Source organism: Lepisma saccharinum, chromosome 8 (assembly GCF_977018435.1).
Source record: "Lepisma saccharinum chromosome 8, izLepSacc3.1, whole genome shotgun sequence".
Taxonomy (NCBI): domain Eukaryota; kingdom Metazoa; phylum Arthropoda; class Insecta; order Zygentoma; family Lepismatidae; genus Lepisma; species Lepisma saccharinum.
Genome location: NC_139236.1, coordinates 47169636 through 47241724, shown reverse-complemented (window position 1 = coordinate 47241724; position 72089 = coordinate 47169636). Strand labels below are relative to the sequence as shown.

At 37.7% G+C, this 72089-nt stretch overlaps 1 protein-coding gene and 1 pseudogene across 1 annotated transcript; both read right to left on the bottom strand.

Annotated features, from left to right (window-relative positions):
• LOC145991767 (methyl farnesoate epoxidase-like) overlaps positions 1–5933 on the bottom strand; it is a 13613-nt pseudogene extending 7680 nt beyond the window's left edge.
• Positions 5934–16455: 10522 nt separating this feature from the next.
• Positions 16456–66098, bottom strand: LOC145991454 (methyl farnesoate epoxidase-like). Its single transcript, XM_083127458.1, has 9 exons — positions 65988–66098; positions 33464–33560; positions 30895–31143; positions 26326–26744; positions 24901–25006; positions 23495–23675; positions 21868–21982; positions 19711–19849; positions 16456–16919 (listed from the first exon to the last, which is right to left on the bottom strand). Exons 2-9 carry the CDS (start codon positions 33546–33548, stop codon positions 16738–16740), a joined length of 1476 nt encoding a protein of 491 aa, XP_082983584.1. The 5' UTR covers positions 33549–33560; positions 65988–66098; the 3' UTR covers positions 16456–16737.
• Positions 66099–72089: the final 5991 nt, after the last annotated feature.

Genomic DNA, 72089 nt, shown 5'->3' with positions numbered 1-72089 from the left:
TTGGTTTCAATAAACGGGTGACAAATTATTCAGAAATGGTCTACAATATTACTTGTAATCAAGACAAAAGAAAAATTTGCATAACATCTATCCGTAAATTCCTATTCATGCTTTTGTCATATTTTCCCATCTACGTTATGTTCTATAGAACTTATGATGTAAACTATCATCTTCAGGGTCAACCTCCAAAAACATTCATAATAAAATATATGGGGAGCCTTTCTCTACCCATTATCAACGCCATATCTCGGACACAAATTACAAATGTCCACGTGGAATTCCTTAACATAATAGGGGAATCTATGTCTACCCTTTTCAACACCGTTGGCTACTCACATTACAAAAGCAAAACAATAGACTTTTACATAAATTAATTCTAGAAAAACTTATATTCGACCGGTCACCTATTATAGCTGTTTCAAAATTACATCTAAAATAAACCTAAATAAGAGAAACCATAAACTTTCCTCAACGTTCCGGATACTCAAGACTTTAAAACAGACATGTAAACTATATAAGCTATGAGATTTAAAAGGCACCCTCTGACCAGAGATATGCTCTCGGATTAAAGTAAATAAAGAAATAAACTTTTAATTTAAATGAACCTCCTGACCAGGAGAGTTCAGAATGATTTAGAATAAAAATTAACTTGAGGAGAAGGTTGTATATCTTTGATGAGCCTAATTTATTTATCTTGAATTTACATCGGAGCCACATTGACCAGTGCTGACTCCAACAGAATTTACGATTTATGAACGATACCAAATTTTAAATTATTAAGATTAGATATTTATATATGAATCAAATTATTTATATGCCCGCTAAATCCCCTTTAAGGATCATGCTAACCAGCACTAATCCTGAAAGATGGCTTACGGAAAACCACGGACATTGTGGAAGGAAGAGCTGACCAGCCACTCCCCACACAAAGCCCGTATTCTCCCAGCCCTGGACCTCGAAAACCGATTTAATCACCTAAAGATTCTGGAATACTGATTATTTTGCCAGCTAAACGGCTGGTATTTATAGCCGCCGAATTACGCAATTCTTTTCCCTGAACAAAAGATTTGGACATATGGAAAGTTATTTTTAGCCTTCAACAATTACCCCTTCCAAAAAGGCCTAGCAAGAAACACAATGCAACAAAATTTACTGACAAAACCGCGCAGCGCCGACTGAAAAAGAACGCATTGTTGATAAGAAAGAAAAGAATGCAAGCTTCAACTTGCTTTGCGTTCTTTTTCGCTTGGCAGAAACTGCGTTACAATTTTAACAAGGAACGAAATATACATTCAAAAAGATTAGAACTCCTAAACGTATACGAGGGCTGTCCAAAAATAAAATAGAAAATCACGAAAATTTACCAAAATTTCTTAATCGTAACAAGCATTTACAAAAATATTTTATTGGCGTATAAATTTAAACTTAAGAAAACTGAAAAAAGTTTAGGGTTATTTTTGCACTTTTCAATCGTTATGACTACGAATGGTAAATCTATCACACTCATCATATTTTTATTTCTAGTATGTACTACGTGTTTATTTGTTGGTAATATCACAATTTCTCTCCTCAACGTATTGCATTTATATTCCAAGCTCTCACTAGTAAATTTAAGGGGAATATGGATGGAGGAGAATGTAACGATTTAGTTATTCTCTGATATCTGCAAAGTCAACCTACCTTTTAATTTAAGGCTTTCGTTTTCTTCTATTTCTCTTAATAATCCGTCAACGAAATCTCATATTTTCCCTTCTCATATGAATTCTTGTGTTTATCTACCATTCCCTGGAAATATATGTGAAATATATACTTCTCTATTTGAAGTTTTCATTCGTCATTCAATTGTATGTAGTTGCACAATTTTATCTGTAAACAAAAATTTTAAAGTAACTAAACACCAGTAAATTAAATTTAGCTCATGGCATGAAAATATGAAGTACTTGTGATTTATAAATTTCTAACCTTTCAGTACGTACAATAGATTAAAGTTCAAATTTGGAATATAAAGGAATTTAAACACTCAAAAGGAGACGTTACTCTAATGCATCATTAATTTAAATATTATTCACATCTTAGGACTATTATTATGATTATGAAGGTAATGCAAAGTTTTAGGGATAATTTACCTTGAGATAAGACCACAGGAACAGAGAGCCAACCATCAGCGTTCTGTATCCTGTAATGTCTGGTGCAATATGTCCAACAGCAGGGAATAAATGGAGTAATAAACCGGATCTTGTCAGTGCATCTTGGAACTTCTCCAACATTTCAATGCAAGACATGATAAAGTTGTCGTCGTATTTAAATCTTGCTCCAACCATCATCATCCACAAGCCGTTGATGATCGGTGCGTAGAAGACGCGATGCATGAAGAAACCTGAAGGTCCCGAGGTTAAACTTTTGCTCTACAACGAGGATATGAAGCAAAGGACTTCCTCCTAAATCAAAGGCTCCATACTCATCTTTCCGAAACCGAACTCCTTCAACACCTTCATGGACAGTGTCCTGTTCCGGTTCCACAGTTCCCCGTTTGTGAAGATTAGAGCTGAAAGGGAGAAGTGAAATCATGTAATTGCACACACAAGTAAGCCTAAGCGATACTTGCAAAGTAAATGAAATAGCGTATACATATTACCAAAGGCAGTGCCAATCACGCGAGGCTCATGAATTGAAGCAGTTCAATCCCTTAGAACCAAAGAGAAAGACGAATGAAGTTTAGTAATTTACATCGTAATTTTTATGCATCCCAATATACTTGACTATATTGGGGGCGGTCGGTTGTCCATGCAATGATTATCACATACACTAAAAAGTGGCCTAGCGTAGACAGAAAGTTATTGTACACAAATAGTAACTTACCTAACCTACCTAACTTATGTACGATAAATTTCAACTATTTTTCTTTCACCTGGACATTGATTATTACAACTCTGTGACACGACGAATGGTGCCAGTACACCTCGTAAATAAAAAATATAACATATTTTGGGAATGTGACATAATTAACCACATAAATCCTTTGTAATGCATAAAATGCGTAAGAATTTATCGATCTTTTTTTCATATCGATAAATGCCCATGGAGATAATCGATGCACATCGAAAATTATTGCAAGCGACTCTCTAGATCTGTTTTTTCGCGATTATCCAAAATCTCGGTTGCGTTACTTTTCTGATACCCTATACTTGGCAAATCAAATCAAGTCGATTCCTATTCGAGTCCGCTGAAATTTATAGGTAGATAGTTACATAGCCTCCATACATGTAATTAATAAAGTAAGAGCACAATTTTTTTACTCAATATTGATCGAAATTGTGTCGCAGAGTGATAAGAACTGTACCGACGTGACGAAACTACAATTGGTCTAACCCAAAATTCCATTCTTCTGCCCAAAGGAGCAGTAATAATATTTGATTAAAGAATTTGCCATACAAAGTAGGATACTGCTATAAATTTCCATGCAGCTACATTCATTTTCTTTCTGAAGGGATCGAAAATATTTCACTGTACCATACGTACAATATTTTGCATACGTACCCTACAACATAAACCTTAACTCCTTCACCCTTGTACCCTAGTAGAAAGATGGGCATCGAAGGACGTCCCTCTGTGGCTTTGTTGGTGAACACTTCCTTCACGGCCTCCCCCCCGCAAGCGAACACTTGAAGAAATCTTCCGAACTTGAGTGTTACCAGGGACCGTACTCTTCTGACTGGTGGGAAATGTCAAGCCGCCAGGAACGAAAATGCAACCAGTGGTATAGGAAGTGGTGGGCATTTCCAATGAGAGGCAAGACCCTTGGACCTGTTGGAGATATAGCGGTTGCGTGATGAACAAATAATATGGGGAGATATATATTTAGAGCTAATGAGACCAAGGTCAGGGAAGAGAGAGAAGAATGAGTGCAAGTTCAGGGAAGAGACAGAAGAATGAGTGCAAGGTCAGGGAAGAGAGAAGAATGAGTGCAAGGTCAGGGAAGAGAGAGAAGAATGAGTGCAAGGTCAGGGAGGAGAGAGAAGAATGAGTGCAAGGTCAGGAAAGAGAAAAGAATGAGTGCAAGGTCAGGAAAGAGAGATAACAATGAGTGCAAGGTGAGGGAAGAGAGAGAAGAATGAGTGCAAGGTCAGGAGAGAGAGAGAAGAAAGTGAGAAAAAAGTGAAGGATAAAGGGTGTGAAAGAATGATGGAGAGAAATGAATAAAAGGTAAGTGGAAAAGAAAGAGAAAAATGAATAAAATATGCGAAAGAAAAGTGGAGATAGAAAGAGAAATGAATGAAATTTAAGATAAAATATGAAGAAATTAAACGTGAAAATGAACATTTGAGACAGAGAGGGAGTAGATTGAATTAATGTATAGAATATTAGAATTTAAATACTTAAATTGGAAGGCACAGATGAATTAAATATTATAACAAATGCGAAGATAAAGGAAGAAATGAATGAAAATGAGAAGGATGTGTGTGTATGTGTGCGTGCCTACGTGTGTGTGTGTGTTAGATAAAGAGAGAGAGCGAATGAAACATGCAAACATGGAGAAAGGGATGAGGAAGTAAAGTAGATTTGCGCAGAAAGAGAGAGATGAAACTAGTGGAAATAAAGAATGAATTGTTCAGGGAAAACAATGGAATAGAAGAATAGGGAAGGAAATATGAAGAACAATAATTAAAGAAAGACTTACAGAAGATTTGAATTTATTCCCTTGATGCAATGTTCAAGTTTATATTTTGTTAACTCACTCGGTGAAAAGTCTTTAGGAAGTCTTGTGTCTCGGTAACAGTATATGATCAGAATAACTAGCAAAACTGTCCATACCGACAGCATTTTGGAAACGTCTTCTATTCGACACCTGCAATAAATAGAAACGACTGCCAATGACACTTCCCCTGATACCTTCTTGGAAATGTGAACTCTCATCAAGTTTAGGCCCACGTTTACCAGAAGCGATTGTACTTCATATCTACCACCCGGTGGAGAATCTTTGTTTTTGTAGGTTAAAATAAAATGTACAGTTGTTTAAAGATAGTTCAATGCAAGATGAATTGTAAGAAACTTCACAATAGTTACGGTAAGGTTTCGAACATGCTTGCTTCATTTCGTAATGTCCTCCTTTGGGTGAATTTCCACTACACCCAAGCAGCCGCACGCAAAAATTATAATTGGGCATTATACCATTGGCCCCTATTCCCTTATCTGTTCTAACCTGTGTTTGGAGAAAGTTTATATCGCCTCCAGACCGTCAGTATTCAAGCAGGCAAAAATCTATGAACTTTTATGTCTGATCTGAAGGTAAATTCTTAACTTGTTCTGAATTTAGATAGATGTACAGTCAACGGCAAAGATAATGGTAGGCAAATTGTCCACCACTATTTTAATTACGTTTTTATTCTACATCCTGTGTTGTTTTAAGATGAAACTATGTTGGTTCGAAGCAGGTAATGTTCTCTGCTAATTGACGTCATTATTTCAATTCATTGTCAACACATTGTGGTGTAATTCAGACCGAATGAAAAAGGTGGGGGACAATTCCCGTACTGTTTCTTTTGCCGTTGGGTGTACAAGCCAATACTATCTTCAAACGTATCCTGGAAAATAATTGTTGTAAAACACTAGTTTTGTGTTGTGATGCTCTTTAGTTAGTTAATATTTGGTTCCATATTAATATGTCAATTGTTTCAAGTTCCAGTTATCACACATCTCTCCCCTAGTTTATATTTCTAAGTTTCCTTATTATGACCACAGAATTTATCCATTATAAAATGTAATTGTAACAACATTCAAACCATTTTTAAAATATTTAATTCTATCTTCTAAGAGGAGCAGGTTCGTTGCTTATTCTACTCTGAATCTCACAACGTAAGTTCCCGGGTTCAAATCCCAGCTTGGATATCTGCGCTCTTTGTGAATGAAGTCATCTAACCATCACTGATCCTCATATTCGCGATTAGTTTCAAAGTGTCAGACAAGAGACGTAAAGTAACGAAAACACAAATCCAATTTTTCTCTGAGGACATATCTAACGATATGCATATAAAAAAGTGGTTCCATTCTAAAATAGGTATGTTTACGTATAGCTATAATAAGTTTAAAACCTAAACTGATATTGAATGTTGCCATCGACAGTGATAGTAACATGGGGGGAAATACAAAATGTTATAAAAATATGATTCCGGTAATAATGTCTTTAAAAACCAAAAGAAACAAGCAAAATGTTAATGGTAGTATTATAATATACCTACCTACCTTAATCTTTGTTTCAAGTCGTCTATCTGCCTGTCTTTCTTCCGCTACAAAAATATAAAGAGGAAGTGACTAAAAGATTCTCTGCAGCGCAGACGTTGCATGTGGAGGCTTACTTTATGGCTTTCCCTAATTAAATACACATCGTGAGAATACCTTACTTAAATTATACAGAACTACTTGATTCATAAATGTCACGGCTTATGTAGGAAATTCGTTCCGGTAACATGCACGTATATTAATATTATTGTTATATCCAGGGTCGACTGTCGGTCAAGGTTGGTCAATAGTTCGTTTGTATTATTTCATAATTATCTCGTCTCTTGTTAGCTTTCTGCATTGAGAGAGGCGGAAGATCTTCACTAATAACTTTCAAGCACAGACCTCTAGATATAGACTGGAAACCATGCGGTTTTGTTTGAAGCCGTGCATCTTCGCTCGTGCATAGCCAGGGGGATAGAAATATGGTGGAGCTGCACATTATTGCTCGTTCTTTTCCTCATATTTATGAAGAAATTGTGGAGTGGAATACGTAGAGTTATATCCTTCATAGTAAACTTAAAAAATGCATTCTTATGTGATGCAATGACTCACAATCTTCACAATAGTTGTTACAAGTGGAAATAAAAAGGTTTGCTCTCAGCCCCGGCTTTGAAATTGTTAGCTTCAAGTTCAGCCATGTTAAAAGTCCCACGTTTCCAATCTGCTATCTAGAGGTCTGTGCTTTCAAGCTTAGAATATTCCGATGATATTGTCTAATCACAGTCTGCATTAATTTGCACTTCAATACATTACACATAATGTAACTGTAAAAAAAATATAAATTAACAACATGCTTTCATAATAACTAGGGGAGAGTCGTCTAAACCGGGGACGACGGGTCAAATAGGGAAGTTCATTTCTCACTGATTAATTCTGTTACCTGGGACCCAACACGGTACTACTATTCCTCAAGGTTATTAGAAGTATAGGTTGGGCCAATCCGTTGTTTACTCGTGATGACGAAACGACGGTAAGAGGTGAATTTATCCATGAAATAAATTCCAAATCTATACGCTAGTTTTGCACTATGCAGATAGGAAACCAGGCCAGAAACTGAACACACGAAATCGAATAGCTACACAAATGAGCATTTCCAGCCATTTACATTTTGTGGCTTCAGACAAATTGATATGGATAGGTATTTATTGTTATACGGGACAGAATATTATTGATCGAAACGGAATTTTTTTAAAATCCCGGCACTCGGGACGCAATATTCGCAATATTCGCAATATTCGCAATTTCTTGACTAGTCCAGAGTCCGAGGCTCTGGAAATCTCAAATTCTACGCGTCATTTTCACCTTAAGTGATTGTCTTTGAATTTCTGGAATGAAAACTAACAATTTGCGATAAGTTCCAGACACTTGCAATGTAGAAAACGTCAAGAATTAATACCGTTTTAAAATGACCATAAGGTACTTCCCGACTGCTCGGGATCGAGAAAAGTAGGGACGTCATTTGCTGAATACGTAACCCCCCCCCCGTTCGAAAATCCTGGGCACGTCACTGCAGTCTCAGGTTAACATGCAAGGGCACATTCTTTCCACCTATCGATGTGTAGTCTTTAATTTCTGCAGTAGAAACCAAGTGTGGCTTCTCATCGATGTGAAAAATGATTAATACGACAACTTTCGTGTCGGTATTTTATAAGCACAAAATATAGACGAAGTTTTGTTCAAAGCTAAGTTGCGTCACTGTGAAGCCGTAAATAGAATTTGATCAGCTGTAGGAGTTTAGCTTAATGGTTTAATTTTTGCTTTGTAACTTGGCCATAAGGTAGAATTCAGTTGGAGAAGTGGCCTATTGTATTTTTTAATATGGCTTACACGTTCTATGAAATAAATATTACTGTGTCTGTAATGGTCTTACAAAGTAGTATACATTTTTAAAAATACTTCAGTGAATTATGAAACATTAATTTAAAACAAAATTAAAAGCGTACAGCCAACTACAAGGATTAATTCATTGATTTCCATTCACTTGATTATACAAGTATAAATGTCATTATGATATGGGATATGTCAATAATACTAATGTCTAATTTTGAATACAAGGAAATTAACCTATAGTCTAGTTATATCTATTCATTAGTAAAAACAATTATACTTTAAGAAAGTTAATAAGTAATGTAGTGTATTTTGTAATAATAAGAAAAAGTTTTAAAGTTAATGTTCCTTAAAGGAAAATGTGACCCAAATAATCTTCTATGAAACAAATGTTACATTAGCAAGCTCTTTACTGTGGTTCTAAATTTAGATGTATTTTTATTCTTGAATCGATAGATAATAGTAGGCAAACTGTCCATCGCTATTTTCATTTTTTTTCTACATCTTGTTGTGTTTTACGTAATGGAGAGCAGATATTGTCCTCTGCTTCTTTCAATTTGTGATCACCAGATTGGGGAAAACAGACTGGAGGAAAATTCGCCTACCATTTCTTTTGCCATTGGTGCACAATTCTCTTTCGCTTTTCCCTACATATTTACATAGGGTAACTTCGGTGAATAACGCCAGGCGGGAAATAACGCCATTTCAAAGTTTCAACTCTGAAAACATGGACGCATGTAAAGTTAAGGTGTGACTCACCGTTGTGCGATAAACAATGGTGCCTGGTAGCATTGCTGATAAGAACGGTTGCCATTGTCGAGCCTTCATTTAAGAGAAACACTTTGAACAGTGTAGACGTTTGAGTTGAGTTTCGAGGAAAAAGGGTCCACATTTTCATCGCGCCGACAAAGGTGAGTGTTTTTCTATTGTAGGATTAGATTTTAAATGTTAACAATGCTGTACGTACACAATACGTTTATTACGTAAGTGAATGATGTGTGTACGGTTTTCATGGTCGGTATCGTAAGTTTAGAACAGTTGGTTAAACTACAGTCTGTTGTTTCGGGAAATAACGCCATCATCGTGTCGGGGTATAACGCCACTCAATTTAAACTCAAATTTAAGGAAATGTTGATTTCGAAAATAGGTTTATCCTTGCTCAGTTACTTTCGAGGCGTACAGATATTTATTCTCGGATAATTTCCTTTCAGATGGCGAGGAAATGTAGAAATATACGGGCCAAATGGTCAGTGGATGACTTGAGGCAAGCTATGGCGGCCATCAAACAAGGGATAGAAGATAGCATGTGCTGCACGTTCCTCGCAGAACTTTGAGGGACTGGGTATCGCGAAAAGACAAAAAAAGACTTTTTTTTTTCTAATAACTTACTACAGTAATTATTTTTCCTAGTACAGTTTAGTAAAGAAAATGTGAATGTTTTACTTGTAATTAGGATAATGTGAATGTTTTACTTGTAATTATGAACATGGCGTTATTGCCCGACAGGTCTGGAAATAACGCCATTTTGCATTAACACAGAATTTAGTATTTTATTGCTTTCATTATAACAGTGCAATCAATATTTTATTATTACACAATAGAGGAAAGTTCATTCTCCTATACATGTAAGTTTCATGTTCCTAACAATAAAAATGTATGAGTTCTAGAACGAAATGACCAATTGGTGGCGTTAATCACTGAAGTTACCCTAAAGCAAAAAAAATTCAAACTGTTAATTTTTCATTCTATTTTGGTTATTTATTAAACGGTACGTTTTTATATTTATATTTGATAAATTTACTTTGCTCTTTCGGCCATTTAAGACAATTGAGATGATGAAGAAGTGATAAAATTGATGAATGACCAATCACAGTTCCCCTTACTTATAAGAGTGACCACATGGAAAAGAACCTTCGTCGAAAAGTCCCCACGCACCTTCCTCCTCTTCCGTTCAACTCGGGCTATAAAAGACCATGCTCCACTCTCCCTCTCCCCTTCACACTAGTGTACGGTGCACAGTAGTCGCGAGTCTGCGCAGGTTTCTTTGCTTGTGGTTCCACTATAATAGTAATATAAAATTGTACACTCACCTCACTTAGTTCTCCGGCAGTTTGTTTCTTAATACAGCATATTTGGAGAAGATATAATTCAATCTATAGGTGTACACTGTATATAATACACCTTATTACTGACTTCCTTGACCCTGGATGTACAGGATCAAGGAAAACAAAGAAATTAGCATAATTTTCTCTTCGGAGAAGATGTTGAACCTAAACAAAAGAGAACACAAATAATGAACTCGATAATGTAAATTGATGAGATTTAGTAAATCATTTGATGAAGTGAACTAATTCTGAGTGGACTTATCGCAAAGGACATAATGAGCTCAGATCCTATTACTTCTTCATGGTGTGTGACGTAAAATTCCCGCCAAATCGTTTGACGGCGTTAGTGGCTAACGCATATCCTTTTCCACAGCCTGTAGTGCACATCCTCATCTAGACATTGTTCTTGTTCTGGTGTTTAATATCTGCATACTGCAACACTGTCGTTCTATCACTTCACGTGACTTCACATTCAAGTGATGCATTCACTTGGCCGGTTACACGTCATTATGCGGTGTTGGGCCTTATCATGCCACATTTGAACATTTAATGTTGATAAATACAGCATTGATTCTTTCAGTTTTAAGTTAGATTTTAACACACTGCTTGATAGGTTATCTTACATCTGTGTGAAGAGACAGAAGAGAATGGCGTCCGTCACTGTCTCCTAAACCGGGACGTCCCCATTTTGAACGCCACCAGAAAATATTTAAATATGTTTTACCTACTAGCCCTATGCTTTGATTCGAGACAAATCTGTAATATTATGTTGTTTAATAAATGTCCAAATTGAGTATAAGAGATTAATTGTTAGTGTAGAAGTTAAAACAAATGACATAAATACTTCCTGTCTTAAATGTATTTTTCATGGTTAACTTGACTTTGTTCTTTCTAAAATCTTCTTGTAACAAAATTTTTGCATTAGACTACAAATTTATATTTTTCATATGAGTACCTACCTCATTTTACCTAACTGGTTGTCCAAAACGGAGATATTGCATATTTTCCAGAAAAATGTTTTTGCTGCCTTCCCAAATGTTTTTTTTTTTACACACACGACTTTGTTTCCTGATAATCTACGGTTCTACTCCGGAAAGAATAGGTTTGAAACATTTTTCATTGATAAATTTGCTTTTTGTGGGCCAAAAGATGTTATTGTCCCAATTTTGAACCACTCTCCTCTACATGCTTAAATATCCACACTATTCTCCCCTATTCGAAATACCATTTGGAATTACTGATGAATAAGGCACAATACATAATCAGTGCCGGATCAAATCTTAACCCCCCCGGGGAAATATTAGCAAAGGCCCACCTCTACCCACATCCCTTCACACACACACACACAAACCCGGGACCACTGGCGTCGTAGTGCGATGTGCTAACTACTCCGCCACGGGGGCCGGCAAGTTAACCTTTGAAAAATTGTAATTACAATAACTAGCTTTTAAAACAAAACATACTGTATATATCAGGGTAGATCGAACTTTATTAGCTGGACAAAAAATTCACTGTACTAATGTGATTATGGAATTATACAACATCATACTTTACATTTAACTTTTTACTGAGAATTTGGTTATCATATTCGGTTTATAATACTTATTCCTACAATCCTTTATTGGAGTTTAATATCGTCACACATATTTAGGTAAAAAAAGAAAGGTCAGGGATAAAATTTCATCTAGGAGAGGTCGATTTTTGGCACGCCAACTGTCCACCCTTTCACCCCCCGCCAAAACTTTCTACCCTGGTACCACTACTTTTCACCTTGGGCCAATAGAAAACATGACCATGTAGCATATTTACGGTTTAACGACGATAAATAACAGTCTTGCTTTTTCAATACCTTAATGTCAAAGAAAGCGTATACTGTAGATTGATATCAAAATAACAATAGTTTCTTAGTTTAAATTGATACATGATTTTGTAATATACATTTGTCATTGAGAAGTAACTTCAATTATTTTTTCTCTACACATATCCAACTCTCTATTTAACAAATATCCATATTTATGTAATCAGAAATAAGGATTTGCCTCTACTAAATATTGGACTCCCTGGTCTGGCCCCGTCTAGGGCAGTGACCCGGGCAATCGCTTTGGTCGCCTGGCCCTTAAGCCGCCCGCACACGCACACCCGCTATTGTTTTGAAGTATGGTTAAGATTGTTATAAATATGTAACACTCCAACTTTCAGCCACATCAATGCAGCATGAGGTAGCACACACATGTTTACAAGTACATGTAAAAAGAAAATAGTAATCCTGATTATATAAAACAGTGGGATATTGATAACAGAATATTTTAAACTTCCGCTTGACTTTTCCGAAGGGAAACAAAAGCGCCTATTTTGCAATGGGCTGGCTCATTTAAGGGCATGTTGACTACAGTATTCCCATGCTTCTTCCTCTATTCTCGCATATAGTCATTCATAATATACCATGTGTTTTTCTTAATTCATTTTCTGTTTGAAAAAGGAGATACTGAAATAATAAACGCACAAGCACAAGTAAGAAACTCAAACTGAGTGATACTCCCACATTATTGATTCTGTCCATTCCAGAGCAGAATCTTACTAATTTCTCACCTGTGCAAAGTTTCTGTGTGCAAAAGATATGCAATATGTTGAAAATGTGTATTTATTGGGCTCCCTATATGAAGGGGGACCAAACGAGAACTGGAGGGGCCCCCTTGTCTCCTAATTTTGGCGCCCGTGCTGATGTGATATATGAAACTGTTTTATCACTCATGGAAATGATACATTTGTTACAATCATGCAGTCATAACTATTTCCTGATTAAAGATAGGTTGAAGAAACCTTCACCACTGCATTTCTCGTGAAATTTTAGTCCGACTGCCACGCGGGAGACCCGGGGTGGGTGATCTAAGATGTGAATTTTTCCGGCTTTGTCCCCGCATAAAGCGTCTCCAGGGCCCACCAGCCTCAAATCTAATGGTACCCGGTGGGGACGGTAAAGGCGGCCTGAGCGTAGTGCTGATCACATCACCTCCAAGATGTCAGACATCAAAAATGTGTGGGGCCTTACCACCATATACCCTAAATGTGCCTTCATGGCACAGGGAACTTTACCTTTGCCTGTTTCTGTGCCCCTGAGTAAGTACGGTTATTTTTTTATATACGCATATAGGAACCCTCTACTATGCCAATGGTTGAGGGCCCCAAAAAGGCTTACTTGTCTCCGGGCCCCCCGCACTGCGGGGTTTTGCGGCTTGTAGATCCGGCACTGATAATACATTACAATACAGTAACATTTTTTTAAAACAATATTATATATATATGGTGCCGTGCCTTCGCAGGAGGTCGACGTGATGTTCATTATGAAGAGAGAAGTGGGAGGCCGTCACAACAAACTGAGAGGCATGTTGTCAAGTGGAATTCGCTTTATTCATGACAACACCCGCCCCCATACAGCGAATGTCACCAAGGATCTGCTTGAAGTTTCAATGGGAGGTTCTTCCCCATCCGCCATACAGCCCCAACCTTGCACCCAGCGACTACCACCTGTTCCTGTACCTCAAGAAAAATCCTGGTGGAAAACACTTTGCCGACGACGATGAAGTCAGGGAAGAAGTCACAACTTGGTTCCAGATGCAGGCGGCGGATTTCTACGATTCAGGGATACAAAAACTTGTTCCGCGTCTGAACAAATGTTTGGACAATCCTGGCACTTATGTGGAGAAATAGCCTCTGTATCAGAGTATCAAGTGTAACTTTAGTTGCGAGCAATACATTTATTTTATATCTTATTTTTGGTTTGTATCTTTACTTTCCGGACAAGCCTCGTATTTAACACAACTAACAAATGGCACTACATTAATGTACGCAGTTCCCCTCTGGTACACTATACAGAAAACCATGTGTCTCGGGCTGCCAACATCCATGTTATGTAAGTTATTGTGGTAGGGATCGAACACATTAGTCGGTGTTGTTATTTTCAGGTTAGTAATAAATGTGTGTTTGTGCATCCTTTAAACTAAAGAATATTATAATTATACATATATGAAAGCCCATTTACTTATCTTTTTGATCATGTAGTTATATTGTAAAAAAAAAAATGTGTCAAAGCAACGATATCTATTTTTGTTTAAAAAAATTGGTCCAGAAGCGAGTTCCTAGGTTGGCCCATGACGGATTTGTTTATTTAACTTCGCTTTTCTTGCACGTTTGGCTAATCGCGAAGATGAAAATGAGTGATGATATGATGAAATTGATGAAGGGACACTCACAAAGAACACCCATAAACAGGCCCAGGTTTGAACCCGGAATCCCCTGGCGTCATAGAGATTGTGGTATCCACTCCTCCACGGAGGTCGGCTATTCGTCGTACTGTACATAATGCATGTCAACAATCAAAAGTTTGACACCAACAATTTTCTCTAATAAGATGTAGAAACATGAATAAACATGAATAAATATGTTTTATTGAGCCCAAGAATCAATCATTTTCTAAGCAACTATAACCCCTGGGCTACCTTTTCGACTCCTGTTCCCAAGGTGGCCGATCTATAATGGTTCTAGAATTCTTTTTTCAAAAAAGTTACAAGGATTTTCACAAAATATCCATTTGGTACACATTCTTAATTAGGGTAGGGTGGCACATTTTGGATATAGGTACTATTTCGATTACCCGTTCTAAAAAGTCGAATATTTTGCTTCCTGTTACTGACAACGCTGATTTGAGGAGTGAGAGTTGTTGCGTGTGGTGTCAGGTGTGTTGTGCAGAAACATCGAGAAATTCTACGAAAAACCCGGAGAAACAGACGTAATTATGTATGGCAAGCTGAGTACGTTGTAGATAAAATAGGTGCGTTGTAGATAAACGTCTGCCTGTTATTTTACGTGCACTGTGTTTATGCGTGAACGTAGGACAGCTAAATTCAGGTCAAACGTGGACAAGCATGTGGTGGCTGTAGCATGTGACATGTGTAGCCATATGGTAAGAGATAAAGGAACTACAGAAATATTTGTTTCCATGCACAAAGTGGTACATATCCAATCGGCGGAAATGGTACAAACAATTTGATCAGCGACGTATACAGTTTTAGTTCCATTACCGTAACGCGTGAAACACATTACTTCACAAAGTAAATACGTTGTCCAATTTATTGTTACAGATGCCTCGCAAACTAACACCGTAGAAGGTATATCAACAGTATTCGTCCCGAGTTCAAAATGCCGTACAGAGTAATCTAGAGGGACAGGTATCTATACTCGGAGCATCGAAACTTTATCATGTTTCATTTGCCACCCTCCAAAACAAAGTAACGATGGCACATCAAGAAGCAGCGGGTGTTCCTTCCCCTTCCAGGATTGTTGTTGGCCATCCAACAGTTTTCTGTATTCAGATGGAAGACGCAATTGTGGAGATACTGATGTATTTGTAAGGGCAAGGATTAGGATTGACACCGAAGGAAGTGTGGGTAGCTGCGTATCATTTGGCAGTAGAAAATAATGTGACCCACCCTTGGGGTGAGAACAATATTGCTGGAATAGAAGACATCACACACTGACGTTAAGAAAACGGCAAGGATTATCAAGATCTTGTGTTCAGGGATTAGACAGAACAGACACTGAACAATATTTCATATTACTTTTCAATTTTATGGAAGAGAGTGGAGTGCTACATACGTACTTTTGGCACAGCTGTACATACTGTTCCTATATTTTGAATTATGTAACGATGAGTAGTCAAGCAGAGTTATTAAAGTAACAGAACATGCAGTTTGTTTTTATTTTGCTCCTGTAGGCTTACGCTATAGAAGAAGTTGCATTTGTAGTATAGATTAAGGATACTCTATCGTCATTAAATGTTGATCCAAATTGTACTTCACGGTAATCAGATTTGTACCTACCTAGGTACAACAATTCTAATCAAATTTTATCCGACAGAAATTTCGTTCTTCTGTCTACAGTAGCAGAACTAAAAATATTATTTTATTCCAGCGTCTTTAGTAAAAGGTAAGCATTTCATTGGTACAAAAACTGTAATTTTTCTGCCTATTTTTTTAAGTTATATTGAATTTAACATTTTGTGATCGAAAATGTACCACCTTACCCTAGTAATTCGAGGTTTGTAAATTACCCTAGAAGCTTAATTATAGCCACCTTTGGTTCACTTACCTTACTTAATCATGTGGTAAGATTTTATGTCATATCCTTTTAATAATAATGGAAGAGAGAGATTCAATACTTTTTTTATATTTATTTACTATAACGGATGGAAAACTATAATTTTTCAAGAATTTCAAACAAGTATCAGCATTACGTAACAATATTAATTACTTTCTTGTAGTTTACGGTTATTTCAAGCATAAGAAAACAGTTTTTCGTTGTGACGTTTCAGGAGAACACACGCTTCCTTCATCAGACATTTCTTATGCTTGTAATATACGTAAACTACAAGAAAATAATTCTACAATGCAAGCAATGCGTACATACAAGAAAAACAAAATTCATTACCAGAGCAATACATGTTACACTGCTGTAGTCTTATAGCTATAATTTATTCCCTTGCTTCGACAATTGCTCTGTATGGTCGAGTTTTCGAGGCTACTCCATCGAGGATTTTGGCGGAAGGTGGATTTTCTTTGGAAACAACTCTGAATGTTAATTTCTGCAACAGCGTGGTTAGGAAAAGGAACAGGAACATTCTTGCAAGGTTTTCACCAAAGCACCTCCTCCGTCCTGTAAAGAACAAACTTGTTTTACAGTTGCGAAACCAATCACACAGTCGAAATAATTAAAACTCTTCTACTACCTTATTACCAGTACGAAACCAATTTTAACACTAGCTCACCCAAAAACTGTCAGGCACACCATCTCTAATTTTCAATTTTTTAACTGTGAAAATTTGTATAAATAGTTGAAAATACGTTACACTGTTCCCTTGGGTTTTACCAATATTTCAGTATTAATCTTGTTCATAAAAACATTAACATAATGTAAATAGGAGGAATAATTCACTTGGTGGGCGTATCAGGCGCAATATTTGAATGCATGTCATTCGAGACACTCGTACCAGTAACAGTGATCAATTAGCTGGCAATGATGGTATTTTTTTATTTTTTTAAAATTAATAAACAATTGCACCTGTGTAAACAAAAAAGCATTAACGAAAAATTATAATAATTTTTGTTTGTTTTAGTGAAAGGTGAAATATGAGTATGACACTCATGCAATAATTGTTTTTTCATTAATGCTGGTAATTTCTGTAATTATTATAATTAATATATAAATGTACACATATGTGAGAAACAAGTGAAGCAGGGATTCAATAACAAAATGGTTTCTTGAATTTTAGTGATAAAGTGTGAGCCTATAGGGCGCCTCAGTTCAGGTACGTAAGTTTCTCGTACTGCATGGGTAAGCTAGTGTTAAGGAAATAAAAAATGGGGCTAAATTATGCTAAAGCCTGTCTTACACGTATCAGATTAAATGATCTTAAAGATAGGTTCAGCTTGCAGCGCTGCGATCGAAAGACCATATCAGGTTCCAGCTCGGAGACCAGATGTATTTGGTATTGTCTGATTGTAACGCTGCAAGTTAATTTCCCTTTTTAAAAATCGTGTTAGATTGTCTGCCGTCACCTGTTTTACTGTAAACACACACTCCCTGGCGTTCATATTCCTATTTTCCTATTCCTTCAATCCTCTATTTTACAGACTGTTATCACACGTCGTTGGAATTTTTCACCACTCCAACATTGCACTTGAGTGGAATTATTGCCTAGTTTATAAAGAAAATCACTTTATCACAAATAAATCGTCCACTGAGAATGTATGTGTTCAATTTTTCATTTTTTCTCAAGAGTTTTTTAAAGTTTAACATGATATAGCCTTTGTCACCATTGCGCTGAAAGTTTGTATCATTGAAAAGGCTGATATATACAAGCCTGTATAGAAACAAGTAGTTGTTTCGATAGGTACTTATGCTGTAATTAATAATCAAAATTTGAGATAGAACAACAATGCAAGCATGCAACACTAGCTCTGATTTGAGAGTGAAAATGTTCTGTCTACCAGATTGAACAATGTATTCTGGAAACGAGATAAAGGTGAAGTAATTTCATAAATGTGTCATTCAGTAGCAGAGTAAAATAAATAATTCATATTTTGAGGAATGAATCAACTACTTCAATTGCACTATTGTTCAAACGTTTTTGTCTGTTAACAACAAAAGTAAGAACCGAAGACTACTACTATTACTAAGCAGCTTCCACTAGTGACTGCTGTCAGAATGCAAGTGATTCATCTCATCCTCGCATGGCTCTTATGGTTGGTTGAGGAAATTGTTCTAAGGTTTCATTGGCTGTTGGAGATTTCATTCTAGTGGCTGCTTCGAAATTCTGCACATGGACAAAAAAAAACTCTCAATATATCAATATTGGTTGTATGTAGGCACCAGACTATAGCAGAGATAAAATGGATTAAATTTATTTTAATATTATCTGTGTATATAATGACCAGACATTGAGATCAGGGACAGCTCCAGAGAAAAACGAATAAGGACATTTTCTGAGCGGAGTCACATTTAGCATAAAACCAAACACCACACAACAAATGCAAATTTTGACAAAGTCGATATTTATTTATCGAGAAAAGGTCACAAATTGTGCTCAGCAAGGCAGTCTATATTTCAGTAAAAAAATCTATAATGGAAACTAAAAATTTATTGAGTTAACATAATTTATTGAGTTCCCCTTACTTGAAGGGAGCTGGGAGAAACCCATCGTTACTTCGCACCCTGCCTTAACCAACCTTTCTGGTAAGTACACCAAAGTATGAATATCTTTGATAGGAAAAAGTCAGTTAACCTAGACTATATGGAGAACACAACTCAGAAGGAGTTGGATGAAAAAAAATATACGTATATATCACAGCAGGAAGGAAGCAGAAAGAGGATATATTAATAGAGGATATCGATTAAAAAAAATGTAGTTCATAGAAGAGCACAGTTAACACAGTTGTTTGAAGTATAGACATTAAAGGAAGGCTTTGGAAGAGTTATTTAGCTGACGAAGTAGTGGATATCATGGAGTATTGGCTGACATCTGTAATGTTCAAAGGACGTTAATATGGTAATGCGTGATCACGAAAATTAGCTTGGTCTTTTGTTCTGACATCCGTAAGAAGTGTCACTCAGACGTTTGACGTCACAATAAAAATGGGTGGAGAAACATCCTGCTGAAACGTTCAATCAGAGAATGCATTTGTGGGAAATCATAGTTTACAGGTTTCCATAATTGGTTCTTCCGTTATTAAAGCTTTCATTCGGGAGACAGAAGAGGTTTTTCGCAGGCTAGAAGCATTGGAATTATACTAAATATCCCTTCGACATGTGCAGTTTTTTCTCCAAAACTGCAATAGACATTTCATGATTTTTTTTAAAAATGAGTGATTAATTTTCTTGAACATGAAAAAAACGTTAATTATTTTTGAATGTTTCTAGGTAGGATTGTGACGGAACAATAACTTACCTGCACCAAAGGGGATCAACCAGGGATCACCATTCGCATGTTCTTTTTCCAGAAACCTTTCCGGTCTAAAATTTTTTGGGTCTTTCCAGTAATCTTCGTCCATGTGCACAGAATAAATATTGACCCAAATAATAGAGTTCTGGAAAAGAACATAATTATAGAATAATTGCTTTGAATAAATTACTTTTATGTGAAGAGTGTAATGATAACAAAGTACAACATGAGTAGTATCTCCAACATTTTATACCTGTTGTTATCTGTGCACAAGTAAAGTGCACCCCTGTGCTTAGCACCACGCCATGAAGACACATAGGGGGTGTGGGGGTAACGCACCACACTTTCTTGATCCGGTCGTGAGTGGGATCAGCATCACGCCCTTGACCGCCTTTACCATGTTATTCGACGCTGGTGGGCGCCAGAGCCGCTTCCAACGTTAGAAAAGTTCCCGGATCGAACCCGGGACCTTAAGCATGGTACTCAGACGCGTTACCGACTGAGCCACCGCGGCCACCTATGTAAACGTGTTTACAAATGTCGTAAAAAGTGTACGTGCTTGTACACATGTTCATGGAGAACAATGGGACTATAGTGTTGCGGATACTACTCGCATGCTAGAAACTAGAAAATATAAGCCAACCAGAGGCAACAGAACAATAGCACACAATATGATAGATCATTGACTTTTCCAACTGGCAAAAACAATTTTCATCCGAAACACTTGTAGACAGTACACAGGTATGTTTAATTATACAGCATACAGATTATACAAATATGATTAACACCTGCATGATTCCAAAGAATCGGCGTCAACGTGTACCATTTTGTCATGGAATCATTCCATTCATTCCATAAAAATAATTGTAAGAATTATATTTGATATTCATTAAGTCAAACTTGATTTCACCACACATAGACCGACTGTGTGATCAACTACACTATATGGCAGGAGCAGGGTGAATAAAATCCTGATTTTTATTTTAAAAATCATTTCTTATGATTTTTTAAAATTTAAATCAATTTTTAATTATTTTTTTGAAAACAAAAACACCTTCAAAATTGTTTGTATGGTTTTTGGCACGATACATATAGATACGTATATCTATTTTTATAGAAAGGCTTTTCCTAGTAAACGGTCCTGTAAAATATTTGAACAGTTTGATAAAGCAAATAAAAAAATGATATGTAAATATACATTTTTAAGTTTCTGATACACTAAAATGAATCTACTATGGAAATGTTTAATGAGTGTGTTAATGGAACTATAATAATTTCAGAAACTTTTCTTCCTGTGAAAATAAAACATTCTGGATGTATGAAGGAATCGGGTGTAAAATGTGGTGACATTTTTGTCATTTCTGAGTTTATTTAGAAAGAAGGTTATAAGAAGCTATGCTGTAGATAAATTGTTTTCGTGTTATGTTTACCAACTTCAGAAGGCTTCACTGAGTCCAATGCAAATTGTACGACATGGCAATTTCACTTGAAGATTTAAGGAGGACACATTTTACTTTGTAACTCAAAAATGACCAAAATGTCACTTGCCGTGTTTTACATCCGAGCCCTTAATATCAATGTAACTTAAAATATTTTTATAGTATTTCTAGCTGAATTTTTGCAATCTTTTTCATGATAGTTTGCAAAACATCAGCTTCCATGCTTATTTACAGTTTAATGATAATGCCACTATTTACGGTTTAACATGGTTAGTATTTTGTATGTTATTCTACACATTTTTTGTTGCTATTTTTGATTATAAAAATTATTGAATTTTAAATCACGAGAAATTTTAGTGTGTTTACAGTATACGTATTACATTTCCTTTCGTATGAGCTTCACACCATCAGTACATATATTTTGTTTCCTTTTTTTCTTAGAACCTACTAAACACCATTAAATGATTACAAGATTAATGTAATTTCACTAAAGTGATTCTGATATCTACAAAATTCACATGTACATTATTCTAAAAACTATTTATTTTAAGCGATTTAAATCATTGATTTTTTTAAAAAAATCACTTGATTAAATCGCGATTCAAATTATCCTGATCTAAATCAACCCATCTTGAGCAGGAAGACGGTAATTTAAAGGCACGTGTATATTTGAAAATTACAATTGTTAGTGATATTTTAATACTACCGTTCTCCCTCACTTTACCTTTGGAATGGTATAACCGTCGATTTCGATATCTTCAGTTGTAGTTCGTGGAGCTAACGGAATCACAGGGAACACTCTTAGAACCTCCTGGAGTGTGGCCATGGTGTATGGTAATCTGAAAGTTAAAACATCATAATCTTATAACCAGAAGAGGAAGAGGATGTAGACAAGGCAAAGAGAGTCCCACTGTATACGTGGCCGCTGAGCCGCGGCCAGCTGGCTGGGTGGTGGGAGCGCGTCTGCCGGCATTTAGACTACAGCTTTACGCTGATTTTGGCACTTAACGCGTAAGAGCTTCAGTATAAGATGGCTGGTGTCCAGTTTACACGTGTTTATGAAGTGTTAAGGTGTTAACAAGTGTTTTAGATTGTATTATTTTAGTTTACGTATTACTGGTGCTTTTCCACAGCTTTTTTCACGTCATTACGAAATCCTAAAGAGAAAGAAGTTAGAAGGCGCTCTGCAGCAGAATTCTCAGAAGTTTCTGTTCCACACAGAAAGCTTCTGAAGTATTGAAAGAAAATATCACGAGAGAAATTGAAGCAATTTCGGAAGAGGCCATTGGTGAACTAGCTTTGACTAGAATTTGGAGCCTTTTTGAAATTTAATTTTCATTAAAAAATCTCTCCCTTTCTGCAATGCTTTTCTCACATTTTGATCACACTATGTGTTTTTATATTTCCCTTTTTATCAACAATAGGAACTTTTGCCGTCTGTGAAGGATTTTGCAAAATCTTGCAGTATTAAGATTTTAATTAACACCAAAATTAACCAAAATGAAAATGCATAAATATATATAAGACCAATGGTCTCAGAATAACTTTTCTTCAGAAGGTTTCCCATATCATTGCAGAATACTAAGTTGCCTTTGGTAAAGAATGGCTCCATATCGTTTTCTCTCGTTCGATAAAATGTAATTTTCGTTAAAAACTGAAGTACTTTAGTTTCTTTTAGTTTGGAGGTAGGCAATTCCAATGACTCCTTGGAAAGATTTCAGTCCCTGATCAGATAACTTAATTCATTCTGGTCAAAACGTTCACTGTGTGAAGTTGTTTGGAAATTACTGTCACTGCCCCCCCTTTCTTTACCTTGTGTTTAAATCAGACATACAAGACTCATCATCCGAGAGCTGTAGTAGTTCACGGAAAGGTGGAACAGGTATAAGATTCGAGCGCGAACAGGTCTCCTGAGACTGACTGAGGGTAGATCAGGGTAAGACCTGTCGTCAGTATTATTTCGATTGATATCTATGATATTAACAAAACAAAAATAAGTCATAGATGAGGTTTTCCGGTTTCCTCCAAACCTCCAGGCAGCTTCTGTTTCCATTTGTCCACTAGCGCAAATTCACAGTATGCTGAATTACACATTCATATCTATCATATCACATCCATATCTAACAAACTAGAGCTGATGCAGTATATTCAATGCACTTTTCTGAATCAGCACCTCCAAAAACCCACAGGAACAGGCCTAAAACCAAGGCACAAAAATGATACAAAATAATTGTTGGGAAGTGATTTTCTTAAAGTACCAAAATTAACAATTTGAAGTCAGATGTTAGAAATTATGAATACTTTGATTTTTTGCTGTTATTTTTTCTTTCTATCTTATAATAATATTATACCTGTTCATGTCATTGATGGAGGGGAGTCTCTCTCTTCCAACAACACGATCCAGTTCTTCCTGCACTTTGTGCTGGACCTCTGGGTGTAGAATCATATACAGGATAATGAAACTCATTGTGTTAGCACCTGTGTCTATTCCAGAGAGAAGTAGGTCACCGATTATGTCATGGATTTGGATATCTGAAAACAAAAGAAAAATTACACATTCTTCTATGTAATTCATAAATGGCCAAATAATTTAACAATTTATGAACACTGGTACTTTTGGAAACATTAAAAGTATCTGAACCTGAATTTTAAGAACAATTTTCGAAAGAAGTGAAACATTTTTTGAGTTCTACGACAATTTATGTGCAAGCTTTTATTGGACATTTTAAGACTCCTCTGCAGATATCGTAACATTTTCTCTCATCTTCAAGATTAAACTATTTTCACATTTAAACCTGACCTGTGTTGTCAAATATAAATACATTTTTAAAAAATGAGGAGAATTCAACTGTTGTTAGTACAGTAGAAACTGTACATCTGAAGTGGTAAAACATTTTTCTGGAAAACTGATTCAGTAGTATTGTTTATAAATTAGTGAAGGGATTTTAAGGTGCAGCACCTTTCAAAAATATAGCTGTTATTATACCGATCGTTTGAGATATATATTTAAGGACATGAAATCAAGTAAATTTAACACCCTTTGTTTCACCTTTTTACACCTTTTCGTGAGAGTAGCAAATTTATCCACTTGTTACCCCCTCTTTGGTTCTTCGGAACATTTTCCCTTGCCTTTCTTTCATGTTTTGTTAAAATAAATGATTTTCACTCTTCTTGAGCAGCTACGTAAAATCCTACAGTCTTATTTTGTAGAGCAGAACGAGAGTTATAAAGTAGTATAATATAATCATTACAGCCCCAATGGTTCTCAAGATAATGTAGCAAATCCCACGATAGAAAACCCAAACTTCAACAAAGCCTATTCGACAGAACCACAGTTCTCTATGCGGTCCGGGTGGATTATAGACAGAAGTAGCAGAAAAAGAGAGCATTGAAATAAAGGCATTTTATCAGCACCTTTTCTCCCATCTTTTTGAAAACATTTTCAGAACCTTTTTTACCCTTTCCGACCATGATTTTCCCCTAAAAATCCTTTCTCTACTTATAATAGTTTGGATTTGGTCCAAAATGTAATTGCTCTAAGAAAAATGAACTACCTTTATTAAATACACCTTTAAATTAGTTTTTCAAGTTACGTGTGACAAAAGTTTGTATTGTTAAAATTACAACACTAACTACTGTATTCTTATGCTTAAAGAAACACGTAACATATAAGCTCTCATTAACCTATATTTTGTTGCTTTCAGTTGACATGGTCACATGTAATAAATCTGATGTTTAAAAAACTGTTTAAATTTACCCGTGAGTTTATCTGAAGGGTTTTCCTCTATTTCCTCCAGGAATCCGTCAATAAGGTCACGCACAATTCCTAACTTGAACGTTTTCCTGTGTTCTTTCAGGAGGCGCTGGAATGTAAATATAGACACTAGCATTATGTCTGAAAGGTAAATTGCTATCACTGATAAACAGAGATAGAACTAAAATTAATTTCATGAAAATGCTTGCCACATCGATGGATGTGGTAGGTGATACAACATGTTACAACAAAATATAATATAAATAATGCACCCTACAATGTAATTTGATAAAGTTTAGTAAATCACTCTACGATTTTCTTAAGCCGTGGTCCATATACGAGGACTGCTGGAAAAGTTTCTGCAATCAATATGAAAGAATACATGTGGAATTTTGGGAATGGCTTTATTGTGTTTCAAAGTATTCACGGGCAGGGGCTGGGGCTGGTGTTTTAGACGAATAAAGTCAAAACGGTGAATCGGTCAGTGTTCAAACGAACATCTTAATGCATAATGTTGATCTAATGTCATTTCGTTTGTGCATTATCAGTATGGACAATTTATATATCACTAAATGAACGTTTTATAGCTGTATTGATATTTGTGGATTTAAACTGAAATGGAAATATACATAGGCTATCGATCTCACTCCATCCTTGTACAGTCACGGACATTGCTCGTTATAACGATCCCAATGTCTCTATATGAGATCGTTTATAATCCAGAAGTGTCCGTGCCTGAACTTTTTATCCTGCATAATTATTATGTGGCGTATGTATGTACTATGGTATTTGAAAAAAAAATCCAGTAGCGGAAATTCTAGTAATGAACCTTCCCCACCAAGGGTTAAAATTTGGAAAGCAGAAGGGGCAAATGACAGAGACCCAGGGTGCGAAATCCTGAGGGGCACAAGGAGGATATCCCCCCACAACAAGATTTGCCTCAAATATCCCCCGACTAAAACTTTCGTGAGGGGAGAGGAGAGTTTTTGCTATAACAACGAGAAGTAATGTTGACCTCAAATATTCTCTACTTAGGATAATATCGAAAGCACACGTAAAGTAGTACTAATGTACATATCATATACATATAAAGGAGTTAATTTGTTACTTTTATATATATATATATATATATATATATATATATAAATAAAAGTAACAAATTAACTCCTTTATATGTATATGATAATAATTAACTTTTAAATATTTAGTAATTTACTTTCATATGTAATCACTATTATAAATATTTATATCATATACAGTATATCTGTGTGTATGTATATGTGTATAGATGAGATCTTCCTCCCCCCTTCAGTCTTCAATGATTTTTGCACCCTGCAGGTACCAGAGGGGAATTTTTCCCTTCCATTTTCAACTACCACTCTGTGTGAATGTTGGTAACTACATACCCGTGTCTTTCATGAAACTTACCCCAACATATTCATGTCCAAATTTTGAAAGTCTCATGAGCGCATTGTAACAAGAGAACTCCGGAAGTACAAAACGAAGAGCCGGAAGTGCGTTTAAGCAAAGACCAGATCTCGACACAGCTTTTTCGTATTCGTGCAGGAGACGAACGAGCTCCAAAAGAAGAGGATCGTCATACTTCAAGGTGCATCCTGCTATAATATTCCACATGGTATTTAGGACAGATCCTTGGAAAGCGTTATGCATTTCTACCCCTTTGCTTCCCAAATCTCGAGCCTTCTCCTTGAAGGTGTTGACCAAATACAGGGCTTGTTCGGTGATGACGTTCTCCATGGACTTCTGGCCGAAACCCATGCTCTTCATTATTTTCGTTGTTAGCCTCCTGTGGAACGTCCACGTCTCTCCGGTTGTAAACAGTATCCCTGTAGATAAGAATCGAGCATTGTAAGTAAAAGGTTCTAAAAAGCATGCTTTTAGATTCCTAAAATAGGCTCTAAAATTCTTAAAATAGGTTCTAAAAATCCTAAAATAGATTCTAAAAATCCTAAAATAGGTTCTAAAATTTCTGAAATAGGTTTTAAAAATATTAAATTAGGCCCGAAAAGTCCTAAACTATAGGTTTCGAAAAACTTAAATGGTACAAAATTCATGAAAATTGCTGATTGGATGGAATCGTTAAAAAAATCAGAAGAACCGTAAGAAATTTTTGTAGGTGTATATAACAACCAAATGTTAATCTTCTAACCAAATTTTCATTTGTATGCATATTTTCAAAATTATCCAGAAATTATTGTATAACTATATACTTGTGCTGTTAGCAAACGTCACTTGTTGGTATGAAAAATGAATTAGGTATGTACAATTTGCTGCACAATTTCAGAGCAGCTACTCACTGGGAATTCTTTGAATTCCGGGAATTATGCGTGAATTATTGGCTCCGGGAATGTTTTATTTTACAAGCACATGTTTTATTTTATCTTTATCTTTTAATTAACTTTCAACTGAAACATAGTCAGTGGTGAAACATTACTTGGCAAGGCGTGAATGCTACAAAAGGATCGAACTGACGCGAAAGTGAGCACTTTGGACTGTGCATGCAGTAGAGGCGATTAGGTGCCAAAACTTCGAAGGGGGGGGGGGAGGACAGTTTACTTTGTCTTAGTAGACATGGCTTAGCATTAAGAATCAATAGTGTGGGGGTAAATAGAGGGAACTGTCCCCTCTAATCACCGCCACTGTGTGCAGGTAACAGTGGTGTCAGACAATTGTCTTTCTTAGACAATTGTCATCATAGATTTGGAATCGGAGTCGACAGAAAACATGTTTCAAACACGCCAGACATTGCATTGTTTCGTCACTAAACCGAGTAAAATACCTTTGAGATGTAAAAATCCTGTAAAAACCTAAAAAATGTTAAATTTAGGCCGTTATACCTAAAATAGGTTCTAGTAAGCAAAATAGGTTATTTTAGTCACTATAAAACTTCGTCAGTTGTTTCGTTTTTTAATGAAACGCTGACATAATTTGTTATTTTTTACTTGCCTGCAAAGGAAAAAAATAGGTTAAAAACCTAAAATCCGAGGTCAAATTATAAGTACCTTTGGTTAGCACATAACGCTGCGACACCAGTGGCCTCGGGTTCGAATACAGGTCTGGGCATGGATGTTTGTGTGTGTCCGTTCATAAATTTCATCATATCATCACACATTCCCATCTTCGCAAATTAGCGAAAAGTGGCACAAAAGGCAAAGTAAAATAAAGGAAATCAATCAATCAATCAATCAATTATTAGCACCTTAAGGTTTTTTCATTGTACATAAAAATATCCTTGCATCTTGCCCCATACTAGGTGGTACCTTATCCGTATATATTTAGGGAAAATGCCAGTTCTATATTGCATTAACATTATTTATCTTAATGACTTATGTACCAAGAACAATTTACATAGGTTCCATACAAAGAATACTGAAGAACACAATATAATTTTGTTGTTGGTAGGTCTCTTCATTTTCCGGTTACACCAGAGGAAACCTTTAACAGTAATATCTTTTCCCTAACCCCCTCCAACACACATACGCACAATACGCAACGAATAAAAAATATTAAGTGAAAATGTTCCCTGACTTCGAAAATTTTCACGCACTGACAATAGAGAAATTACTTTAAAAGAAATCTGAAAATTTATTTGCTTCATTTGATCTTCGTCTCCTCACAAAATAATCTATTCCTATGAATGTATTCTAATTTGAACTCTCTGTGGATGTATGCCCACTAACCAATACATTATTTAGAGAAAGAAGAATCGCCAGTTATTACGCCAACACGCATCGAGCTGCTGAATAACACTGTCAAGAATCCAGTTCTTCTGTTCAGAGCAGAATATTGTTTACCCGGCGCCTCCACCATGTTTCCTCCTTCCCCTATTTATCAATTCCTTATCCGGATCTAGGTAGAAGGTAATGAAAGGAGCTAGAGAGAGGTTGTGTAAAATAGGCTCATACTATATTCAAATCGGAGAGAGGCCTCCGTCCTCCAGGTACAGTAAATATCTTTATTACTTCTTCGATATTTATGCACTGAATTCCAAATCTCGAATTTTCCTTCCAAACTTCTCAGATCGGTTCGGTTGCTTAAGCCCGCTTTTGACGAAAGCATTTCCTTTAACATTTTTGCTAATATAAATGCTACGTAAATGCTTCCAAAAATATTATAGCAGATGGTACTTTGCACGGAAGCATTTCATGTAAAATTTCGGTAAGCTTTTTGCGATTACAATGTATAACATATACAGCACGAAAGACACGTCGAGTTACACCATCTATGCTGAGTGCAGGGTGTTTACAATTGAAAGAAACTAAAACATTCTTCCATACGTGCACAGTAAATGTTGTAAAGTATATATTTATGGAACGCCATTGTTTTGTACCTAATATTGTTTTATATGAAACGTTATTCGTCTCGGTTGAATAGTTATCGGCTTTTAAAAATGTGAAGTGATATCTCGTGCGGCCGCAATTACAGCTTCACTCGTGACCTACAGGTCGCTTCTGATTGGTTATGCTAGGAAAAATCCTACGGAAATAGGATCGATCCTATCCTTCAGAAATGCCATGAAATATGCCATGGCATCTGAAATGCCATAAGATTTCTCACTTTACACTGTAACATTTTGGTCATGGCGTAAATGTTAAGAAAATTGCTAAGGAATATGCTTTTGTCTAAGGTGGGTTAAGAAATACAAATTTCAATACCTTTCAATGCTGATCCGGCTGTTAGGCTGGTACCTTTACCTCGGATGAGGAAATTTTGTTGTCTGCATTCCATCCCGTCTATCCAATATGCTTTTCTTATATATACCTTCTGATTTTTACTTACAAGTGAACAATATATGCTCCTTTCGGGCTGGACCTACTGATTAAAATTTAGAATACACTGTGTATGCACCTTCAATGGGAATCGAATACATAACCAATTAATTACAAGCAAAGTGTTGTAGTTACTATTGGAGAGGACGTAGATTTGTACTGAAATTTATCATTAAGCACTATTTTATATATGTGCTCTATGAAGTACAAATTGCCAACATTTTGCCTATTTCAACATTTATGGGAGAACAACTTGTTTCGAGCACTTATGGTACGACTTCTACACATCTGCTGCCTACGCTATGTATATCAGAAAAATACAAATCTTCGCCTCTGCTCTACATAAATAATATTTCGACAACACATGAAAATTTGGATTTCAGTCCACCTTGCATGTAAAAACATTAAGATCAGTTTTTCAAACATACCAGTTACGTGTGAGTCCATTCTATTCTACATTATTTTGCATTATTCTACAATTATTTTACCTTAAATTTTCCATATTCTTCTCTTGTTATGTATCTACAGTGATTATGAACGTTATATATACACTAAACATTTTGTTATTATATATTTCCGTTCAATATTAGTGCTATTACATCTAACCGAAATACTGCGATTCTGCTGTTTTGGTTGGCAGTGTTTATGTAGAATGTCAAAGTTATGTTCTGGGTAATTACTAAATTACGTATACGTGTGTATAGATAGATATAAGTTCCATTCCTACAGTTGTATGTACTTACTTTACTTTATTTTCTTATATATACAAATACGTTTGTGTGGGTGTATGACTTTATGTATGTACTTGTATATTGCTATATGTTCATTATTTGAATAGAAAAGTATACACAAGGACGTCCGGAAGGGACGGCAAGGGGGGGGCACGGCCTTCCTGGAAATTGAATGTCCATCATTATATATTTCACACATAATTTCATTTCAGTTACAGTAATTTGTGTTAATTATTATAAGTGCGTTGAAGAAACATGATAATTTCAGAGTGAAACCGTGTGTTTTTGAGAGGGTCATCACTATTATGTGGAAAATATGCCTCCTTTGGCCCCCCTCTGGAAAAAGAATACCTTGCTTGCCCCTTTCTGCAAAAATTTCTGCGGACGTCCATGAGTATACATGTGTAAGCTTTCCTGTAATTGGAAATCGTTACCTCTGTTGGAGGCAAATCAATAAATAAATAAATAAATCTTACCTCCTTCACCCAAGTACCCATATTTAAATATTGGGAGGGTCGTTTTTCCCTGGGTAGCTCTGTGTGTAAGCACTTCCTTTACTGCAGATTGGCCTGCAACAACATACTGCTGCAGCCACCCCTGCTTGAAAGACGCAACGCAGCCGTACTGTTTATTAATCTCCCACATGGCTAACTTCCAAGAGTGGGTCTTGTGCAATTGAGATAAATAAAAGTACAGGTTTCCAAATAATGGTACACTCGGTGGACCTGTAAGATAATTTGACATTTCATTCATGTGTACAATATTACCTTAAATGTACTTAACAGACATGCATCTTTTCAGTATTACTGATATTAGTGTAACCATTTCTTCTTTATTTTATCCTTCTTTCCATTAGCGCTGAAACCGGGGAGAAAGGGGACTTCGGGAACAATGTATAACTTGCAATATTTTTTTAAAATTTTACAACAAAACATTATTGTGTTTTAATATTTTCTTGGTGAGGAGCCTGGCATGAATAGCTGAGATTTAATTGAATTGCTTTATTTTATTTCGCTTTTTGTGCCACCTTTGGCTAATTTGCGAAGATGAGGATGAGTGATGATATGACGAAATTGATGAATGGATACTCACAACATCCATGCCCAGGCCAGGATTCGAACCCGGGACCCCTGAGGTCGTAGCGCGATATGCTAATCACTCTGCCACGGGGGCCGGCGAATAGTTGAGATGTATAATATGGTTTGAACGAACCTCATAAATTAGTGAGGACTTTATGTGTTAACATTTCAGCTCCTTATTTTCTCATATTTCTAATTAGAATTATTTATTTAAGTTTACAAAATATTTGCACACCGGAAATTTATATACTTCGCAAATTCCGCAGATTCTCTTATTTTAATGTCATATCGACAATGCGGAGTCTATCACCTAGCCGAGTATTTATATAGTACGAGCATATAAAGCATGCTTTTGTGTACTCTTGTTTCACTATTTCTTCTTTCAACTACACCACGTGGATTTTGATTAAATTTTAAAAAATGTAGCATATCCTTGTTGTGGTGGCTCTCCATTCAATATTAAACCTCTTTGCCCAACATGCACACCGTAGTAATATGGACTTGTACTCTCTGCTTTTGAACTTATAGGAAAGAGTACAAACATACATGTTTCACAAAAGAAAACAATGTTTTTTGTCTGGCAAATTATTATAGATATTTTCAGTCCTTTGGAAAGTCTTAATATATAGATATAACATAACACACAGACAATTTGAAATCCAGATGTCAAACATGAAGTTACAAATCTTGTTCCAAAGCGAGACCATATAGTCAACAATTAGAATCCACTGTGCCAGCAACTCTTGTTTACCTTTACAAAATAACCCAGGATTTGAAAGAATAAATATTCAAAATGAACATGAATTTGGTAAATCTTTTTGAATTTGAATAAAATATTCAAAAAATAAAATTTGAATAAAATGTCGATGCTCATGAATTAGTAGCTATGAATTTCTGTTGTCACTTTTTACTTGTCAAATATCTGTGAAACTACGCGCTGAATAGAGAAATGGTTTTAACACAACTTATTTTTTAAATTTTTTTGCAAGAGGAATAAAAATATTAAGAAAATCAGGTTTCTGTATAAAAATTTGAGTGACCTTCAAATGATCTTGAAAATGTCCTCTTACTAAAACATACAGTACATAATGAAATTCGCTTTCCCACTGAAGTCATTTAACTATTATTTGAAAATTTATTTCAAAACGTTTCGTATATGCACACACACACTCACACACACGCGCACACACACACACCGGGTGTTTCATAAACAATTGAGGGATTACAAAAATTTATTGGAATTAAACAATTGAACTTACGTTAATGAATCCAGTCCAGAAGAAACGCGTCTAGTTGGTTCCACGGTGCAACACCAAGTCGTCTACTTCGTTGATTTGGAGTCAAGTAGTGTATTTGGTGTCTGCACCGTTTGCACTACCTTTCGGAACGGTGCATATGTGGTGTATGATCACGTGGTGCGTGCTAACTTATCATATGAACATCTAAAGCAGCAGGCAGGCATTTGTTGAAATCGAACACCGCTATCCGTCTACTTGAACATCATTTCCTTGCACCAGCCTGACACCGGGGTACACCTGCACTACACCGAGTGTCAAAATGTGCAGCGAACTAGACGGGGTTAGTGTTGTGGGTGATTTGAGTGTCACCTAGCGGCAGGGTTGCGAACTCTCAGCTTAACAAAACATACACCCTCAAACTGTTTGCGTTCCTCGATCGTTCTGGACTGGTTTCGTTAACGTAAGTTCAATAGTTTACTTGCAATAAATTTTTGTAACCCCTCAATTATTTATGAAGGATCCGGTGTGTGTGTGTGTGTGTGTGTGTGTGTGTGTGTGTGTGTGTGTGTGTGTATATATATATATAATATATGATTACGTCTAGCTGTTAGCATGCAATCCTAATTTAAAATTATGCACTTTCTATTTTACAGTTAACCTATTATGTTAACACTACTTTGCGAGAAAGGATTTGCATCCTTGGCTTTAGATCACAAGCATTCGCTCACCTGGTGGAAGTTTCTTCGCCTTTCCTGAATTTAGAAAAATGTACAAGGCTGCCGTGAAGACCAGCACGACCCATAAGAATAGCATTATGTGCGAATCCTGGAAAATGATAATTAGGATGAATTACATATATGAGAGGTAAATTCGTGTTTTCTCTTTGAATAGTAATTTTATATATGTATTTAATACTGTTTTTTTTTTAAAAAAACATCAGTTCTAGTTGTATGTACAATCACTAGGCCAAATTGTTAGGAATTTTCTTTGCCATTTCCCTCTAGCTTTTGGTTTTGTCCAAACTTTTTCATACTAAACACAAGCGAAAACATTACACCTCAATTTCACTTCTAAAGATACTTTAACCATTTATTAAACCGTTTTTATGAAATTACAATGTTTGGGCTGCTAATACGAAGTGCCATGTCATGTCCTACAGCGGAACATTGTCATATATTCTGAGCATGCAAGATAAAATACCTTATTGTTATAGTAATGGGATCCAGAAATTAAGCATTTGTAACATAAAATCCCGGTAATGATTTAAAATACAATGATTTTTCTCAGTAATTGAAACTGCATGATCCTACAAGTCACATAGAAAGTTACACTGCAAACTGACGAAATAAATTTGCTGCATAGAAAGAAATTCCTCTGGAAGGAAGAGCCTAACAAAATGTTTTATTCATTGCTGTATAATAAGTGTTTTATTCTGCGCAAGGAAAAATGATATCACCACCTAACCTCCTACACTCTGTCCAGTCATTTTATTATTTCAGTTCTAACAAGTTCTAACATGGGTTGGGAAATTAAATTGATGTTGAAACGGAACTTCGTGTAGTGGTAGGGTATCCTATTGGTATTGAATGCGGAGGTACAGTGGGATCCATGAGTATTATCGTGCAAATTGTCCATCACCATGTTCGTGAACTTTATTTGACCCAATAAGAGCTTTAAGAATTAAAAGAAAACTCAAAACAAGCTGTTGGCAACTTCTGCACCAGCATACATAAAAATCCGTCGCTTAAAAACACACAGGATGCAAGAGAAAAATTGATGAAAATAGTCATGGACAATTTGCACGGTAATACTCATGGATTCCACTGTACTACTATTGACAGTCGGCCAATATTTTCGCCTAATGAGGTGCACATGGAAAACTTCGAAACTTTGCCCTTTTTCTCGGAAATGGCTGGCTAGTGCGCGCTGATACAGTAAACGAAGTTGTGTTTTATAAGGCGTATATTGATACAATTGTAGGTTGAATTGTGTCTTCTGCAAATCCAATATATATAAAGCCCCAATCCCACCACTGACTGACTCACTGACATAAATTTTCTCCATGAAGGAAGCCCCGGAGGCGTAAAATGCCCGATTACGACCCCCCAAAAAGCCGAGAAAATTAAAAAATCGCTCAATCGGCCCTTCCTTAAGGGTGAAAATAACCCTTTTCACGTCCTTAGCAACCGTTGCCACGGGCATTTTTTGCAGCACACATTTTTTCCTTTTTTTTTTTATAAATGTATATTTGGTTGTAGCTTTGCTGTTATGCACCAGTTACATTTGTTTTACATTTTATAATTTTACAATTTCATAATTTTACAATTTCATAATTTTCAAATTTCATAATTTTATAATATAATATTTTCTCTCACAATATAGTTTTTAAGCATATATATTATTTTCTTCGTTGGGTTCCTCAAAAGTACTGACAAGGCGTATGCGCCATTATATCCTGCTTCCTTTAGATCTCTTAAGAAATAATCACGCGTAGTTACATTAAGGCGACATTCAAATATAATGTGATCAGGTGTTCCTTCAGTTGCACCACACTGACAGATTGGGGATTGAACGATCTTCCTAGTATACAGGTCTTTAGGTGCTAGGGTGTAATTTAGCTGACATCTAAGAAGACTTGTTAAAGAGTTTCTTGAGAGGTTAATGTCTTGATACCAAGGTTCTTTAGGTATAAGTGGTTGAATTGAATAATATTTTTTCCCATTAGTCTTCCCTGTAATTGTCCATTGTTTCTGCCAACTTTTCAACAATTCTGTTTTAGCATGCGACTCGAGCGCTTTTGCAGAAAATTTGATCCGAAGCGATCGGTGACTTGATTCTTCAGCTGCGTACTTGGCTAATGTGTCTGCTATGTGGTTCCCTTCTATGGACGTATGCCCAGGAGTCCAGACAAAAGAAATACTGTATCCTGAGTTGGTTAGTTTGTGATATAAATTTTTTATGTTAACAATGTACCAGTCTACATAGTAATCAGCTGTTATCGATCCCAGGGAGTGTAAGACTGACGCTGAATCAGTGGCTATCACTACCCTCTTGAGGTTTTTCTCCTGTATATACAACAATGCTTGACGAATAGCAAAGGCTTCCGCCGTGAATATTGAAAACTCTGCTGGTAATGAGTAGATTTTGTATTCCATTAGATTATTGCAATATATTGCAGCTCCAGTGTTACCAGTTGCGAACTTTGATGCGTCTGTATATACTATGTAAAAATATTCATGCACTACAGAGTGTACATATTCCATGAATATGTTATTCACCATACTTGGCATTGACGTTCGTGTATCTTTATCTGGATATGGAGGAAAGTGAACGGGAAGTATTGTTGCTAATTTAAAATAGTCTGTCGTAAAGCACGGAGACGTTGAAAATCTAATAACTTTCGGTATGAAATCCTTAATCGACTTGTATGCTGTGAATAAGATTGGAAGATTTAATTTATATTTAGCTGTACGGTTTGATGACATTAAGGCTTGTAAAAGTGATAATTTTGGTATTATCGGACTGGATATGGAAGACATCTTTTTCATTAAGAATTTTCTCGCAAGATATTCTGCCCGTAGATGAAATGGTGGTTCTCCTACTTCAACAAACGTAGCCTGTTTCGGTGTTCCTTTCCATAGACCAAAGATTCTACATAAACTATGATATTGTATTGAAGATATTTTCCCAAATGCCCAATTTAGATTATTGTTAATCAAGAAAGAGCCATATTCTAATCTTGAGTTTAGCATTTGCTTGTGAACAATGTGGAGTAGTCTAGGATCTGCTCCCCACTTTTTCTTGACTGTGAGACATTTTATAATGTTAAACGCCTTAAGCACCTTTTCTTCCATGTGTTCTACTTGTGCTTTCCATTTTAATTTATCATCCAACATAATACCAAGAAATTTGTGTGTCCTAGTTTGTTTTATATGTGATCCATTAATGTCTAACACAACTGGAGTTTGTAATCTTTTTCTATGGAACACAACTACAGATGATTTTTCTACGTTAATGTTTATGCCATTGTTACCACACCATGTGCATAATTCGTTTAAAGCCAGTTGTGTTTTCTCTACACCATCAGATAGATTCTTGCTGCTTTTGTATATAACAATATCATCTGCATATTGCAGTCAAGGTACCTTTATAAGGTAGGCCATTCCCGAGGTTCCGAGATTTTCTCCCATGATTCTGTGCGCGCTATGACGTCATTAAGAGGACAGAATTGAACTTACTTCGTTATCGTATACGGAAGCTTGAGATAAATGGGTCGATTATTTACTTATACACACGTTTTCTTGAATGCCGGTAGAATGAGAACAAATCAACCTGTTTGTGCTCTTGCCACGTGCAATAATAATAGAAGAAAATCGCCTGGAATAAAGTGATAATCGCTTCCCAAAAAGTTGCTGTAGCAGGATTGATTCAATTTGTTCCTCCAAATTTCGGACTTACTCTGTGGTGCAACCACAGGGGAGGGCAGGGGAATTGTCCCCCAACCTTCGACGGAAGTCAATTCTAGGGGGGGCAAACATTGATGGCCAAAGGCATCTGCAGGGGGCACAGAGGAGAAATTGCCCCCTTCTATTTCAAATTTTATACAAATAAAAATACATTTCGTAAAATTTTCTTGCTCGCTTTGCTTACAGTGCCAGCTTTTCTCAGTCTCGTCAAGTTCAGAGACGTAGCTAGGGGGCGTCGGGAGTCGGCCATGGGCGCCAAATAATCTAATTTAAAAAAAATGTGAAAGAGAGAATGCCTTGGCGCCATGTGATATTATTTGTTCCCTATTAAATCAATATTGTTTTAAATTGCAAAAATTGGATCAAAAAATGTTCTTTCTCGCTTCGCTCGCAATATAATTGTTTTTTGTAATGTGATGTATTTAAATAATATGTTTTGTATATATGTAATGAAAAAAACTTTGAATACGTACATAATTTAGTGTTAGCATCTTGCATATGTATTTTCTTATTTTATGTCGCTCCATGTTGCATATGTGTAAAACATATGAAAGTTATACATGTTATATGTACAAAAAAGTATCTTCGGCATGCATTTATCATTCATTTTCTGCCATTCAAAAATACAGTTTGTGTGCTTGTTTGATAGGTTTGGAAGTTAACAAAGAGAAAACTGAATATATGCTTACAGGCCGAAACCAAGTGTTAGGTAATAATCAAAATCTAATTATTGATAACAACTCGTTTGAACCAGTTTCCAAATTCAAATACTTAGGAGTAATATTAACAAATGAAAATTATATTAAAGAGGAAATGAAAAGTAGGCTTAATTCAGGAAATGCATGTTACTTCTCTCTTCATAAACTTTTGTCTTCTCGTTTAATATCTAAGAAACTAAAAGTTAAAATATACAAAACAGTAATTTTGCCTGTAGTATTTTATGGGTGTGAAACTTGGTCCCTTACATTGAAAGAGGAACATAAATTGAGAGTATTTGAAAATAAGATCCTTAGGAAAATCTTTGGACCTAAAACGGATGAGGAGACTGGTGAGTGGAGAAGGTTACATAATTTAGAACTACATAATTTGTATTCATGTCCAGATATTATTAGAATAATTAAATCAAGAAGACTTAGGTGGGCAGGCCATGTGACACGAATGGGAGAGGAAAGAGGAGTTTACAGGATTCTTGTTGGGAAACCTGATGGTAAGAGACCTGTAGGAAGGTCAAGACGAAGATGGAGGGACAACGTTGAGATGGACCTAAGGGAAATCGGTAGGGATGGAAAAGAGTATATACGAGGGTTGGAACTTAAATAGTGGCAACTATTTATTCACAACCGATACACAAGAGTTACATGTTTGTATCTGTTACTGTCCTTCAAAGTAGTCACCAGCGTTGTGTAGAACCCGTTGCCTGCGATGTGGAAGTCGTAGTATACCGTTAGCAGAGCCTGTTCTGTTGATGGTGCGAATGGAGCGGTCTACTGCCTGTTGAATCTCTGGAACAGTTCTGAAGCGAATGCCACGAAGTGGTTCCTTCATCTTCGGAATCAAATCAAAGTCACAAGGACTTAAGTCCGGGGAGTATGGTGGATGGTACAGTACTTCCCAGTCCCATCGACCGAACAGAGCAGCCACAGCTTGCGCTGTATGCGCCCGTGCATTGTCGTGCAAAATGATGGGTGGGTTGCGCAGAAAGTGTCGCCGCTTCTTTTGCAAAGCTGGTCGCAGTTGATGCTCCAAAAATGAACAGTAATACTGGGCATTGACAGTCTGCCGTGGAGGAACGTAATGCGTTAGGATAACACCATCACAGTCGTACACGAGAATCACCATAACTTTCACCACACTGGGGCTCTGACGCACTTTCGACTTTCGCGGTGGCCCATAATGACGCCATTCGTTGGATTGGCGTTTCAGTGTTGGCTCGTAAGATCTGGCCCATGTCTCATCCAGTGTTACGATACGGCGTAAGAAAGCCTCACCTTCGCGCTCATAGCGCTCCAAGTGCGTCTGAGCAGCGTCGTAACGCATCCATTTCTGAATTTCCGTCAACTCATGCGGAACCCATCGTGATGCAATTTTGCGCATGCCCAGGCGTTCCTTCAGGATGCGAAGCACAGTCGTATGCGCTAATCCGGTTTCGTGGGTGAGCTCACGAATCGTCATGCTTCAATCACTGTCCACTAACGCGGCAACAGCTTGCACTTCTTCTTCAGAGACGCTAGGACGACCTGCCCGATGCATGTCTGCCACAGTTTGCCGACCTTCGTTGAAGGCTTTTACCCACCGTGCCACTGTTCTGTACGGCAATGCCGATTCCCCGCACGCCTGTGAAGCCCTTGATGACACTGTCGTGCTGTACGACCTCTGGCACATTCAATCTTGATCCAACTCCGTTGTTCCTGTTGGAAACTATGGAAAACTATGGAAAACATAGTGACCTTCACGTTAGACCGCTCGCTCACAAGTGACTGTATTTCCCTCGCTTGTGCGCCTGCCTGTGATGTGGGACGGGCGAGTCCATTTGCTCGGAGGTAAGGTAGGTATGTCAACAATGTGTGCTATCAGCGCCACTACTACATTCCATTGCATAGTGTCTCCACAGCAGTGTTGCCACTATTTAAGTTCCAACCCTTGTAGAACTTGCTCAAGATAGGGAAAGATGGAAGGCCTGTGTTGCTGCAGCCATGAACCTTCGGGTTTAAGAAGGCTAGGGAGTTAGTTAGTTAGTTAGTTAGTGCTTGTTTTCAATTATTAGCTAATGTAAAATTTCTGGTGTTGAAAAAATATTTCAAATCGTTTGTTCCAAATAAATGCTTTAGCACAGACATCTACCTCCCTTTTGCGTAATTTATGAGGATAATAACGTCTTTGATACTACTACTACTACCACTAGTAATAATAATGCCATTATTAATGTTATTATTATTACTATTATTATTATTGGTACGTTTATCCTGGCACTTTCTCCCTCCAGATAAAACTTTGTGGTTGCGCCTCCGGTCTTATCTTCCACACTCGCCTATCATCACGTATGCAACTTTCAAAAATCTTTACACAATCGGAACTCAGTTTCTAAGTATTGCTTCATTGAATATTGAGTGCAAGATAAGATTTATTAGCTTTCAAGTTGAAACATCATCCGCGAAAATAATACTTTGAACATCTCGTAGGTAGTGAACACTAATTAACAATTGCACTGTTACTTTACTTTATGTGCGTTTGTTGAGAAATTGTGCTGAAAATATAATGTACGACTTACAGGACAGGCGTTTCTCCCCTGCACATCCTTTCAATCTTCTCGTCAATCAATGAGAAGAGCTGTCATGTAAATAATGGCCAAAGAAGCTATCCATTCAGGCCCGTAGCCAGGAATTCTTTGTGGGAGGGGAGGAGTCAATCCTAGAGGGGTCAAATTTTTAATATATTGTGTCGCATTGGCACATATTATGGTAGGGTACACAGAGGCACTTGCCCCCTTCCCCCAAAAGCTATAAGTAACAGAAAGGGGATAGTATCTTGAAACTCCAACGAACAAAAAAAAAAAAAAAAAAAAACTTCGAGCAACATCAAATAGCAATATTTCGATAATGACCTTTCCAGGTTGCCAAAGAATATAAAGTTTAACATAAATAGGCTAGTAGGGACTGTACCTACTGGATATTGTAATTGATTGATTTGGTGTTTTAATTCCACTTTATGCACACTAAGGCTATTTGGGACTGGACCTACAGTTTACAGTGTCATCATTAATATTTGATATTAAGTTTCATAGAAAGAATTGTTTTAATATGGCGCAAATAATTTTACGGGGGCTCCCAGGGCCGACTCCCGCCGCCCCATATAGCTATGGCTCTGAACTTGGACTATAAGAATAGGAGAAATTGTGAGCGAAGCGAGCAAGATAATTTTACGATATGTATTTTTATTTGTATAAAATTTTAAATTGAAGGGTGCAATTGCCCCTCCGTGGCCCTTGCAAGTACCCTTGGCCCTCTGGAAGAAAAATGCAAGGAACCCGTCCTCCCCGATGGCGCAGTGGTAACGTCATCGCCTTGAAATCAAGGGGTCCCGGGTTCAATACCCGGTGGAGGCACAAAGTGGTTCGGATCCCAATTTAAACTGTGGGTCCAGTCCTAATTAGCCTTAATGTTCATAAAGTAGACTTAAGAAACCAACTCAAACCAAACCTACCTGTATTATTGGTAAAACACATTTTATGTGTGTGTTGGATATGGTATGAGATTTAATTAGGAAAAGCGATGGATAATGTAATATTTATACAAAGTAAATTAATGTATTATGTTCTTACAACAAATGTAACTATTACAGAATAGGAAGCCAGTGACGAAATTAGCCGTAAGTTTTTTTTAATTCCTCGCAGTAGTAAATATTGTTAAAATAAAATCCAAGAATTTAGATCCTCAACTCAGGTGCATAAGAGATCAAATTATAATTCTCAGCTTGCATTTACTTCCGATTATTAGAAGTATCATTCGACCGAAAAGCAATCTCTGACTGTTGGCTGATACATGCGACGTGCCTAAAATACAGGAAAACATAACAGCATAATCGTTCCATTATTTTTGTTTTCTATTTGTATTGCTTTTATTTCAAGTATTATTTACCCTTTGGCTAATCGCAAAGATGAAAATGAATGGTGAGTAGATGAAATGGATGATCACAAATCCATGTGGATCACAAACAGTACAGAGTACTACACAGATTGTTGGCCCATATGCCTAGTAAGCCCGCAAGAATGAAGTTCCTAGGATATATTACCTGGAAGAAATATTGCTATTTGAATGTTTCCCGAAAAGACACCCTTTATACAATAGCCATCATCTAATTCATTCACGGGCTCGGTAGCCGAGGGCGTTAAGTGGTCGACTTTCGATTTCGCCTCCGAAGTTCCGGGTTCAAATCCCAGCATGGCCATAGGTGTTCTCTGCGAGTCAGGCACGTATCCAGGAATTCCTTTCGTGGGGGACTAAACACCATATTTTTAAAGGGTATAGATAAAACCTCACAATTGTATGTTTAAGGCCAATGGTGGCAATTGGGTTTAAAATGGGAGTGGGGGGTGCAAGAAAAGTTTACTTTCTCTTCCCTTGGTATACAAGGGTTAGCATAAAGAGGTCATAGTGTGAAGGCAAAAAAATGGGGAGCAACTATCCCCAAAATCGTCGCCACTGTTCAAGGCTGCCAAATTATTCAGAACGTGAAATCGGAACATTTATTACCACTCAACTCCTCTGTTTCCATGCATTAACATTGTGTGCCGGAACCATCTCAGTATGTGTGTTTGTCCATTTCTTATCATCAGACATCAAAACATCTATGGCGTCTTCGAGTGTTTTTACGAAGCTGTTACACACGCACGGGATGGACAATCCACTCGACAACGCGAGACTCAAACTGTGGGCTGCGAACTGGACGCAGAAATTTCTCGAATATTTCTCTCTGATTCGAGCCTGAACGCCACTACTGTGTCTTGTCCTCCCATGTTTACAGTTCTTATAAAAGCCGAAACTCACCAAATTATTCATATTGAAGCCTAAGCACTCGCAAGTGTTTACAATTGTCTGTCACAACTTCCGCAGTCTTGTCGTATATTGGCACAAAACAAAGTAAGTCTTCTCGAATACAGTTCGAAACAATTAATTCACAATGAAAACCCTTCCGATCCCAACACATCTAGTGTTTCTTCTCCCAATATGATTAAATGCTTACTCATTTATCTCCAGTGACGTGCCCAAGGGAGGGTTGGTGAGGTCATAACCCAATTTAACCAAGTATTCCTTAAAAAATGAACGTCAAAGAGAGGAAAAGATGGCAAAATAAGGACTGACCACCAAAAATTGTATGCATAACCCTCCTCTTCTAAAATTCTGGAAAAATTTGGTCCGGGCACAACTAACTCATCACTCAAAACTTTGATTTTTAGTTGATCTGTGCAGCTTATTTCTTTTTTTAATTAACCGCTCCAATACCCGTTACTGCTTAAATATTCATTTTAGAGAGAGACCTTCGATCTCTTCGGCCCTCGACCCGAACTAGTACTACACTGAGGCTCCGGAAATTCCGCTGTCGTTAATGTCTTCTGCTTTGGACCCGAACTAGAACTAGTAGTAGACTTCGTTACTTTATGGTATTTAGTCCTTTTCATTTTCGAATCACTAGATCTTATAAAGCCACCAATAGACTGTATGAACTATCACACTTACCTTTGAATACTCATTAACCGATTCTGTTGTACAGATCAACCTGGAAATTGAAGCCGCGTATTTTAACCTCATTATATTCTAGAACGTTCCACAGATAAAACGATTCGTTAATGTTGCCAGTAGTTCGACTCCTTCTCTTATTCAAGAACGTTCCCTCTCGCGCTTTCCAGAGATTAAAAAATTACAATGAATCGTCCTACGCGTGGCGCTACGTTTGCAGCTTCCAAATGCTGACAAGTCCTTGCATAGTGTTGCGACAACACCGAAAGCGCAAGAAAAGTTTTAATGCAATATTATCAACAACAGGCTTATAGAACATTCTCCGTGTTGCCTTGGTAAGTATTTCTCTCCTTATATATTATCGACACACTATTCAAGAAAACAAAAACCTAATTTTGCCGGATCCTGTGGCTGAGTGGACGCAGTCTGGCTCGAGCAGTGGTCTGAGACGGTTGTGTTTGCGCGTCTCTCTAATAGCTCGAAGCCACGTAGCGCGTATTACTCGCGAGTCCGGTTGAAGTGAACCACGGCGACTCTGCCAACATGGTAATCAAGAGATTGAATACACTAAAACTGAACTTCAGTCAAGTGCGAAGGAAACCAACTTCGACGGAAATACACAATTGGATCAGCAAGACCATGAAATTGAAACCGGAACAAGTCGTAAGTATTGAAGTAGACAATTATAGACGTTGTATCTTTCTGAAACTACTATCGAAAGTAGTGTGTGAACAGTTGTTGCTACAGTCAAACGGAGAATATAAATATAGTGACGAAGACGGGGATTGTCCAGTGCTTGTTACGTGGGCGGATGCAAATTACGTGATAGTTAGAGTGCACGTTGTCCCGAGTGAACTGTCCGATGACGCCATTCGATCGGTCCTGAGTACGTACGGTCAGATAATATCCTTGGACGATGAATGGTATTCCAGTTATCACATTTATCCAGTAAGAACTGGCCGTAAAATCGCCAAAATGAATCTAACTCGTGCGATTCCATCGTACGTCACAATCAGTGGCGGACGATACTGGGTGACATATAGCGGGCAAGACCGTACTTGCAGTTACTGTGACCTTAGTGACCATTTTTACGTTACCTGTCCGTCCCGACGTCGTCAAATGGAGAAACCCGAAGATACGTCCTATGCCGGGGCGGCGCGTCCTGTCCCGAGGAATGTGCCGGCTGCTGAGAAAATGATGACCCCGACACCCACTATACTACCTGTGCATCTGAAACGCTCCGGAGACCAGGAAAATGAGGACAACGTACAAGCTTCACTACAGGGTGTACCTAAAAATAACGTACCAGATTCCACTTTACCACCCAGTGTAGAAAACAAGACACCAGCAGACGTCCCTAACCCCGTCAGTGTGGACCAAGTTAATGTCAACCAAGCAGCCCACGTAGCAGAGAAGAATGGGGAAGAAACAATGGACGTTACCCTCGAGGTGCCCAATAGTCCGATGCAGCAGGCAGATGACCATGCAGGTGAAAGTGGAAACTCCGAGACGGCGTCCCCCGCATCAGGCACTCTTCCGAAAACAACGAAGGAACCAAAAAAGAAGAAGAAACGCAGTCTCCCTACGAACGATACGGCGTCGACACGGCGGCAAGATGGCCCTCATCGTTCGGTGTCTCCAGTGTCTCGGCGACTGCGTAGAACGATGAGTGCGACAAGAGACCAAAGTGCGAAATCTAGTGGCGGCTCTGATTGGTCGCTTGACGTCAATGTGTGATATATGTCTACCATATCCTAGTTATGAAGTGTGTTGTCCGCGTTATAATGGTATTAGGGTTATGTTTGTCGCATGTCGTAGTGAAATTGAAAAAGGTAAATAGTTTAACGTCAGTAAATGCACATAACATTCCCACCGGGTATACTAGTACAGAATCCCACATGATGACCCCCATATATCATTTTGCAACAATAAACATTAACAAGATGAAATCTAGTGTCAAGCATCATGCATTCTTGGACTATATTAAGCAAAGTCACCTGGATGTAATTTTCCTGCAAGAAGTCGGGACCGACGATTTCTGTCTGGGCAGTGAATATACCGTGTATAATAATTTTACTCACAATTCTCTAGGAACCGCCATAGTTGTGAAATCAGGCCTCCATGTAACGGAAGTTTACCATCACCCGTCTGGTCGTATCACATGTATCCAAATAGGAAACATATGGTTTTGTAATGTTTATGCACCATCAGGTACCAACGCTAGAAATACTCGGAACATATTTTACGCTACAGACGTGGCGAAGGCATTAGGTGGCTCCCGTCAAAACATTGTGCTGGTGGGTGATTTTAATTGTACTCTAAGAAGACAGGACCAATATCCAGGATTCCATACATCACCTAGCTTGCAGGCGCTGGTTGAAGGGTTTAAACTGCACGATGTTTGGGTGGCTAAAGGTCCGAATATAGACGGCTACACATACATACGTGCCGACACAGCGAGTCGGCTTGATCGTTTTTACGTTAGTGCACACATGATTAGCAAAATATCTGCGATTCGAATTTTCCCAACGTGCTTTAGTGATCATTTAAGTGTACAACTCGACATGAGTTTGGATGTACCTTCAGTTGGACGAGGGCGGGGATTTTGGAAGTTCAATGTACGGTTATTGGAAGATGAACAATTTCGTACCGAATTTAAACAAAAATGGAAGAAGTGGGAAGAAATGAGCGTACGTCAAACTGACATTATTATGTGGTGAGACACTTTTCTAAAACCCTCCATTAAATATTTCTGTTTAGCATATAGTCGTGACAAATACTCAGATTTCAATAAGAAATATAACTTTTACTACAGAGTGCTTCACGAACTAACAACACAGGTAATACAAGGGAAGCCAGTGCGGCAAGAAGTGAAACGAGTGCAAGCAGTGCTGCTGAGCATGCACAGAGAGCGTATGCAAGGTTACAATGTTAGGAGTCGTCTTCCTATGTTTGATGCACAAGAAGAAGCCTCGTTGGTGCAGGTGTTAGCAGAGAGACGCAGTGCACAGCGAAAGAGAATAACGTGTCTCGATACAGCCACGGGGAGACTAACCGAACCCAAGTTAATACGAAAGTACTTACGGGACTTTTATGCAGATCAGTTTAAAGAGAAGGAAGATCAAAGCTCCCGTCGCACTCCACTGCAAGGGATGGACCTTCCCATGTTAACGGATGATGACCGTCGCTATTTAGAACAGCCATTCTCAAAGAAAGAAGTGTACGAGTCTGTTCACAGTGGAAAAAGAGGTAAAGCTCCGGGAATCGATGGTGTCCCGATAGAATTGTTCCAAACCTTTTGGACTACGGTGGCTCCACTGTTCACACGCTGGCTCAATGCGGTGTTTACGAAGAAACGCCTTGGACGAACGAGTCTTACGGGTGTTATGGTTTTGATTCCCAAAATATCTCAGCCCAGAAAGCCAGAAGATTTCCGGCCAATCACATTACTATGTGCTGATTATAAAATCTTTGCACGTTTGATCACCCGAAGGTTGCAACGATTTGCGGATACTTTATTAGGGCCGTATCAATATGTATATGGTACAAGTGGTAAAATATTTCACATTCTAACTAGTGTACGTGACATCATCACTTCTATGCAAGATATTGAAGGTTCTCAAGCTGCTTTAGTGGCGTTAGATTTCAAAAGTGCCTTTGACTCCCTCAGACATGACTATCTTTTCCAATACTTTGGTAAAGTGGGATGTGGTGATTTCTTTGTACAATCTATACAGAGCTTATACAGAGAAGCTCGAGTTCAGTTATCTATCGATGGTTTTCTGTTGCAAGCCTTTTCTATTCAGCGCTCTGTTCGTCAAGGATGTCCCTTTTCCTTATTTGCATTCTGCGCAGCTCTGGCTCCATTTTTACGACTGATGCATGCAAAACTTCAGGGACTCAGGCTTCTTGGGAGAGACCACAAAATATGTGCGTACGCAGATGATGTAACCGTAATCGTGAAAGATCGGCTAGACTTGACTCGTATGGAGGCCGTACTTGAAACGTTACGAAAGCAGACGGGACTTAGTTTGAACCAGAAGAAATCTAAAATCCTACCCCTAGGGTGTAACCCCAGTCTGTGGACTGAATCTGTATCTATACCCATTGTTGATAAAGTGACAATTTTGGGAATAAACTTCACTACTACCATCACAGAGACTGTCTCCAGAACCTTTACAACTATTCTCCCAAAAATCCAGGCAGTGTTGAACATGAATCGTTATAGACAATTATCCTTACGCTCTAGAATACAGTATGTGAACATGTTTGCATTATCGAAGTTGTGGTATGCTGCGCAAGTTTTGCCTGTTACTGCGAAAGACGCGGCGCAAGTACGAAAGATGATAACGCGCTTCATATGGCATGCACATTTGTTTCATGTCGCACATGAAACGTTATGCCTCCCAGCAAGTAAAGGAGGACTGAACTTGCGCCAAGTGGAGAGACAAGCCTCAGCCTTGTTTCTACAACGGAACATTGAGTTGCTTCTACAATACCCTGATAGTTTAACAGCAAGATTACTACATACTCTGATAGATGAAGTGGAACTGCGAACACCCATTTATCCAGGGAAGATCCCTTCCCACTACAACTATTTGAGGACAACTCTTGTCGAGTTTTGCTATCTCCTAATCGGTTCACCTCACATGGATGTCGATGGCATGACAGTGAAATTTTTCTATAACCAATTGACTTGCAGGTTACACCACCAGCCACGAATTGTGCTTCTCCGAACTAATGTAGTGTGGTCAAACGTATGGAGAAATATATCTGCCTCTCATCTTTCTAACCGCGTTCGATCTTTGTGGTACCTAGTAGTTCACGATGCCATTGCGACCGGTGCTCGAAAGTGGCGATACCAGATGACTGACAGTGCTGTATGTTCCAATTGTCATCAAACTGAAGACACTTTACGACATCGCCTTGTAACATGTCCCGCAACGGTCGATCAATGGAAGTATTTGTGTAAATGCCTTGGTACTATATGTAGAACATCGCCCGATACATTTACTGTAGATCATTTACTGTTACCAGACTTTGTGTTCTTCCCTCTTACTAAAGTAAGAGCGGTCCAGTTTTTAGTAGCTCAATATATTTATTATATTTTAGGACATAATTCAGTGTCAATGCAAATTTCGCTGCAATATCACTACAGTGAGCATTATTACCAGATGGACCAAGCCAACCGCAAAACACTCTATGCAAATTTTTTGCAGGCCCTTTTCTTGTAAATACACCTAATTATGTAATATAGATCTGATATATGTGTCATGTTATCATAGGATCATGTAAGTAGACCCTACTGCATAAAATAAAGAATATTAAAAAAGAAAAAAAAAAGTGGTTAGCACATCGCGCTGGGACGCCAAGGGTCCCGGGTTCGAATCCCGCTCAGCCATGGTTGTATGTGAATGTCCATTTATCATTTTCAACATTTCGTCACTCATTCCCATCTTCGTAAATTAGCTAAGAGGAACAAAACGCGAAGTAAAATAAAATAAATCAAATAAAAAAAACTAATTTTAAGTAGTGTAAACTGAAAAAATTAAGGGGCGCTCCAGCCCCCTGATCCCTCCTTGGGTGCGCGCTATTAACAATAACAGGGTTATAGAACATTCTGTGTCTTGGCTCGAAAATTATTTATCTCAAATTATATCACATTATTTAAGAAGCCATGAACCTAATTTTATGTAGCGTAATTTCCTGAATGGGGTGCTGGAGCCCCCTGATTCCCACCTTGGATACGTGCTTGACTCGATAATTATTTCTCTCCTTAATTTATCGTCACGTTATTTTATTTCACACCACAAGAAACCAAAAACCTCATTTTAGCTATTGTAAACCGCAAACTTTCGGGGGGTTCGAGCCCCCTAAGCTCCCCCTTGGATACGTGCCTGCTGCGAGTGTCCCTTCATCAATTTAAACTAATCATCACTCATCCTGTTCGTCGCGATTAGACAAAAATGGAAGAAGACACTAAATAACAAAAACAAATTTATCCTCGTCGTGGCGATCAACTGGAGAATCTGAAAAGTAGCGTAAAAATATTAAAGGGAAATTCCAGGATATTCAGTAAAAAGTCATCAGAATATGCCCGGACAAGAACTTTCCTTAGAATTAGACATTTAAAATAAATGCAATAGGTTAGCTGGAAAGAAAAGCTGGGAGTGGACTACAGCCTACAGGGACAAGATATCACGCATATAATGTATGAAAAATAAACTATGCATTGTTTCGGAATAAGTGTATTATTCTATCGCGTATTTGATCTCTTGTTGTGAAATTAAATTAACAGGATTGGTGTATAATATCAAAAGATGCATGAAAACACAGCGTTTCATGGGCCATCTGCTACATTCTACGCATAGCTTTCTTCCGCTCGTGTCCGCTTGGTGACGTCACAAGCTCTAGCCAATAACGTGCAAGTCGCGGAGTGGCCCCCTCTGTATTGCAGTAATCTAGCATACTTCATTTTTCCTTCAATTCTTAATTGTCGAGATACATTATATTTCTCACAGATCAATAGCACACAGATGAATAATCTCATGGTTTTGAAAAGGTTCCTCAAACAAGGGTGACATCTACATAATGAGGAGTTTCGGCCAAATACAATTACGCATATATTGTTATATACTCAATGCGAAAATATCTACATCGTGCTTGTTTTAACTAAATGTTTAGGGGCATAATAACAAACAATTATTTAAAGCTTGCCGTACTTGTTGTTGTCCATGGAAACGGACGTTGCTAGGGAACTTAAAGAACGTTTATTTTCACCCCGAAAACTACTGTAAGGGAATTATGCTAGACTTTTCGAATTTCAAAATACAAGCGTCAGAATTTATTACAGAGGCAAGGTAGAAATTTGAGGGGAATGACGGAAAACGGTTGTTATCCAATTACGTTAAAAAATGTGATAATGACAAAAGACGTAAGTATTGCATTTTCAATTTAGTCACTATTGAATTCGTTTATGCAAAACATCCAACTAATTATCTTGAAACGTTTACTCCGTTCATTATTAAGAAAATAGACAATAATATTTTCAATATTTGAGTCGCGGTGGCTCAGTCGGTAATGCGTCTGATTGATTGATTGATTGATTTAGTTTATTTTACTTCGCGTTTTGTGCCTCTTGGCTAATTTGCGAAGATGGGGATGAGTGATGAAATGATGAAATGATGAATGGACATTCACGAAGAACCAAGTCCGACCGGGATTCGAACCCGGGACCCTTGGCGTCGCAGCGCGATGTGCTAACCGCTTTTTTTATTTATTTATTTAGTTGACACTATTACATATTATTGTGCATGTTATACATTGTAGGTAATTTTAAAGTGAACATTACATTGAGGAAATTTGCATATAACATATCTCTTTTACAACGAGGGATCATTTGGTATTCCTGGTGCAGGTGATTGATAAATTGGGTGTGAAACTCTTGTTGCCTATATATGGATACAAAAAGGGCATATTGGCCTAAGAGCCATTGTACACTGTGGCGTTTTGTTTTTGGATAATATGCAAAGGACGGATACAAAAGAATATCTACTGAAATGTTACGTTCTGATGTACGACAAATTGTACTCACAAATTTTTTGATATATAACCATGATTCTTGGATAATTTGACATTCATTAAGCTTATGCACTAAATTATATTGTACATTACATGTAGCACATATTGGAGTATTTACTAATTTTATATCATAAAGTTTAACTCCAGTAATGAATATTTGGTGTACAATTATATACCACGCTGATCTGACTCTTAACATAAGGTATTCCATATATATGTATATTATTATATATATTATTATATATATTATATATTATATATATTATTCCATATTTCCCGCCAATTGATTCTTGGATTCCGATCTACAATTTTACACTGTTTTTGTGATAGTGAACACATTCCTCTATATATTTTTGACGTCACTTGCGTTGGAAGGATAGGAGATTGTATTAAAGCGTAACTGATATCCACTATTGTATTCTTAAAATACCATAATCTGTCTGGAATTCTTGTAACATCAATGGGGGCCTCCAATTGAATGTTGTCCAAGGCGTGTCTCAGAACTTTACTCTTGAGGCTGTTTGGGTGTTGAGTCAGTGTCGTTACATCAGCTTGAATACGTAGAGCCTGACTTTTATATTCCACGTTTACAAGGTTCATTCCCCCTTCTGCATAGGGTAAACAAAGCGTTGCGTGATTTACACGCAAGATTTGACCGTTCCAGACAAACCAGTTCACAGCACTCTTGAGCTTAAAAATATCCAGTTGCCTCAACGGGAGGATTTTTGCTACATACCACACCTTGGAGAGAGCGTACACCTGTACAAACGTCACTCTTGACTGTATACTAAGTATTCGAAATTTATTCATTTGTAGAACTGCTTTAACATCATTTATCTATCACTCTGTCATAGTTTAACTGGATCATTCGTTGAAGGGAGCGCGCGAAAATTATTCCAAGTATTTTTATCGATGGAACAACATGAAATTCTCCGCTCTGAGGGTAAGTTATATCCGGGTTTAAATGCATAAGATTTGATTTTTTTCTGATTTACTGTGAGCCCTGAAGGAGGACCAAATTCCTGTAATACTTTAGACGTTGCAGCAATATCAGACTGCGTATTTATTAATACATTGACATCATCAGCATAGGCTAACACCTTTGTGTTTATAGATTGTATGGTGATGCCTTGTACTTGCTTTTCTAATGCAGAAAGGAGGGGTCTCAATGAGATACAGAAAGCTATCATCGATAATGGGTCACCTTGTGTTACTCCTTTGTGAATAGGAAGTTCTCTTGTCATGAATCCATTTATTTGTATTTTGGATGTTGCGTTACTAAGGCTTTTAAATACTGACAAAAAATGTCCACGTATATCGTACTTTTGAAGCACATTAAATATGTAATCATGGTGTATCGAGTCAAATGCTCGCTCAAAATCTATTGCTAATATAGCATTGTCATGGTTATTGCTATTGACTCTATAACAGGTAAGCACTTCATGAAGCGTTTGTAAGACATTTGTAATTTTCTTGTTCATACCAAAAACATATTGTGTATCTCCAACTAGTTTTTCTACATAGGGCATAAGTCTGCCTAGCATACAGCGAGAGAATATTTTATAATCAGTACATAAGAGGGTAATGGGTCTATATTGACCAACTTCAGTGGGTTTCACACATTTTGGTATTAAAACTATAATCCCAGTATTTGAGGATTTTCTCATTTTGTACCTTCGGAACACTGCATTTATCCATTCAGTTAGTGTTTTTCCCATCAACGTCCAAAATGTTTGGTAGAGTTTGTTTGGTATCCCATCCAGACCAGGTGCAGAAAACAGCTTCCCCGACTTAACCGCACGGAATACTTCTTCGCTTGTGTAGTTGTTATTTAATTCCTCACGTTCCTCATCGTCCAGGACCTCGGACAAGGATTCCAAATACGTCAAATCTACATTATGTGTTATTGGTTGGGAAAATTGATTCTCAAAATAGTTGTAAAATCTGTTACGTATTTCCGGGCCTGTTTTTATTTTAATATCAGAATTATCGTTTATTTCGCTAATAAATTGTCTTTTCGCATTGTGTCTTTCTTGCAGCACATGGCTTATAGATGCAACCTCTTCTTTATCAAAGTGGGGGAGTCTGCTGCGAATTTTTACCCCTTGTCGTCTTTCAGCTGTCATCCTCAGCAGTACAGCTTGTACACGTTTTACCTCTGTTTGCACTTGTTTCCCTTCAGTGGCTTCTTGAATAAGTTCACGCAGCACACGGTAATAAAAATTATATTTATTATTTCAGCCAGTAGAACGTTCCTTACAATAACTAAGACAAAACCGTTTTATGCCCGGTTTAAGAATTTCATCCCACCAGCGAATTATATCACTTTGTCTGGTACGGTGTGCTTCCCATACATTCCATTGGTCCTGGAAGGCTCGTTGAAAATTTGCATCTGTAAGGATAGAAGCATTTAATTTCCAGTAGCCATACCCTCTAGGTACTATAGGTATATCCACATTTATCGCCATGATTACGGCACTATGGTCTGAAAAACAGGTGGGTGTTATACTAAGTGACTTGATTTGTTGGCGTAAATGTGGTGTTACATAAAATCGATCTAAACGGGAAGCACAATTATTACGAATGTACGTGTATCCTTTCTGTTCAAAATATTTGTCATTCCATACATCTGTAAAAGTAAACCCATTTACTAATTTTTGCAAAGAATTGGAGGTATTAAAGCCAGGTCTTTGGTCCTGCGGATGCAGGACACAATTGAAATCTGCCGCGCAAATTATATGTTCTCTTGTACCCTACATTTCAGTAGCGACATCCGTCGCAAAAAACGCATCCCTCTGTTTCCTAAATTGTGTCCCTGAAGGTGCATATAAATTATATACCCAAACATTAGCTATTTTTGCTGAGATAATTCTACCATTGGGAAGGCACGTCACATTTGTAATCGGTACGGTGTTACGTACTAACAGGGCTGTTCCTGTCGCTTGGAAGGTCACATTATTATAGACTAATATGTTTGGGGGAAGGTTAAATGCTGTTATTCCACATTCTTGAAGAAGTGCTATGTCTAAAGATGATTGTAGAAAAAAATCTCCTAGCGCCTCCTGTTTAGTGAAAGATCGCATTTTGTTAATATTAATCGTAGCTAAACGGAGAGTAGTCATCATATATACAATTAACAGAAATTTAAGAACTAGGGTTACCCAACACTTTGAATTACACATTTTGCCCAAAGGACACTAATATTCGTACACTGTTTTTCCACTCACTTCCATGCACACGAAACGTAAACCTTGCATATGTGCACGGTAGCTCGTGCAAACACGTGACCAAGCATCATATACCTTTACTCATTTTACACATGCTATTTCTGACTTTAATTTTTACTTGCACCCACACATTCACCAGACACACTAGGGGAAACACTGAATTTGGATCCGATCACAGGTTGTAAATCAACACTCGGGGCCAAATTTGTCACACTTTGGGATCTGGTTATACGCACTGGGAAGGGGGCTATTGCCTGCTGCTTCACGTTCTTCTTGTGGTGGGGGTTAGGTGCCACATTTTGTTGTACTTTTTTCTTCTTCAACTGCTTCTGTTCCTGGAGTCTCTTCATATTTGATTTTCTTTTGGCATTGTCCTTCGTTCCTGTTGTGGCTTCGCCAAACTGAACCTTGCTTTGTTGATCTTCCATTGTATGGGATCCTCCTGCTTCGTACATGTCAGTCTCCATTTCACGATTACTAGTAGTGTCAGACTCGCGCATCGCTTGATCAGTAGTTTCCAGACTGCCAGTCACCAACACGTTATCCCGTACGTCACTGTGAAAATTGTCTAAGATGCCACATCTTCCGCCCACGATGTTCTGTGGATAGACGCAGGTAGAGGTGTTTCCTTCGTAGGGTCCATTTTGTGTTCTAAAAGATCAGCTTTTTTCGGCTCTATTTGCAGATTTTTATCGCGTTCATTGTTAACATTTTTTTCTTGCAACTGCATTGGAATTGGCAACACTGTAAATTGTATGTCAGCCTTTATATCCGTCTCGTGAGCTGAACGTTGACTAGGTGGTCCATGTACCCTTGCTGCATATGACTGCTTAGGCTGGATTTCTACAGGAGTAGCACATGCTCCAGTATTATCTTGCATCACTCGCTCACCCATAGCACCACGTCGTTGTGGACAAAACCGTGCTGTGTGTTGAGTGTCTTCACATATTTTACAGGTAGGTTTCTGTCCATAATATGTTACCCAATATTGCATACCCTGTATTGATACATAGGACGGGATTAGCTTATTCAGAACCATTTTCACCAACTTAATGCCTGTACGAGTTTTATAAATATGCTCATCCGAATATCGCTCGTCCACCGGAGGGGTCTTAATTTCACCATATTGCGCAAGCACTGTACGGATATGGCTATCGGTTATTTCCATTGGTATAACATGTAGTCTCACTAGTGTAGTTGTCCTATCAGCCGAGTCTAATCTAATTTCATGTTCATCATCCTCATCACAATACACTAACTTCCCTTCACATTTATTAATTAACTGTTCGCCTAATAGACGCGTCACTAACTTAATATATACGCACTTACGGTATTGGTCCAGTTCAATACTTAATACCTGGTCTTCAGTCAATGCAAGAGTATCCCGTATCCAACGATGAAGCATCAGCGATGATGGGTACTTCTTCACACTTGAAAACCACAACTTTAGCGTATTTACACGACGGAATTCCATTTTCCTTCAATTTAACAACTTTACGTAACTTGAAAATTTACGCGTTTCGCGTCGTCTAGCACGCCAGAGTCCCGATGACTCACCGGTTCACGAGCAGAGGCACGGCGATGTTGCTCGCCCGGGCACTTCCGCGGAACTCCCAACCGCTCTGCTACAAAGTTGGGCGGTAATGCGTCTGACAACCATGCTAAAGGTCCCCGGCCGTTTAAATCCGGGAACTTTTCTAACGTTGGAAGCGGCCCCGGTGCCCATCCAGCGTCGATAACATGGGTATCTGGGGGAAACCCTGGGGGGTGAAGGCGGTCAGGGGCGTGATGCTGATGACATCACCCCATTCACGACCGGATCAAGAAAGTGTGGGGCGTTACCCCCACACCCCCCTATACGCCTTCATGGCGTGGTGCTAAGCACAGGGGAGCACTTTTCCTTTTTTCCTTTATATTTGTACCTTATTAGAGCCCATACACACATTCTAAACTTTTCAAATTAGCGAACTTATATACATGTTTCCCATCATCCAATACAACATGCAGATATTTTCAAAGTCATTAGGATCATTGAGGAAACCCATCTGTAACATGATTACGCCCACAACGTGGCCGAAGTTCACGCATACGAGGGTACAAGACGCGGAAGTACGCGAGTCCATCCTATATATATAAAGCCCCAATCCCACCACTGACTGACTCACTGACATAAATGTTCTCCATGAAGGAAGCCCCGGATGCGAAAAATGCCCGATTACGACCCCCCCATGATATTGTCCCAAAAGGCCGAGAAAATTAAAAAAATCGCTCAATCGGCCCTTCCTTAAGGGTGAAAATGCCCTTTATTCACGTCCTTAGCAACCGTTGCACACATTTCCAGCACACATTGTTTCCTTCAATTCTTAATTGTCGAGACACATTATATTTCTCAAAGATGAATCAACTCCTCGCTTTGAAATGGTGCCTCAAACAAGGGTGACATCTATATAATAAGGAGTTTCAGCTCAGATAGAATTACGTATATATTGTTATACTCAATGCGTAAATATCTACATCGTGCTTGTTTGAACTAAATGTTTACGGGGTATAATGACATGCAATTCCTTAGAGCTTACCGTGCCTGTTGTTGTCCATGGAAACGGACGTTGCTAGGGAACTTAAAGAAAGTTAATTTTCACCCCGAAAACTACTGTAAGGGAATTATGCTAGACTTTTCGAATTTCAAAATACGAGCATCAGAATTTATTACATAGGCAATGTAGGAATTTGAGAGGAATGACGGAAAACAGTTTTGTTCAAAAATGTGAAAATGACAAAAGAATATTGCATTTTGAATTTAGTCGCTATTCAATTCGTTTATGCAAAACATCCAACTAATTATCTTGAAACGTTTACTCCGTTCATTATTAAGAAAATAGACAACGATATTTTGAATATTTGCACTTTATTGGAGCCCATACATACATAAAGTTACTTTCTAAACTTTTCAAATTAGCTAACTTGTACACATGTTTTCCATCATCCAATACAACATGCAGACATTTTCAAAGTCATTAAGATCACTGAGGAACCCCATCTAAAACATGATTGCGTCCACAACGTGGCCGAAGGTCACACATGCGACCGTACAAGACGTGGCCAAAGGCCACGTCGAAAGTACGCGAGTATGCTGTATAAAGAAGCAAACTGTATTAAGTGAGGTGAGTGTACCTTGGCATATCAATACCTATACGATAACCAATTACTACATTCGGAATTTGAACTCAAGACCTTTATTCAAGGTGCTCATTGTTTTCAAAAAGGGTTTTTCTTAAAATGCCTTTCTTGTCTCCCTCTGTGTGTGCTTGCTTGCATAGGCCCAACCAAAAAGTTTTTAAAGGATGCCAGGCTGCTGGACAGGCATTTTGAATGTTAACATTGGTGGGAAAATGGGGAATATAATTACGATGTTACTTTTTTCTGAAAATGAAGTCCAAAGGGTGATTTATGACCACCACAACACACAGTTAGTATTTGTTTATTTGGCATCTCTGGTCTATCTATTAAATTGCGACGGTGAGGACTTTGCTATAACGCTAGATGCAGATCGCTTTTAATTTTTGAAGTGAAACTTCCCAAAGGAATGAGGTAATTGCAGACGCGGATACAGCTGAATAAAATTCAGGTTTCGTGCTAAATTATCGCTTCCACTAAATAGCTAAATTATTTTGTTTGTTTCAACAAACAACACTGCAATCTATGCATTTGTGTGTGTGTTGGGGGGGGGAGGAGGATGGGGCGGAGTATTGCGTGATGCTTTAGAAATTATCCATAATCCCGGGTGCCAATGGCACCGTACGTCACTGGGTAAATCGCAAACTATCTATAGCGCATGAGCCACAATTAAGAGACTGTTATGCAGTGAACATTCAAGGTCAGTCTTAAAGAAAGACTTCCGGTAATTGCACGAAAGTACAATGTATGTTATTACACATGTAGTGGGTGGGAAATTTCATATATTGCGTAAGAGATGCGTTCCTTCTTGATGACAGATAATACGTTTCGACAGAACAAAGAGGAAAAAAAAACATTTAAAACTCTCATGTGGCTAATTCGTGAGAAAGGAATTCTTTTTTAATTGCTAACCGACCAGTGTCGGCATTTGAGTAACATTAGTGCAAATTAGTCTGTGTGTAACATCTCAACGTCCATAAGATTTGCAATTTTCACTCTTTGTATGTTGTGACCCCATGACCATAGCAGGCCCATGCCAAAGGTTTTCTTAAGGTGGGGGAGAATCGAAATGCTGTTGGAGTGTTAGATATGACCAGGGTGCAAAATCATTCCCGATTAGTTGGAAGAAAATGTTCTTGTCATATATATCTACATATATTGTCATGAAATATGTCAGTTACTAAATTATTAAATCATATCTTTAATTACATTTAAAGGAATTCATTTGGTACAGTAAAAATGTAAATTGATTGAAGGTAGTAAATTTTTATCTGTTTTGTTTTGCTGATAGTAAGTATGGAAATGAAAATGAGTGGTTAAATATAACGGGAAAATTGCACCAAGTTAGAAAATATTTTTGGTTTGCTTGCAACACACTATGAAATTTCATACAGTCAGACATTTTCCGTTCTAAACCTTAATTGTGTTTTGAATACTGGAAGTACAATTTTCATTGAACTTAAATATGGATTGTACATCTGTAGTGGTTACATCCTTGCGGAAGCGACAGTTTGAGTAGTTCTAATATTTGGCTGAACAGATAGACATACCGCGAGGTTGTGTGTTGTGTCTTCAGTTCTACATGTGTAAGGAAGTGCAAATTTCTTCACAAAATACCATTCATTAGGTCAGTCGTTCCAAAAGTGTGCGCCGCGGTGCCCTGGGGCGCCGTGGATGGCTTACAGGGGCGCCACGAAATGTTCTAATATTTTCACTAAAATGACACTTATTCCAATGTATGTGCTTATTTAGTACTTTTTATGCGTAGAATATTTCTGACTTTGAAACATGTATTCATTTTTTTAACTTAAGGCAAGCAACCTTACCACACTAACTGAGTGTTCCAAGTGTTAGATAGGTCAACATTCTGAGTTGGGCGCCGCGGAAAAAATCTTGAAATGCTGAGGGCGCCTTGAAACGAAGAAGTTTGTGAACCCCTGCATTAGGTAAAACCTACTATTCTTAAACAGGATCCAAGATAACACGTAGGTACTGCATGTTGTGTGTATTTATGCCAGCCAAGAAATTAGCTTCGTGTGAAAGGACATTGAATGCCCTTTACAGTGCCTATGAATTGGAGAGAGCACACTGGCCACAAATGTGATTGCCCTTCTCCTCCATAACTGAGATTCTAGCCTCACAATTACAAAGATCGAATTCGATTAAATTGTATCTCAAACAACTGGTATAAGTAGAAAAAGTTAACTTCCTTCTTCACCCTTGTAACATGAATGAACGAAGAGACTGTCGGAATCAGTTACAAGCATGAAGAGTGGAAAATGTCCATTTACTCTTCTGCTTTTAGAAGCAATACTCTTCCATGTCGGAAACGAGATTCCTGAAATTCCAATTGGACATACATACATATATTTCCCTTGAATAGATCTCATGAAAATATGTAACATGATTTGAAGTCATCATGTATGGTGAATTCCAGGGACAAACTTATGGGGTACCTGCACTCTTAATACATTTAGGCATGCAACTAGGGTATGCTAAATATTCTCATTTAATTATCGTGTATTTCCCGGTGGAGGCACATAGTGGTTCGGATCCCACTTTAAACTGTAGGTCCAGTCCCGATTAGCCTTACTGTGCATAAAGTGGACTTAAAACACCAACTCAATCCAATTATCATGTATAAAAGTTTTAAGAATATTTATTTGCAATTATTGGAGAAAAATCAAGAAATTACACTGATATACGAAAGAGAAAGTTTTGCTTTGCGGGACAACTATTAAACTACAGATCGCAGCCGAAATAGCTGTGGAATAAACTTAAAATGTTCGGCGTTGGGAAAAAATATGATAGTAATGAAATTGTTGGCATCTCCACAGAAGAACTAAATGGCCACTTCCAAAACGTATCAGGTATAAATCCTGAAATTAAGAAACGTACAATCGACTCCATAAGTGTTCATAAAAGCAACAACAACAATAGTTTCGATTTCTCTTTTATAACGCATGAAAAGGTCCAAACTACAATTAATAAAATCAAATCCAATGCAACCGGAGCAGACGAAATTTCTATTAACATGTTAAAGTATATCGCTACCCACATCTCACCCGCAATTGCAGATATTTTCAACACATCCCTGTACACTGGCACATTCCCAAGCATTTGGAAACTCGCTCACATACGCCCCCTGGCTAAAATCACCTGAAGTTGTTCTAAATTGTACATATAAAATAGTATGGTGGTCAGGGGTGCCCATCCCTCCCAAGGTCAATGGCGAATCCCCCCAAAATCATATCATTCGTGCCCTCCAGCCACCAAAACCACCCTCTCTACAAAGTATTTAATTACGACAGCGTGTCTTCCGTAAGCAACTTTTTCCCTAGCTTGATCTGCCCCTCCTCCCTAAACAGGGGGCTTATCACTCAAGACCACCCCTAAAATCGTTCATCATAATTGAGAATATCGCTTGTCTTGTAATGCAGCTATAGTATAAAACTTCACATTCACCTCATTAAAGCGCCAAACACGCATCCTATCAACATATCACTGCAAGAAAATTTTTACATCCATTTCTTTCCAGGCTTTCAAGAATATTAATTTAATACGGTGTCAATACTTTCTTAGTCTTTTCCAGGTTCTCCTTTGGCACGTTCGTGGTCGAAAACGTGTGTATAGCATATCGCTAAATACAGTCTCTAAAATTTAATGTTCGAGCTCTCTTTACTACAGAAATCCCTTGACAATCTAAGATTTAACAATTTATCAAGAGCTTTCAATCTCCCCCTTTACATTTAATACTGAATCAATTTTAGACTTACTGTTGATATTGTCTCCTCCAAAAAATTAATTCTCAGTCTCCACACCAGAATTTCCGCAACAGTCTAAGATAATAGCAATACACAATATTTTGATATCTCTTCAATTTAATGCTGATCCCCCGCTAACTAAAATACCCGCCGTAATCTAAGAGCTAAGTTGGATACTGTCCCCCCAGAACCTACATGTCAATTAAGGTCTAATATGTAAAAGTTGGATATCTCCTCCCCCCACGACAACCTTCGATAATACTCTTAAACACTTTCTTTTTTCATCTAATGGATTAAATATGGTTCATTTAAAGTGTAAAATCTTTACATATAATTTGGAAAAGATATAAATGTTGAATTTTATATTATTTGAAGGGAAAAAATCCCCACCAAAAATCTCGATGGCGCAACCTGCACCATAATCCCCCTGTGAGCACCCCTGATTGTGGTCAACGTAATGCTTGTAAAGCCAGAGGTTCCATGTTCGAGCTCTCGTCTCAGCATGGATGTATCATTGTGTTTACCACATCATGATATAAATCAGATTCTCCATAATGACTGGCACTAAATCGCTTTTCGAAAATAGTTTCATGTATCACACGCAATTAAACAGTACTTATATTTAACATTTATCATAATTTCATGAAAATTACTTAACATTATCCACGTAGTTATGTAAATTAATGATTTATTAGAGCCTTTCGTTACCTTATTTCTAGAAATAAACATTATATTAGCTATAATATTATATATCAACTACAATATTTAAAAATGGCAATATGTTTCCAATGTCCCTTCCATTAATTTTGGCATTTTACTATATTGCACTGCTTCTACATTACGTATTATGATCTAGAGAAATGTAGTACTATATCCGTGGTGGTCTAATCCATATCGGCCACTTGGGAGAGCCGGGACGGAATTGTACCAGCCTTGTCCCTGCATGAAGCGGATCTGAGGTTCACCCAGCCTCAAATACTACTTAGAAGTAACACTAGGAGGTAAAGGCGACCAGAGTTTGGTGATTATCACATCACCTCTAAAAAATGCCCAATATCGACTATATGTGGGGCACTACGTCAACGAATGAAACAATTATAGTTCCATTTATTTATAACGAAATGTCATGTTTCATACCTTAAATTAAAACTTATAGATACGTATATTATTTTCCATAATTTATTGGTTACGTTTTTCGATTATACAACGTTGTACTCCTAAGTTTCGAGTAAAATCAATGAATATTTATGATTTCACCCATTAGATTTAGAAAACGAAGAATTTAGTAAAAATAAAGTATTACACTTTATTAAATATAATACATTTATTGAAATGTTCACAACTTTAGCTTCACTTCAAACCCAAACCGTTCTCCTTGTTCTCAGTGCATTGAACTATAAATACGTCAGTGTAAAAATTTTAATATGGCGTATTATTTCATTGGCGACGAGTCAGATCGATCTCTTCCGGAAAAGCCGACTCTATGAGTAATGCAGATTTGGTGTGTAAAGTTTTTTTCCTGTATTCAGCATGTAATCCCCAGGTAAAATTTTGATGCTAACACCGCCATGCTAGTAGTCCTTCACACATTTGTACTGGAAGCTTGTCGTTTGTACTGCTTTTACCTCAAACGCCTTAGTTTAGCATAATACTTGTACAATACATGGCTAAAGCATTCACACATTAACCTGCTCCGAAACGTTAGATATATATGAATATATCTAAAGGGTGTTTCATAAAGTGCGCAGGTTTCAAATCGCTTGTCATCTTTTTGTTTGAAAGTTGGCAACACTGTTATAATTTTCATTATCTCTTATCATTCCGATTATTCATCGAACAATTGTATTTTTTTCTTCAGATGTTCCGTTGAGTTTCCATGGAGCGGTTCACTATCGAGCATTACAGAAACGGGGAGTGCTATGCAGAGACAGTTCGTCAACTGTAGCTATGCTTAACGGATGTTTATTCCTGGCACCCCGACAACAACGAGAAATCACATATTCACGGTTTGCAGTTCATCCAGAGTAGGCCACTTCCCGTTTTTGTAATGTGTTTTCAAAGTAACGACACGTTGCTCAATAGTGAACCGCTCCAGGTGGTAGAACAGCCGCAGGCTGAACCTCGCCCTTTAATAAAGGAAAATTGAAATTGAAATTGAAATTGAAATTAAACATCTGAAAAAAAAATGCTCAATTTATAATTGAAATGATAAGACATAACGAAAATTACAAGAACAGTGTTGCCAACCTTTTAAACAAAAAGATGACAAGCGATTTAAAATCTGCGCACTTTATGAAATAACCTTCTTTCTGACATATTAGAAACAGGGAAAGTTGTTTAAAAACGTAACTGAATTCACCCTGAATTGTAAGAAACGTCACAATAACATGACTGTTGTCGCGTGATCTCGAAAATCCTTGCTTCGTTTTGTAATGTCCTCCTTAGGGTGAATTTCCCTACACCTAAACTGCTGCATGCAATAATTATAATTATGTTGATTTGGTGTTTTAAGTCCACTTTATGCACAGTAAGGCTAATCGGGACTGGACCTACAGTTTAAAGTGGGATCCGAACCACTTGTGCCTCCACCAATAATTATAATTAGGAAGTGGCGGCGATTAGGGGGGCGAGGGGGGCAGATGCGCCCCACTTTTCCCCCCGTACTATGCTAAAACTTATCTACAAATGGAAATAAACTGTCCCCGTCTTTGCCCTCTACTTTTGGCACATTTCCCCCTGTTTTGAAATCCAATCGCCGCCACTGTAATTAGGCATTACATCCATTCCCCCCTTTCCCCATTATCTGTTCTAACATTACATTTTAATAGAGCACCTCTTCGCTCGTCTTCAAACCATAAGCATTCAAGCAAATAAAAGTAGGAAGTTTTATATCTCACCTGAAGGCAAGTTCTTCGTTCGTTATGAATTTATATAGATGTGTATAAGGCAATAGGAAAAGATTTGTAAAAAACACTAGTTTTAGAAAAGAAACTTGGTTTTCTATTGTCATCCTGTTGAGATAGTCAAGATTTTTGGTTGCACATTAAAATATCAATTGCTTGATGTACCAGTTACCACACTCCATCTTCCAGTTTATATTTCTAACTTTCCCCATTATGACCGCTGAATTTTTCCATTATTGAACATCATTGTGGTAACATATTATACATGTAGGCCAATTTTCCAACAATTATGCAGATTTTCTCTTCTAAGATGAGGTTCGTTGGTCTCTCAATTTCCCACCGTAATTCCCGTGTTCAAATCACAAATTGTGAATCAATACATCTAACCATCATCATTCATTATCATCGTCGAGATTAAGCAAAATTGTCCAAAAGAGACTTGTAAAAACGAAATGGTAGATCAAATTCTTCTCTGAGAACCAAAAAAAATATTACTAAAAATTTTCCCAGTACACTTTCAAAGGGCAGATCATATTGACGTTCACATACTACATCTTCTAGCTTATAGTATTTACATTAGTTACAAATCATCTTTTCTAACATGGATATATCTAATTCTCTCTTCTAAGAGCTTAACATTTATAATAGTACTAGCTGATTTCCCGGCGTTGCCCGGGTATTTATTTATCCCAATATTTTATTAGACAGGAATATAATGAATTCTAAGTATAGTGTAAAATGAACTTGAAGTTGAACGGCATAGTTTTCGGGGCAACGGCCCCGAAAACTATGCATTCCACACTAATATCGGTTGTTTCACATGTCACCCCCTTCCCACCCACCACCCTAGGGGTGCCAGGGGTGTCTTAGAGTAGAACGGCATTCGGAGTGTCACTATTCATCTTAGCAACCCCGACAACTATGGGTTCCACATTAATATCGGTCGGTTTCGATTATTTTTACATGTTACCCCCTTCCCACACTTATCCCTAGATGTGTGAGGGCTGTCTAGGAGTTTAACGGCATTGGGAGAGTCACTATTCATCTTAGCGACCTCGAAAACTATGGATTATACACTAATATCGGTCGTTTTACATGTCACTCCCTTCCCACTCGCAGCCCTAGGAGTGCCAGGGTTGTCCTGGAGTTGAACAGCATTGGGAGTGTCACTATTCATCTTAGAGATCCCGGCAGCTATGGATTCCACACTAATATCGGTCGTTTTCGATTAATTTTACATGTCACCCCTTTCCCACCCCCATCCCTAGGGGGACAGGGGTGTCTTACCGCCACAGTATTTATTTCCAGATTGTAAGTCATATGTGGTCATCGTGAATGTCACCAATTAGTTTAGAGACTCCGAAAACTATGGATTCGACAGTATTCTACGTCATTTTTGACATTTTATTTTTCACCTCCTCAATCCCGACAGGTGATGAACGTAGAGTTGAACGGCATAGGGAGTGTCACTATTCATCTTAGCGACCCCGAATACTATGGATTCCACACTAATACCTGTCGTTTTCGATTATTTTTACATATCACTCCTTCTCACCCCCCACCCCGAGGGGTGCCAGGGGTTTCTTAACCCCACAGTATTTATTTCGAGATTTCAAGTTATATGTGTACCGTGTTTGGTTGAAATCGCTCCAGGCGTTCGAGAGTTATGTTGGAACAAACACTCAACACACACAGATACACACATACATCCATTTATATATATATATATATATATATATATATATATATATATATATATATATATATATATATATTCCAAGTTGATATCGACAGTGTTAGTAATATGGACGAAATGTAAAATTATATAGAAGATATGATTTTGGTTATAGGCTATAGTTTTCTTAAAGAAACGAAAAACATGTTAATGGTAATAGTGTACCTACCTGTCTTTAACTATTAAACGTCTGTCTGCTTGTCGTGCTTCCCCTAGAGGTATAATACAAAGAAGTGAGAGAGGGTCGGGAGTTAAAACGTGTCTAAAATGGACACGTTGGACGTCCAAGCTTACTTAGAGGACATTCAGCAATTAAAGGAGGGTCGGTAACACACAGCGTGAGAACTTAAGTATCACGGATTACGTATGAAGATTCGTTCCGGCTAGTTGGATGAACATTCACGTCATTATATTTAACCACCGTCAAACAATGACAAACACATGCGTAGTAGTTGTCACGAACATCAACACTTTCTAGACGGTTTTTTGTAAGTATAGGGATTTTTGAGATTTTGACTTATTGTGTCTTAATAAAATAATGTACGCAACGCTGCACCATTCTGTATCCGGGGTCGACTGTCGGCCGGTATTTGCTGAATAATTGGTTTGTATTATTTCATAATTATCTTGTCTCTTGTTCTTTTCATATATTGGCGGAGAGTGAAGGTGGTCGGTCACTGATGCCTTTCAGTTGATTAAATATATATATATATCACTGATTTAAATCACTTTAAGGAAATAATTTAAAGAATAATGTACATAAGGATATTGTAGATATCAGAATTACTTTTGGTGAAAGTACATTAATTTTGTAATCATTTAATGGTGTTTATTAGGCTCTAGGATAGGAAAAGATAGGAAACAAAATATATGTACTGGTGGGGTGAAGCTTACACAACACATAATGTAAAAACACTTAAATTTCTCTTGATTATAAATTCAATAATTTTATAGACAAAAATAGCAAACCTTTTGTTTAGAAAAACATTCAAAATACTATTAACTTTAAACCCTAAATAATGTCATTATAATTAAACTGTACATATAAATATCAGCTAATACTTTGCAAGCTATCATAAAAAATAGCCACAATTCAACTACAAAGAACATAAAAATATATTAAGTTACAATTATGTAGTACATCAAGAATGTTTTATTTTCACTGTAAAAAGTTACAGTTATAATGCAGTTATTGTTTTTGTCTGAATTTTTTTGTGATTTTGTTTTCTTTGTGTAATTACATGTATGTTCTGTGATACCTTATCTGGAGGGAATGTGGAGCACGATATAACCCTGCTTTTGTGCAAGAAACATTCTAAAATGGAGGTGGTGAACTGATTGTGTGGGCTGGAATCAAAATTGTGGGACGTGCGGACCTCCACGTTGTCAAAAATTGTAGTTTGACGGCCCATAGATATATGAACGAGAACCTCAGACCTCTTGCCACGACGTGCGCAGATGCAATAGGTGAACGTTTCCTTTTCATCGGCAATAATGCTCATCCTAACAGCGTTCTGTTAGTGCATAACGTGCCCGAGGACGAGGGAATATAGAGCATGGAGTGGCCAGCGTGATTTATGGATTTACATCCCAAAGAGAATGTTTGGGATGTACTTGGCAGACGCATTCTAGGTAGGATGTCACCTCCCTCAACTCTTCCAGAGTTACTGCTGTGACACTGTCCGTTTCTGTGCTGTTCTATTGAAACACACAATGCTCTATAGTGACTCACATCATGTGAGCATTGGTTCAAGCGACGGTAGGGTCTTTCTGTTACCTGTATTCATCCATACTCTACTGTATCTCTTCTCTGAATGTTCTTTCAGTTGCATAAACATCGGCTGTGCATGGTTTTCGTCTAGTTGTCTCTGTTCCTTTCTTGATCCAAGACGAAGGCGGTGGATAGTTATGGCAGGTCAATTATCAGACAAGACACTATTTGGTCGAATTATTGTGACAGCACAGAATCGGAATCTTCAAATGGGCTTTCTTCTAGAACCATTATCAGGGATTTAGAGACATACTTGCAGAAAAATGTTATCCCCCGTGAGGAAATATCTGGAAATTCAGCCACGCCGATTGATGGTATATGGCTCTTATTCAGAGAGTAATAGAAGAGGAGTCAAACTTTGGTGAGGTCTATCTGCCTTGTGCATTGCTTTGCGGAGGGAAATGGGAGTCCAACAATCGATGTCTGTTTGATACGTACAATGAGACGTCTAAAAGGACACCGAAAGAACAAGCACGTGGGAAGAACTCGGACAGCAGTCACAGAGCATATATCATCTTCCCATATTGGCAGAAAGTGATGGCAATACTTGCAGAAAAATGTTATCCCGCCTGAGGAAATATCTGGAAATTCAGCCACGGCGATTGATGCTATGGCTCTTATTCAGAGAGTAGAAGAAGAAGAGTCAAACTTTGGTGAATTTCATGAGCTTTGTCCATTGCATTGCGGAGGGAAATGGGAGTCCAAGAATCGATGTCTGTCTGATACGTACAACGAGACGTCTAAAAGTACATCGAAAGAACAAACACGTGGGAAGAACTCGGGCATGAGTCACAGACCATCTCATCTTCCCAGATTGTCAGAAAGTGAAGGAAATTCCTAAGTCACGTAACGAAAAAAATAACTCTAATTGCATTTCTTGTTAACAAATGTAGGAAACCAGAGCATTTTGTAAATCTTTTGAATAAAACACTTCGGGAACTGTGGATATAAATTATGCAAGATCACATCTGAAAAGAGCCCCAAAGTGCTCAATCTCAACAGTAAACATGAAAAAGATATGGTAATTTGTTGGTGAATACTGCAACTGCTAATGAAAGGCTCAGATGACACAGATGTGTGTATTATGTGTTTGAGATTCCATGAAAGAATCATTGTTAAATTGTTTCTGAAATGTAGGTATTGCCAAAATACCCATGATGGTCCTTGGCATTAGGAAAATAGCTTCAATTCTTATTAAAAATGTTTGTTGAGATATGATAAGTCTCTATATTCATTTGCAGGAAAAGGAAGGTAAGTGCAGTGATTATCTTTCCTGCCAACAGACAAACACAGAAAATATGTTCGCAGCCTCGGAGATCAAAGAGATCTCAATGAAGAAGTAGTTCTCGTGCTTATTGTATGCTCCAAAATCTTCCGTACATTATGTGAATGACATGGCAAAGAAGGGTGAGATAGACATTTATCAACTTGCACCTTGCAGGAACTGTCTCAAGGAGCAGGCTGAACGTGCGATTATAAAGCCGCTATAAGCAAGAGATGTCTTCCGAATGTTCCATGTACATGTAGTCCACGTGGGAGAAGGTGGACATTGAAAAAACACGATGGAGCAGAGCAGCTGGTAGTGGATTGGATAGAGTGGCAGCCAGCATCTCAAAATGTGTTGGATCTACTAGCTTGCAACTCCAATACAAACTGCCCCCCTGATGGTGCAGTGGCAGCGTCATCGCCTTGTAATCAAGGGGTCCCATGTTCGATACCCGGTGGGGGAATATAGTGGTTCCGACCCCACTTTAAACTGTATGTCCAATCCCAATTAGCCTTACTGTGCATAAAGTGGACTTGAAACACCAAATGAATTAACCAACCAATACATTAGAAACTACAAACTGCGTCCTCTGTCTAAATAACATCAGTTGCACTGACAAGTGGAGACTACCCACATGTGAAACTCAATGAGTGATGACACCTATTCAAAAGATGATGGTGATGAATGAAAATAATAAAATTTTGTTTATGTTAAATTATAACATATATGCATATTTAAGATATAGCCACTATTATTATTGAAAATTGTAAGTAAAACTTATGTCTAATCTATGTCAGTATATAAGCAATATAATAAAGATTTATTATTATTACACTTAATAATTATAATTATTATGTTATTAAAATTGAATTTAATAAGTCTGTTGAAAGTAAATTTATTTTTTTCAAATATTGTGATGAATTTAAATGCTATTTATAAAAAAAATGAAAAAACATTATTTTTCAGCTATTGTTACTAATTCAATAATATTAGATAAAAAGCAAAGCGTTAAGACATGCTATCACACATTTTCGAGCTCCATGCATCTAGACCTTCCAAAACAATCATATGAACCTGTTCCCCCGAGTGGTACCGATCGCCTAAATTTGAGGTCCTGGCTCATGGACTAATACAAGATTCCTGTAATCATAGAATCTTCGGCGGTTTTCTTGTGTCGACATGTGAAGAAACTGTTGTTCATAACTTCTTTAAGTTTAACTTCTGTTCACGCTGAGGTATTGGAGGAAGGAAAGAGCTAGAATGCAGTGAAGAAAATTGCCGTCAGTAGGACCAGGAGGAGATGCTTTGTTGATGTTCTATGTTCCACAGGGAACAACAGGAATTAAGTCAAGTCTACAAAATTTACCTGCAGAGGAGAGAAATGCACTGAGAGAACGGATTAGTTCCAGATACAAAATATATTTGGTTCCACAAAATTTCTTACGGTCAAACAAGGTTTCGCAGGTTGAACGAAAGACACTTGTTCAAGATGACGATGGTGCCCCTGGTCGGGACATTTCTCCTACCTTGCTTCATATGGAATATCCGTTTTTGTTTGAGGGCCATCCGACGCCCACAATTCGAGTTCTCACAAATCAACAACCTGTATTTGCATTACTCGATACAGCCGCATCGGTGTCCTTAATTTCTTTTTCCTTTTTGAATACACTTAAAGATCCCCCCCCTCTTCTTACTGATCACTCTATAGAATTGCGCGATGTGACTAATCATCCATTTTCCTTATCGGCCTATAGTCATTTGACTTTACGTCTTGATCGTCTATCTTGGAAGTGGCGCTTTTGGGTATCAGAAACCCTTCCTTTTCCGTTAATATTGGGTACTGATTTCTTGATGCACACAGGAGCTATCCTTTCTTTTGAAAAGAAGCTTTTGTCTTTCCCTTTTCATATGGATGGCATTCAAATGGCTTTTTCTTTATCACCTCCAGTAAACGTTCTTGATGTATCTCTTCCTTCCCCGAATGTATCTTCAGAAGTTAATTATCAATCTGATAACGATTTACAGTTTCCCGTATCCTCACATAGTTCAACTTTACAATCCTTGTTGTGTCAGTTTCAGGATGTTGTCACAGAGAAGGTGGGTTCTTGTACTTTAGATCCCGTTTCGATACCTGTGGTGTCGGACATCCCCTTTCGATCCAAACCGTTTCAACTAAATCCTGTCCAAACTGAAATTTTGAGAAAACAGATTGAGGATTTACAGGCACAACAAATTATAGAGCCGTGCCGGTCATCTTACTCTAGCCCTGCCTTCCTTGTACCAAAGAAGAACGGTACCCACCGTTTGGTATGTTCTTATAAAAATCTTAATCGCCTCATAGCCTATGATCAATTTCCACAACCACGTATTGATCTTATGTTTCAGCATTTACAATCGGCAGCAGTATTTTCTTGCCTGGATCTATGCCAATCGTTCCATCAAATACGATTGGATGATAAAAGTAAAGACTTAACGGCTTTTGTTACGTCGTTTGGACAATATAGATACACTCGTGTTCCATTTGGTATCAACTTGGGGACTCAAATCCTATCAAGGGCACTGGATGAAATCCTGGGAAAATTTAAATACAAGTTTCTTATGACATATGCCGATGATTTGCTGATATATTCACCCGATATGCCGTCCCATTTGCAACATCTAAAAGAGGTTCTTCTAGCCTTGCGGCAAGCTGGTCTTACCATAAATCCTCAAAAATCTACTTGGATGGCTTCTGAGATAAAATATTTGGGCTATATCATTCGCAAAGGTCAGATGCTTATGGATCCTGATCGGGTATCCGCTATACAGGATATTCCCCCTCCTAAGAGCCAGAAAGGTGTTTCTCAAGTCATGGGGTTACTTTCATATTTTTCCCGTTTTATACCTCAATTTGCGGAGCGCACATGTTTTCTTACAGATAAACGTAAGAAGGATCTTCCCTTTGTTTGGACTTCGGAAGATCAGATCCGGTTTGACAACCTTAAAGCCGCCTTTATTGAACATACGGTACTAGCATTACCTGATTTCACTCAGGAGTTTGTTTTGCAAACGGATGCTTCGAGTTTGGCCCTTGGCGCTACCTTAAATCAGAGAGAAAAAGATGGATCCTTACGCCCCATAGCCTTTGCATCAAGGAAACGCACCAATCTTGAGCGTAAGCAATCCATATATGAAGCAGAGTGCAGCGCCATCGTCTTTGGTTTTAAGAAATTTGAAACTTATTTGACGTCTAA

Bases quoted from the DNA above. Each gene is read 5' to 3' on its own strand.
- LOC145991454 (XM_083127458.1), bottom strand. From the start codon at position 33,548: ATGCTATTCTTATGGGTCGTGCTGGTCTTCACGGCAGCCTTGTACATT. The intron at 21,983-23,494 runs GTATAATATTAT...TTTAACTTTCAG, and splicing joins TCCATCAATGACATGAACAG to ATTACCATACACCATGGCCA. The intron at 16,920-19,710 runs GTAAGTTATTGT...TGTTCTTTACAG, and splicing joins GTTGATCCCCTTTGGTGCAG to GACGGAGGAGGTGCTTTGGT.